A 71,036-nucleotide genomic window follows, 5' to 3' on the forward strand; every position below is an offset into this window, starting at 1 on the left:
ATAATCCCTGCACTTGGGAAAGGAAAGGCTGGAGGATTCTGAAGGTTCTGGGCCAGCATGGGCTATAGAGTGAGACTATGTGAAAAAAAACAAAAAGCCGGGCTGTGACAGCACACACCTTTAACCGCAGTACTCAGGAGGCAGAAGCAGGAGCATCTCTGTGAGTTCAAGACCAACCTGGTCAATCAGTGAGTTCCAGGAAGGTTAGTGTTATTACACATAGAAACCCTGTCTTGAAAAAAACAAAACAATGACAACAAAAACAAACCCAAAAAGGTTTCAATCATGCAAAATGTGAAAATTAAGAGGATTTTATTTATTTTTATATGTTCTTGGAGAAAACCATTCACATGTAAAAATTAGGCATTTGATAGGAGTTTTAGTCATACTTTATTTTATACATATCAATTTGTAGGGCAGACATAATTCTTCAGTTCAATGGGACTTCCACATGATTACAGTCACAGAATTGGCACACTATATTAAAAAACAAAACCAAACAGAGACAGGTAGAATATGAAGCTTTATGCCAACTGAGACCCAGCGTGCCCTGCCCTTCATACAAGATCTTGGAAGTGTCTGCTGTGAGCTTACCAAAATAGAACCAGAGGTCAGAGGTCACAAAGGGTGGTTTACAAAATAAAACCTCTTTCCCAAGAGCTACTTGTTTCATAGAAAAATATTACAAATAAAATTAGAGCTATTTGAGGTGTTTACTCCCAAATCGCATGTGGTGCACTGGTTCATGCCAAGCCCTTGGACACAGTGCCTGGTGGAGCCTGCATTTCTGGCATTTCTGGTCAGGTACACCGTGACCACCCGCACCGCTCAGCCTGCTGACTGGCCAAGAGTCACAAAATCAGAACATTTTCAGCCATTGGGTACACTCACAATTTATTAAAAAAAAAAACCTGCTTGGGAAGCATGATATAATTTGTATTTCTTCCTGAAGGAAGGAAATTTGTAGAAATCTGTAAACATAAAACAGATTTTTGAAAATAGAAAGCAATAGCTAATTCTTTTTTAGAGCTGGAATTTTCCTCAGAGATGATTTGAATTTGAATTTTGGTTTTAGAGACAGGGTCTCACTATGCAAGTCCAGGGGTCCAAGCTGGTCTGAAACTTTCTATATAGCCCAGATTAACCTAGGACTTACTATAATTTTCCTGCCTCAGCTCCCTGAATGCCAAGCTACCACCCCCGGTTATCATGTTTTCCTGAGGGGCTGGAGGCTTAAGTAACATTTGGTAAGCAGAGATGCGACAGAGCGATGCTCCACGTAGTCCAACCCCGATTTCCATTCGTGATTATGCAAATCTTAAAGAAAAGAGATCTTATAAGCTATGTACAGCAGTTTACACCTCGGTTTTTTTTTCACTTGATGAATGGCTGAAATGAATTCATGACATATATTCGTCACGGAGATCTGTGTAGGCACACATGGAAGCGTCACTGGAGGGGCGAGGTCTTGAGCGGGATCATGATTCTGGACTCCATTTCCTGAATGAGTGGGACTGGAAACAAGGTGGAGGTTACTTGGTTGGCTTCCCAAACACACTGGGGTAAAGACACATTACCAAGGTGCCTGCTCAGACCACAAACAAACGCTGTTAGAGGGCAGGAGAGAGCTAGAAAAGAGAGTGGTTACCAGGGCAGCAATTGGTGACGGCACCGACTAGGATGTTAGCGAAGCTGAAAGAGTCCACCTGCAGAGCGGTTTGATGGGAAATTAGGAAAGTCTTGGTTGTGAAAAATAGCGCTTTCTCAAAAGGTTCTTTAAACTAAAACAAAAATTCGAATCATACTGGATCTAGAAGCAACCCATAGAAAGGAAGAGTGAGATGGCTCAGTGGGTGACGGCACCTGTCACCAAGCCTGAAGACCTGCGCTCAATCCATGAGGCCACCATGGCGGAAGAGAGACCTGACTCCCACAAACTGCCCACGGACACACATGTTAGGTGTGCTGAGGTGGGCCCACCCCCAGTGGAACAGCGCACATGAAAATCAATGCAAAAGAATTTTTTTCCCACTTAAAATTTTTGTAAAAACTACTTCTGTGGACTGAGACTCATTCTGGGAACTGTCAAAAAATTTTTTTTCTTAAATATTTATTCATTCATTTATTTATTTATTTATTTATTTATTATGTATACAATATTCTGTCTGTGTGTATGCCTGCAGGCCAGAAGAGGGCACCAGACCTCATTACAGATGGTTGTGAGCCACCATGTGGTTGCTGGGAATCGAACTTAGGACCTTTGGAAGAGTAGGCAATGCTCTTAACCTCTGAGCCATCTCTCCAGCCTGGAACTGGTAAATTTAAGTGGAAATTAAAACAGGCATGGCGACCCACACCTGTAATCCTAGCATGTGGGAGGCCCAGGCAGGACTCCCTCAAGTTTGTCTCCAAGTTTAAAACAGAGTGTATCGAAACAACAGAAGAATAACACACAAAATTACAGGATTTTGTTTCTTTTGTGACTGATTTTCACTCCCTATGTAGCCAAGAAAGAACGTTAGCTGGGACCCTCCTACCTGCACTTCCTGGCACAGTATTGGCCCAATTGTGTGTGTGTGTGTGTTTTGTTTTTATGTGGTTTTTTGTTTGTTTGTTTTTTTCAAGATAGGGTTTCTCTGTAGCTTTTGGAGTCTGTCCTGGAATTCTCTCTGTAGACCAGGCTGGCCTCGAACTCACAGAGATCTGCCGGCCTCTGCCTCCTGATTTTTTTAAAACTAAAACAAGCTATTTTCTAGGTTGCTATCTCATCTTCTTATTCAGTATGCAGCTTAAATATCCATTGAATTTAACTTTATGCTGGCCTCTATGAATTTGAGGTCAGCCTGGTCTACATAGAAAGTTCCAGGACAGCCAGAGCTACATAGTGAGATCCTGTCTGGCAAAACCACCAACTAAAAAAAAAAAAAATTAACTTTATAATTTCTCTTGAATTTTAGTGCTGTGGATCAAACCTGGGGTTGAGCCATATCCTCAGCCCCAAAGTTATTAGCATTGTCATTATTATTATTGCTGCTACGTGTTACTCTGTGGCCCAGTCCGTCTTGGAGCATTCTTTTAACTTTAGCCTTTTAAATGTGTGTGCCACCATACCTGTTTGCAAATATATTTTTTAAATTGATGTATTAATTATTTTGGGGAAGTGATAGCTTTAACGAAAAGCGTTTAGAAAAAAATTGTAACTTTTAGAGAACAAATTAACTAAAAAAATATTTTTAAAAAATTAAGCTAGTCCAGCATGGTGGTACAAGCCTTTGATCCCAGTGTTTGGGAAGCAGAGGCAGATGGATCTCTGTGAGTTCGAGGCCAGCCCATTCTACATAGTGAGTTCCAGGACAGCAAGGGAATAAAATAATAAAATAAAAAAATTAAGCTACCCACAAGTCTTAAAACTCTATTAGGCAGGGGCTGGAGAGATGGCTCAGAGGTTAAGAATGCTGACTATTCTTCCAGAGTTCCTGAGTTCAATTCCCAGCAACCACATGGTGGCTCACAATCATCTGTAATGAGATCTGATGCCCTCTTCTGGCCTGTAGGCAGACATGGAAACTAACACTGTATACATAATAAACAAACAAATAAATAAATCTTAAAAAACTCTACTAGGCAATATAATAGTTGAAACAATCAATATTCTTCTTCTGTCTGTATTCTGCTTTAAAAATAATTTTATTTATTAATTATATGCATATAGGTCTTTTATCTGCATGCATAACTATATGCATTGTGCCCACGGAGGCCAGAAAAAGGCACTGGATTCCCTAGACCAGGAGTTCCAGGCAGTTGAGAGCCACCATGAGGTACTGGGAATTAGACCCAGGTCCTCTGGAAGAGCAGCCAGTGCTTGTCTCCTGGGCCATCTCCAGCCCGTTCTCTGGCTTTTTTTTTCTGACAGGGTCTAACTGTAGCCTAGGCTGGGCCAACACTTTCAATCCAGAGAGCTGGAATTAGTCATGAGGCACCATCTTGGGTTACAGAATCAGGATTCTTAATTTGAAACAAAGTCAAGTTAGTATTTAAGGAGAAAAGAACATTGGTCTTTCTCACGTCCTGCTAACCTTGCTGTCACATCGAATTTCTAACAGTAACACGTGAAGCGGGAGATGTTGGGGTCTCTGGCAGCTTACCCGTGTAGTACACCAGCTCCTCCCAGCCATGCTTGTGCCACGCGGCGTTCCGTATGTCCTCCCTGGTCTGGAGGTCTTTATAAGCTTAAATACAGGGAATAAGACTCGAGTCAGGTACAACACCCACATCCTAGGAGTACAGTCATTCAGGTGGCTGTCTTGCTTTCTGACACTGCTTTGGTCACTCAGTAACTGACTTGGAGTACAGCAAGCACGGAATGAGAGAAACCCATGGCCAGGCTTCTGAGAGGAGGGAAGCTGCCTGGTCTCATGGTTTTATAATCCAGTGACCACATGCTGTCTCTCCAAGGCAAGGAAGCTTCTTCAATAACACAGTCCATTTACGACTAAGAACCTTCAGATTGGATAAACCTTAGACTCACACTCCTGCCTTTTTCTCTCAAGTGCTGGGATTATAGGCATGTACAAAACGATCTGGGCAGAACATGTGTTTTTATTTTGATTTTTTTTAAAAAAATTAATTTTTATCTTAGGTATATGTGTTTGCCTGTATGTATATATGTATGCATGTGCATCTGTACATGCCATGGAAGCCAAAGGAGAGCCACAGATCCTCTGGAACTGGAGTCACAGGGGATTATGAGTCACTGTGGGTGCTGGGAAAACGGATTGGGTCCTCTGTGAGATCGGCCAGGGCTGTTAACCGGTGAATCACTTCACCAGCTGTAGAACACACCTTTTGTTGTTAATGATTATTTATTTATGCACATCAATATTTTGCCTGCATGTATGTCTGTGTGAGGATGTCTCCTGAAACTGGAGTTACAGACAGTTGTGAGCAGCCATGTGGGTGCTGGCAACTGAACCTGGACCCTCTGGAAGAATAAGCAACACTCTTAACTGCCGAGCCAACTCTCCAGGCCTGTAGTTGTTTTTGATATTTCTTTGTAAACTCTGATTTGAACATTTGAAAACGCAGACGCTTTGTGGAGCCAAATCTCAGCTCACCAGAAGATGCACTGTTCAGGACAAGGCTGCTGGTGGACGCTAGGAAGAGGGAGGGTCACTGCTATAATCTATCATTAGTGCAGGCTTTTGGTTTCTTAAATGCTAGGTAAGCTCCACTGAGCAGAAGAGTCCGGCTGCAGCAGGGGTTTCTGGGAGTGATGATGGAAGTGGAGGGATGAAGTTATCTTTTCTGCCTCAATGTAACCACTGAGGCTTAGCTTCCTAGCCATGATGCTACTATGTAACCATTCTGCACTATTTGTGGGGATCTTTTTTTCTGAAGAAGATTGAACGCAGGACCTTGTATATGTCCTACCACCCAGCCATACTTTTTTATTTTTAATTTACTTATGTGTAGGTATATATGTTTATGTGATAAGCTGGAGGTTCTGAACTCAGCTTCTCTGGAAGAATAGTGGATTCTTAATCGCTGTGCCATCTCTCCAAACCCTGGTTGTTGTCGATTCCCAGTTTTAATTTTTATTTACGTACATGCATGCAATGAAATATAATTATATCCATCCTCCCATTCCCCTTCCAATGTTTAGTAACCTCCCCAACAGCCTCTTTTGCTTGTTTGTTTTTGTTTTTGACTGTGGCTTGTTTTGTAGTTCAAGGCTGATCTGGAATCTTCCATGCAGCCCTTGCTGGTAGCAAACTCTCAGTTCTCCTACCTCGGCTTCCTGAGTGCTGGGATTACAGCCAGGTGTCAACATATCTGGCTTGGGTCCGACCTGTGGCCAGTTTCTAAGCCAGTGACCCACTGACCTCGTGCTGCTGGCCTCTTTTGTTCTAGTTAGTCCAGCAGTCACCATCCACCTGCGACGCTTAGTGTTTAAGGTTACTGAGTCTAGATCAACCCCACTGTTGATTACAACGTCATTAGTAATGAATTCTTCAATCCCAGTAAGTCACAAAAGAAGGAGAAGTACACATACCCCAAAGATGATGCACCATATATAGCTGCCCAATTTGAGAGAAGAATCCCCCAACTGCCTCATTCCTGTCCTGTCTAAAGCGGATGGCACGGGCCCTATGAGAGAAAAGCAGTGTTCCGATAGTTAAGGAGAGTCGGGAGGCGCCTGGGGATGCTGACGCACACCTGCAATCCCAGCACTTGGAAGGCAGAGACGAAGAAAGGCAGGAGGATCTGCAGTTAAGTTAGAGACCAGCCTGGGCTACATAGTGAGTCCAGGCTAGCCTATGTTATATAGTGAGACCCTTTCTTAACGAAGACTCAGACTGTATTTCTTCCACTCAGGGTCAGCTATTGGGAATGAAGACCGTTTTCTTTTAACGCGTATCAAAGTATTAAATACAATCAAGTTTTGATTTTTATTTTTGGGTGAAGTTTGGCTCTCATTCTGTACCCCAGGCCAGCTCAGAACTTACTATGTAGGCCTTTTGATTTTCTTGCCTCAGCCTCCTAAGAAAGCTAATTATTTTTGTGAGTAGATAATATTTAATTATGATTTTTCAAAACAAAAACAGCAACATGAAGAAATGTGGTTGCATTTCTGCTTATTCCTCAATTCAAATATAAACTTCTTTTTTAAAAAATATTTATTTATTTATTATGTATACAATATCCTGTCTGTGTGTATGCCTGCAGGCCAGAAGAGGGCACCAGACCTCATTACGGATGGTTGTGAGCCACCATGTGGTTGCTGGGAATTGAACTCAGGACCTTTGGAAGAGCAGACAATGCTCTTAACCACTGAGCCATCTCTCCAGCCCCCAAATATAAACTTCTGATTCTTGAGATGAATGGGAGGGGAAGAGACTTGTGAACTTAAAAGGAACTGCTTCATGGTTGTGAACTTCGTAGCCCACAATAACTTTCCTCATGAGATGTGCCCACTGGTGAGATGGTGGCACTAACGTTAGTGAGGAAATTAACTACATTTGGTTGGATGAGGCCTCGTCCATGAGATGGACTCCATACCCGACACTGCTGACGAGGCCCAGCACCTGCTAACGAGGCCCAGCACCCAGACGGACACATCACAGGCCCTGGGGACAACCTGCATTATGCTGCTAAATGTTCACAGCAGTAAAGTGACTCCTAACAATGTAATGGCAGACCCAGAGGGCAGAGCACGGCTGAACCTCATCAGGGCTCTGCTTGGCAATGGCAGCTAACACAGAGACCCACGACTGGTCAACATGCAGGCGAATCTCTGTGAATTCTAGGCCAGGCTGGTCTGCAGAGCTAGTTCCAGGACAGCAGGGTTATACAAAAAATAAATAAATAAAAAAAAAAAACAAAAACAAAAACAAAATGAAACTCTGCCTCGAAAAAACAATGAAACAAAAATTTGATTAAAAACAAATCATTAAAAAAAAAAACACAACCAAAGCCTTCTAAAACCAACCACCAACACAAAACCCCTCTTCGTTTTTAAGATTTAGTACTGCAAAAAAGCAGGTTTTTTGGGGTTTTTGTTTTGTTTTTTTAAACTTAAACATTCTTTTCTCCTGGGACTGGGTACTCTGTCTTCACATTTAGTGAGATCACCTGAAATCTTGAAAATGTTTAAAAATGATTTTTTCCCAAACTAATTTTCTATCATCTCGGATAGAAACGAAGGTAGGGTTTTCAAATGGTGCAGAGATCCCACCCCACAGGAGAGCAAAGCTGGGTCTATCAAGGGCGTCCTCATCATGGTTTACCCAGGAAATCTGTATTAATACTTCCCGTGCTCTGGCCTGGTCTCGAGCACATGAAGGGCTTAGCACTGATGAAATTTGGGGAGATTCACCCTCATTTGTTTAAATGATCAGAACCTGAAAAATAAGCTACGAATATTCACAGTGAAAAAAAAAATAACCCTTAAGTAAGGGACAGGATACTTTTTAAGTTTTTTTGAGATAAGGCCTTACTATGTTAGCCCAGGCTGGCCTTGAAATCATGATTTTGCCTCAGCTTGCTGAATGCTAGACCTACAGGTGGGCATCACTACGCCCAGGAAGGAGTACGATTCTCCAGATGGCCTGACCAGTGTGTTCTCTTCCTGCAGGAAACCACAGACTGAGTTCCAACACCTGAACTGGCTCAGAAACAGAGCAGCAACCGCCCTGTTAGCGATGGGGCCGTCTGCTGAGGACCACTTTGTGTGCCGCCTCTCTCATCCACAGGGACTGAGACCCCAAGTGTGACCCCACCAAGGCCTCCAGGTTCCTCTGTTGTGAATCACATATGGATTACCCACAAATTATACAGACATCGTCAAAAAATTACAAATGTGATCAATTGTCTTGAATTAAGAAAATCAGCTGAACTGTGCACTGTAACCGTTCAGGAGGAAGGAAAGAGTTTTTCATTGATCGTGATAAAATATTCTAGATTATTAATTTCATTCTGGACTTTTCTAATTTGGTTATGGAGGGCAGAGAAAATATACTTGCCATAGCCTGGTCATAGTCAGAAATGTGTGCTGCAGAGGAGACCTCCATCTTAATAGTTACCTACATGCCAAATACAAATCAAATGCTCAACTGGCTATATAAAAAGTTTAAAATAACTGAGTAACCTCAGCATATCCTGTAGATTCACTGTGGAAAAAATATTAATTAGTAACATTCTAGTTGTATGAACATCTAAATTGCTATAAGCTAACACGAACAGCTCAAAAGCACAAATAAAAACCCCTTGATGGTACTTATCATAGTATATAATCAAATATATATTTTTTTTGTTTGCTTGAAGCAGAGTCTCAGTAGCCCAGGCTGGCCTCAAACTTGCTATGTAGCTGAGGATAGCCTTGATCTCCTGATCCTCCTGCCTCTACCTCTCCCGACCTGGTGTTGGGAGCAGTGGGAGCTACCATACCTAGCTAGATGATAGAGCTTTTGTACCGAACCTAAGAACTTTTGTCTAGTTCAGACTAACAAAGAGTTTCCCTGGGCTTTTTTCATGTTTCACTTCTTACATTTAAAGAAAATGTTTGTTTTTATTTTATGTTTATGAGTGTCTACCTGCATGCATGTATGTGTACTGTGTGTATGCAGTGCCCTTGGAGGGTATCAGAGACCCCTGAAACTGGAAGTAAATATGTTTGTGAGCTGCCATGGTTGTTAAGAACCCAACCTGATGCTGGGTGTGGTTGCACTTGTTTTAATCCCAGCACTCAGGAGGAAAATAAAGACAGGTGGATCTCTGAGTTCAAGGCCAGCCTGGTCTACAGAGTGAGTTCCAATACAGCCAGGGCTATTTTAAACGCAATATAAGTCAGGAGTGCAAACATTTTTTTTTCTATGTCCAGTTTTCCTGGTACCTTTTGATGCTGGGAAACAGTTATCTTCCCTCACTGAAGGAAGATTTACTTAGGTATAGTTTTCAAAAAGCATCAGCTCATAAATGTGGTCAAGTGTTAACTTCTGGCCCTTCAGCTCTGGATCACTAACCTATTAATATATGTTTGTCCATGTGCCAAGACTATACTTGTTTAAAGACAACATCTTCCGTTGTATCTCAGCCTGCATCTAACCTTGAAAATCTTCCTGCTTTGACCTCCCTGAGTGCTAGGAGTACAGGCATAAGTCGTAACTTTAGGCTTTAGGTGCCGGCTCTCGGAGAGAACGGTCAGTCTTCCTACTTTGACCATTTAAGCTTGCATTGCTGCTTTGCTACTCAAACTACAGAAAAACAAAAACCAAAAACTTGCTGCATCATCAATCCCAGTTGCCCTGCTAATTAACAAACCCCAGGTCCCCAAGGAGCGACCCCTCAGGAAGTGTGGAGTGGCTTCATTCGGACTGGGATTTTGTCTGCAAGCCTTTTTGGAGAGATGCATGCTGAAACAGTTAAGGATGAAACAGCATGTGTTCTTGGTAATTCCTAAGAGGCTGAACTGGAGGAGTCAGACCTAAACATGACTAGCCATATGTTAGTAATTTATTTTTGTGTACATATTTTTCTTTTGTTGTCTGTTTATTTCTTGAAACAGGGTCTTGCTGTGTCTTGTGATTGTCCTTTAACCTCCTAAGATGTGGAATTTGATATGATGTTCGGCTTGTGTTAATAATTATAGAAGCAGTGCTGGAGAGATGGCTCAGTGGTTAAGAGCACTGGGTACTCTTCCAGAGGATCCGGGTTAAATTTCCAGCACCCACATGGTGGCTCATAACTGCCTGTAACTCCAGTTTCAGGGGATCCAACACCTTCCCACAGACATACATGCAAGGCAAAACATAAATGCACATGAAATAAAAATAAAAAATACTTTAAAATAATTATGGAAGCTTAGAAATAAGTATAGAATGGGGGATCCATCATATCGCTCTCTCTAGTTTTGTACATATTTGAGATTTTTCATAAAAACATTTTAAAAAGGCCATCTAAACCAAGGGCCAGCAAGATGACTCAGGGGTTGAAGGCACTTGCAGCCAAACCTGATGACCTGAGTTTTATCCCAGGGATCCAGGCGGTAGGAAGAGAGAGACAACCCCAGGAAGCTGTCCTCTGCCCTCGGCAGGCACCAGGCCCCACCAATACACAAACAACAGCGGAGGGAGAAGACAAAGGGAACAAAGAGCGGGCTCTGTTGTTAAGGGCACTTGCCCATCTCCTAGGCACTCACACGGTGGGTAATGAACACCTGAAACTCCAGGTCCAGAGGATCCAACACTCTCTCTTGGACTCTGGGCACTGTATGCACATAGTACAGAGACACACAAAAGAAAACTAATCCTAAAAAAAGGATGGTGGTGCGCGGCTGCACGTCCAGGTTTGTCGGAGGTGGAGGCAGAAGGAGCACTGGAGCCCAGCAGGCACGACAACCCTGGCAGCAGGAAGACTGGGAAAGCGCAGCACTACGTCAAGGCATTTGAGGGTTTCTCACCTAAGGATTTACGGTGAGCCAGATGTGGTGGTTCACACCTGGGAATCCAGGTATCTGGGAGGTGGAGGCACAAGGTTCAGGAGTTCAAGGCTTGTCTTGGTTACACAGTGAGTTTGAAAGTAGGCTGGGATATGAGATTGTCTCAAAAAGGCAAAACAAAAATAATTCATAGCATGGCTTAAAATAATTAATGAGATATACAGACTCAACACAATAATATACTTACCAGTAATTGCCCCACTCAATCATTGTTCCTGGCTGAAAGGGAATTGAGATTTTGGTTAGCTGTATGAAAATATACAGACTATGAACAAAACTGTGATTAGCTGCTGTGTTTCTATGCCATCGCTGTAGCATACGAGAAAACAACCAACACATAGGCTAAGAGTAATTATCCACGAACGGTGATAAAACCACAGTCAGTCCATCCCTTGATGCACTGAAGGACCTCTTTCCACCTTCCCCAATACAAAGGAGATCATTACATCACTGAGATGTTACACCTTGTAATGCTGCTGCCACTGGAGGCTGCCAAGGGTGAAGGGTGTATACAGAAAGAAGACAGAAAATGGACATGATTAACCACGTTTTCTATTGGATGGACAACCAGAGTGTACCAATAAAGATGGGGCTATATCTAGGGCTATCCTGGAACTTGCTATATAGACCAGGGTGATTTTGAGCTCACAGAGATCTGCCTGCCTTTGCCTCCAGCTGCTGGAATGAAACGCAATCGCTGCCAGGCCTGGCTCCCTCTCATTCTCACTCAGACAGTGCTGTATAATCTGTGCAGCACTCAGTGTTTCTGAGGCACTTTTGCTTCAGAAGGGTAGTTGCTTCATATTTGTGCTTGGTTCTGTGGTTGAACAGAAAGTTATTTGGGGCTGGAGATGTAACATAGCTCAGTTAATAGTGTTTGCCTGGATCCTCAGCACGGTATATATCAGATGTGGTGGTGCACACATCTGATCCTGGTGCTCAGGACGTAGAAGGAAGAGGACCAAGAGTTCAGGGCTATCCCTGGCTACATACCAAGTTCGAAGTCAGCTTCAAGAAAATTACTTGGGAGCTGGAAAGAAGGGCCAGAGGTTAAGAGCACTGGCTGCTCTTCCAGAGGGCCTGAGTTCAATTCCCAGCAACCACATGGTGGCTCACAGCCATCTATAATGAGATCTGGTGCCCTCTTCTGGCATGCAGGTAGAGCACTGTATATATAATAAATAAATTTAAAAAAAAGGAAAAGAAAATTACTTGGGAAAACATCAAGTAATAAACATTATACATAATGCCATAAATACAAAAGAATTTAGCAGAAGAAAACAGATGAGAAAGAGAAAATAAAACAAAAAGTCCTAGACTGAAAGAAAATAGGTCAAATCAAAATATAAGCCGGATGTGAGTCTGGATATATGTAATGCCAGCACTCCTGAGGAGTGCTGGCATTACAGCACTCATATATTATAGGATAATATATAATACTCATATATTACAGCAATACATATATTATAGGAGACTACCTCAGGAGCTCAAATTCAAGGCCAGCCTGGGCTATGGGAGACCTTGTTTCCAATCATTGCCACTACCCTGAAAAATATATATAAAATGCTAAACACACATAACAAAATGCTTGCTTCCGTTTTACTGTCTGCATCAGGAAGCTGTACAGGGAAGTCTGGCCTGCATTCACTACTTACTCGGAGTTGGTAAGACCTGAGTTCGTATATATTGGGTCCTGATCTTGGCACGGGCTCATTCCAGAAACTGAACTCCAACAGCAGCTGATTTCTCCTGGAGATAAGCATGTCGCTTCTGGCTTTACGGAAACTTACAAATTCCTTTGGGTGAAAAAAAAGGCTCATGAAATCTTTGGATACTTACATATAAATAGACTTTAGTAACAACCAAATCCCAAAGGATAACTCAGTTATAAGTAAGACCATCTTAGTTTTTATCTACTGCATTGAAATAATGAATAGAGCATGCCCTCTAATGTACCCAGAGTTTTTTCTTTTAAAGATTTATTTATTTTTGCATGTATGTGTGTGTACCACATGAGTGTTTGGTGCCCCGGAAAGTCAGAAGAGGGCATCAGATCCCCAGGAACCGGAGTTACAGGTGGTTGTGAACCACCCTGTGAATGCCGGAACTCAACAATCCTCTGGAGAGCTCTAAACTACTGAGCTGGAGTTTGATCCACAGTACCACTTAAACCAGGGATAGTGGCACACACCTGTGAGCCCAGCATTTGAAAAGCCAGGGGAAATCAGAAACTTAAGGCCATCCCTGGGTACATAAAGAGTTTTGGGCTAGCCCGAGCTGTAAGAAACTGTCCCAAACAAACAAAAATTCAAAAACAAAACAAACAATGCTGTGGCTGTTAGTTTCTAATTGTAATCCAGGGCTAAGTTTACAATGCAGCATGGCCAATGACAGAGTCCAGTCTTGTCAGTTTCAAGGTGCTATCGTGCAGGAGCTCTGATTTTGATAGTATTAAAACTCGTAATTTTGGCTGGGTGATGATGGCGCATGCCTTTATTCCCAGCATTCGAAAGGCAGAGGAAGGTGGATCTCTGTGAGTTCGAGGCCACCCTGGTCTACAAGCCAGGACAGGCTCCAAAGCTACAGAGAAACCCTGTCTCGAAAAACAAAAAACAAACAAACAAAAACCCAAACCAACAAAAAACCAAAAAACCCCAAGAAACCTGGCAATTTCAAGACCAAATGGTGGTGGCGCACATCTTTAAACCCAGCACTTGGGAGGCACAGGCAGGAGGATCTCAGTGAGATCGAGGCCAGCCTGGTTTACAAAGTGAGGACAGCCAGGACTACACAGAGAAACTCTATCTCGGAAAACCAAAACCAAAAGCAAACCAAACCAAACCAAAACAACAACAAAACCCTGAAAAAAACAAAACAAAAAACCAACAAAACCCAAAGACCTAACAAACAAAAAACCCAAACCAACAAATAAACATCAACAACAAAAACTAGTAATTTCATGTTTACACACAATTTTAACAACTCATATGATGAAATTTCTACTACAAAAACTAAATGGTTTACTAACAAAAGCTGGTGTCTTTATGAAGTTCTGTGTGAATACACCCTGAATCATTATACTACACAAGAATCTCTCTCTCTCTCTCTCTCTCTCTCTCTCTCTCTCTCTCTCTCTCTAACACACACACACACACACACACACACACACACACACACACTCCCCTGCACCCGAATTGTTACCTGGTTTTCTTTGAGCTTATTCATGACCTCCGTGAGGGCTGGATAGCCTCCTTCATACCTCCAGAGGTGGACTGAAATGCATTTAAAAGATAGCACACGTTTAGTCTCCAGGCACTCTTACTTTGACTATACAGAGTTCATGCCATGTGAACACAGTACAGCATTGTAGTGTGCCTTGTATCTACTATATGAACATACTACAACATTGTAGTGCGCCTGTATCCACTACAGGAATCAGTACAACACTGTAATGTGCCTGTATCTGCCCTTGAGTTATTTTACAAAGTTTTCATAACAGATTTGAACATTAAAAAAAGTAACTTTTACAGTGAATTACTGTAGAAACCACTTGATCCGTGAAACCAGAATGGAACTTGAAAAGGACTATAAAAACAAGCACTATGTTTACAAAATAAGACATTCATCCCAAAGACTTTTGTTTCCTACCGGCTTGATCCTGCTCGCCATACCATGTGTTCCACGTTCCCACCAAGGTACAAGGGTACTGCTTGCCTTCATGGATCTTTGGTAACACTTCTTGACTTAAAGAGAAGAGACAGCAATGCTGATTAAACCGGGAAGAGATTTCCCGGTAGACAGCACCGGAGCGTCAATTGAAACACAACCACTTCCTATGTATTTTAGCAACCGAGCCCATACCATCCATATGTGTTTTGTTTGTTTGTTTTAGATTTATTTATTTCATGTGTATGAATGTTTTCTCTGCATGTATGTCTGTGTACCATGGTGACCCTGGTGCCCACAGAGGCCAGAAGAGAGCACTGGATTCCCTGAAACTAGAGTTACAGACGGTTGTGAGCCACTGTGTGGGTGCTAGGAGTCAAACAGAGTCTTTTGCTGGAGTAACAAACCCTCTAAACCACTGAGTCATCGCTCCAGCCCCCTACACAACATATTTGTAAAATCGTGTCCAGAGCTGAAGTGTTAGCCAAATTCCGTTGTCTATCAGCACCCACTCACCAACAGCTTAGGTTTTAACCCCAGGTTATTTACAAGAGTTACAAGCAACTCCTGCGGTGAGATAAAGGTGTTTACAAAGGACCAAGGTCCCAGAGTCCAGGAGCCTGGGCTCTGTTTGCTATTTCAAGAGGAAGAAGAAAAAAGCTACTGAGGAACGAACGTGATGTTTATAGAAGTTCTGCTGGTTCCCATCGAGAAAGAAAGTTGAGAATTACATATAAGATCATGGAAGGAACCAGAAAGCGGGGAGAAGCATTCAAGCCAGAGGTGAGCAATTGGCTGCTCAGTGGGAGCAATTGGTCAAAGCAGTGGGAGCAAGCCTTTGGGAAGAGAGACAACAGCCAGGTGTAGTGGTGTGAACCAAGCTGGCCCACAGCCCCCAAGGCCGCCAGCATGGTTAACAATTGGAAGAATCAAAATGAAATATATACTTGAAGCAACAATTGGTTTCACACCATTCAGCCAGCTACAGGGATCTCAAAAGTATCACAGTGGACACCCCACCCGACTCAGGACCACCCAGAGCAGGATTGGTGCCTGAGCCTCGACACTGCCATGTGTGACTTTTAACAGGTGTCATATCCAAGCCTGACTCCACAGAAACCTTCCTATGGTGTAGACACGGTCTCATGTAGCTGATGACTTTAAACTTGGGACCGATTTTTCCCAAAAACTATACGCATATGGTACCTGTCTAGCTATACAGAAAATTAATACTTGACCTTGTCTCAAAAACCTGAAAGAAAAAAAGAAATGCTACTGATTCCATTTATCTGCTGACAATACATCATAATTACAGGAGGTTGGTGACAGGCACTACATGTTGTTATTTAGTGTTTTTTTTGGGGGGGGGGAGCATGAGTACTCTGTCTTCATGTGTGCCTGCATGCCAGAGAGGGCATTAGATCCCATTATAGATGGTTCTGAGTCACCATGTGGTTGCTGGGAATTGAACTCAGAGCTTCTGGAAGAGCAGCCAGTGCTCTTAACCACGGATGCATCTCTCCAGCCCCCAGAGTTTTGTTTTGTTTTTGACACAGGATTTACTGTGTAGCCCTGGCCAGCCTGGAACTTGCTAGGTAAACTACGGACTTCAAACTTGCAATGGTCTCCTGCCTCTGACCCCTGCCCCCCAGCATGCCAGTGTCTGATTAGAGTTACATGATACCACATTCACCTAACTTTATAGTTGCTTTTCAGATAAGGTCTTGTTACTACATTCTCCTGGCTGGCCTTGATCTCACAATCCTGCCTCAGATTCTGGAATTTTAGAATCACAGGCGTGCACCACCAAGGATAGCCCGAGTCTATTTCTTGAGAGGTGGCATTTACTTTTTTGTGTACATTGATTTAAAAAAAAAATCTTAAACTATGGTATTAAATATGCCTGATATATAAGCCAGGACTGTTTAGATATAATGCAGATCTGGGGTGGGGAGGACAAATTAGTTCGAGTTTCCTTCTGTGCCCTGATGCATGCGGCAGAGCTACTGTGGGGGAGCAGCATCAATATGGACAACCAAGCTGGGGTCCGGAAAGGTCCCGGGTGGGGGTGGGAAGCTTTCATCTACATGGATCCACATAGGAAATCAGTCCGTTCTTTGTGCAGGGCCCCAAACTTGCTCTTACAAGCCCAGGCCTTATCTAAGCAGACGCTGGGAGACAGGTGGTATTTGTACTGAGAACTGGGTGGGTGGGGCAGAGCTCTTGACAGGGGCCCCTAAAGACCAGGCAGCAGTTAGGTTACGGGATCAGGTGCTGCAGAGAATTTTAAAGAAAAGGAAAAAACAAATGAAAAAGCACAGATAAAATGTCATTTTGTTTGTGGGGAAACTAAGAGATAAACATTTTTGGTTCTGGTTATATTTATTTATTTAAATGCTTATTATTATTATTATTATTATTTTTAGTGGTTTTTGAGACAGGGTTTCTCTCTGTATTCCTGGCGATACTGGTACTCTCTTTGTAGACCAAACTGGCATCGAACTAAAGAGATCCGCCTGCCTCTGTCTCTCAGGTGCTGGGTTTAAAGCCATGTGCCACCACAAGTGGCCAAGATATATTTTTATTTTATATGTATTGGTAGCTTTGGCTGCACGTATGTCTGTGCACTATGTGCATGCAGTGACTGTGGTGGTCAGAAGATGGCGCTGCATCCCTTGGACTGGTGGGGGCTTTAATAGGAATGGATCCCATAGGCTCATATATTTGAATGCTTGGTCCTGAGTTGGTGGAACTTTGAGAAGAATGAGGAGGTGTGGCCTTGTTGGAGGAGGTGTGTCATGAGGGGGTTAGAACTTTGAGGTTTCAAAAGTCAGTGCCATTCCCAGTTAGCTCCCTCTCTTTGCCTCATGCTTGTGGATCAGGATCAGGATGTAAGCTAGGGGCTACTGTTCTACCAGCTACCTGCCCGCCTGCCATCCTCCCCACCATGATGGCCAGACTCACCCTCTGAAATGGGAAGCCCCCAACCATTCTGTTGCCTTGGCCATGGCATCATTGCACAGCAACAGAAAAGCAACCAAGTTATCACTCATCATGTGGGTGCTGGGAACTGAACCCAGGTCCCTCTGCAAGAGCAGGAAGTGCTCTTAACCACTGAGCCATGCTTCCAGATTTTTATTTTTAACTTACTGGAAAAAAAATTAGCCAGATAAGGTGTCACTATGTACTCCTAATTGGCCTGGAACTCACTATGTAGACCAGCCTGGCCTTGAACTCACAGAGATTGGCCTCTCTTGGCCTCCCGGGTGTTGGCATTAAAGGCATGCACCACCACAGCTGGCTGAATTTTTTGAAAGAGTTTCACATTGCAGCCCAAGCTGCCATCCAGCCTGGAACTCACTAAGTGGTCAAGAACAACCCGGAACTCCTAACCTTTCTGTGCTCTCCTTTCATGTGCCGGCATTACAGACCTTGTCACCAAGGCCACCCCAGTTCCTCACACAGGAGGACAGTGTGGCAGTTTTACTTAGGGAAAAACAGTGGAGGTCATACTTGTAATTGCTAACCCTCCAAGCTGTCCAGAGGGGGAGTTCCTTAACCAAAATCAGCCAGGAAGGCCTGGAGGGACTCAAGGTCAGGTGGATGGGAGGGTCTTCCTGGGTCCTGATGAGGGAGCTGTGAGTGCTCAGAACCAAAATGCCACTGGCAGTCCCCACCCCCCCCAACTCAGGCCAACCTCTGAGCACTCAGCTATAGGGATATCAAAGATAACGCTTCTGCTACGGAGTGTTAGCAGGTACCTCCTACCACCCCAGGAAATGACAGTTTGAGATACACACCAAATTTTGTTGTATGCGTCTAGGCATTCCGGCTTAACGTTGTGAACTGAAAGGAAAAGAAAATGCAGTGATGAACGTATGGACAGACGGACGGAGCCACGCACAAGGACGGCGGCCGGCCGCTACTCACACTGTAACTTGTACAGACTGCTTGTCTCCTTCTTGGCCAGGAGGTTGGAGTGCGCATCTTTTCTGGGATCCACCTTTCTGACAAACAAGGACTTGAGCCAGCTGTCCTCCCGAGCTCTGTGACTTGAGGACGTCACCCTTCTAGGAAAGAATGAACAGCATTCTGAGCCGGGCGCTGGTGGCGCACGCCTTTAATCCCAGCACTTTAATCCCAGAGGCAGAGGCAGGCAGATCTCTGTGAGTTTGAAGCCAGCCTGGTCTACAAGAGCTAGTTCCAGGACAGGCTCCAAAGCTACAGAAAAACCCTGTCTCGAAAAACAAAACAAACAAACAAACAAAAACAAAAAAGAAAAAGAAAAAGTATTCTGGCTGAATATTTTCACAACCTTAGTGTTCGTTAAGTTCTTTCATAGTTCTAGAAGCACACTGTTTTTTCCATAACACTCCCTGCCATGCCTCCCGAGGTGAAGGAGGCAAGATAAGCAAGGGACAAAAATAAATATATGAAAACCTATTATTAGAAAAAAAATGAAACCTACTTTATACACAATTTAAAATATGGTTAGAAAATAGTCTGGGTTCTCTGTAGAAGTGCCAGCCACAGGCCTGGCCTGGTGACCTGAGTTCAATCACCAGATCCTGCCAGGAGGCAGCAGAGAACCAACACCCGAGGGCTGGCCTGACTTCCACAATGTGCACAAGAGAAATAAAGTAGTTTTAAAAATTAAATAGGCTGCGACTATAGGTTAGAGGGGTTCAACACCTTGCCTGGCTTGTGATTTCTTTTTGGAGGTATGTGTGGGTTGGGGATAGGTAGGGTCTTTATATATAGTCCTGGCTGTCTTATGAACTCACTAGTTCAGATCAGGCTTGAACTTACTGGGATCCCCCTCCCTCTGCCTCCCAAGGACTGGGATTAAAGGCGTACATGCCCAGCATATTTACTTGTTTATTTATTTTTGAGACAGGGTCTCTTGCTGGCTTGGAAATCTATCAAATAGGTTCATGGGAGTGGCCAACAAGCCTTAGGGTCTGCTTGTCTCCACCCCGCTAGTGAGGGATTATTAGCACAGGCCACCACACCTGGTATGCTGGTGCACACTTTTAATTCCAGTACTTGAGAAGCAGAGGCAGGCAGATCTGAGTCTGAGGTCAGCCTGTTTGAGAGTGAGGACAGCCAGAGCTACACAGAGAAACCCTGTCTTGAGAAAGAGAGACAGACAGAGACAGAGACAGAGAGAGAGAGAGAGAGAGAGAGAAGAAGAGGAGGAGGAAGGGGATGGTGGGTAATGGAGATCACACTCAAGTCCTCTACAAGGACTTTACTAACTGAACTAACTCCATAGCCCCCCCATATATATGTATATACACACACATATACATACATACATATATATATATATAATTTTCTACATAGATAATTTTTATAATTTGAAAGAAAGATTTCTGCCCCCCTCCACTTTCATGTATGCCTGTGGTGTGCACCTGTAGGCTGAGGCTGATGTGCGAATTGTTCCTGACTGCTTTTTCCCTTATTCAACGAGGCAGGGTCTCTCAGGCAAACCTAGAGCTCGCCATATGACTCAACCTGAGGCTTGACTTACAGGTGGGGAGCTGGGGAGTGGAGCCCTCTCCCCCAGTCTTAAAAGGGCGGTCTGGGGCTTTAGCAAGCACTTTAGCCACCATCATTCTGTAGCACAGGCTAGCAGGAAACTCAGGCCAATCCTCCTGTCTCACTCACGAGTGCAGGGGTTAGAGGAACAAATTTGGTTCCAGGTACTTGGGACAGGCCTGAGCAGCAAGTTTTGTTTTTTGAGCCATCTTGCCTGTCCATTTCTTTCTTTGAAGAAAGGGGCTCATATAAGCCAGGCTGGACTTTAACTTGCTGTGTTTTTATTCTTAATGTATTTACTGTGTGTCTATGCATAGGTGTGTGCGCCGCAGCAAGCATGTGAAGCTCAGAGTGACAAGAGTCATTTCTCTCCTTTCTGACACATTGCATCCTCCAGGCTAACTGGCCTCTGGGATTACAGATGCGGAGCACTGCAGCTGGCTTTTTTATTTTTCATACTTGTTTGTTTATTATGTATGCACTTGTCTGCCTGCACACCAGAAGAGGGCACCAGATCTCATTACAGGTGGTTGTGAGCCACCATGTAGGTGCTGGGAATCGAACCCAGGACCTCTGGAAGAGCAGCCAATGTTCTTAACCGCTGAACCACCTCTCCAGCCCCTGCAGCTGGCTTTTTTAAGTTGAGCTTTGGGGGTTGAACTCAGGTCATCAGGATTGTGTAGGAAGCACTTCTACTGAGCCATTGTGCTGGCCCCCATTTTTATACATTTTTAAGTGCAAAAATGTACATGCTTCTAGATCACACACTTAAAGTGTGTTGATAAAGAGAAAGGGCTTACACATTGCTTCTGGGGAGTGGAGAGACGGCTCCCAGTGTAGAGCATGTCTGTACTGCTGCGCTGGCAGAGGGCCTGAGCTCAGTTCCCAGCACCCACAGGGGGCAGCTCTGACCTCTGCGGGCACTGCACTCACAGGTACATACCCACACATAGACACATAACAAAAACTGGTAAACAATAAATCTTAACGATCTCAACCTTCCAGAGCCTAAGGCAGGGGGACGGAGAGTTTGATGCAGCCTGGGCTACATAGAGATTCTTTTTCTTCGATGTCATATAGTTTTTGTTTTGGTCATCAACCCATTCTCTGAATATTAAAAAAAACTTATTTTGAAGAATCTCTAAGTGAATCATAGCACATTTTATTTCAATAAAAAAATTAAAATGCTAATTTACATAGCTTACTTAAAAAAAAAACAAGACAGCCTCATTGTGCATCTTTGTGTGGCCTGGACCTCCCTGGATATGCAAACTGACTTCAAATTTGTGGCAATCCTCTAGCTTCTGTTTTCTGAATCTAGGTGTGAACCACTACGCCCAGCTTGGTTTCGTTGTTGTTATATGAGACAGGGTCTCATTATGTTGCTCTGGGTGGGGCCTGGAACTTGCTATGCAGACCAGGCTGCCCTCCAACTCACAGAGATCCTCCTGCCTCTGCCTCCTGAGTGCTGGGATTAAAGGTGTGCATCACCACTGCCTGGCAATGTTTAATATTTTAAACACATATTAATTTTTTTAATGAGTTGGACAAGAGATGGCTCAGCAGCGAAGGACACTGGCTGCCCTTCTAGAGGACTAGGGTTCATTTTCTAGCGCCTACACGTCAGCTCACAGCTGTCTGTAACTCCAGCTCCAGGGAGGGAACCGGACGCTTTCCTTTACCTCCATGGGTACCAGGCATGTAAGTGGCACACACATATGTAGGCAAAGCACGCACACACATAAAATCTTTGAAATATTTTTTCTAAGCCTTAACTTGTTGTTTATTTAGTTACATATAAGTCTCATAAACATGTATGAAGCCATGTGAATACCGGTTTCTCCTATTCTTCAGAGTACAATAGATCATTCAGACCCAGAGGCGGCCAGAGGTGGAAGACTGCTCATTGGCAGGTGCCCTGAAGTCATTCTTGCCAGAGGAGTTCCTTGTTAATGGTTCTGTCTCACCGAAAGCAGCACACCAGCAAAGGAGCTGGGCTGAGAAATTCTGTGTGGTTGAGCTGATTGGAGTTATCACGTCTTGACTGCACCTTGCCTACGCTTGCACCAGGTAATGTCGATGGATTTTTGGAAGAGAAAAACCATGCTACACCCGCCCCCGCTTTTGGAAAGTTTGTACTATTTTTCCACCTTCTTCTGCAGGCCCTTCTGTCTGCTCTGAATGAACTGTTTCTAATCAGTGTGCCCCGAAAGCTTTCTGTGTTAGTCTCTTCCCAAGCCCCCTCCCTTGCATCCATCTGTATGTAGGATATTCAAGGAAAGCACTCTTCGGTGGGACCTCTGGCACCAAGAGCCCCAATTCCTTCTCCTGGATTCCTCTATGAACTGTACAGAGCACAGAATCCATGATTTTTGCCATGATTGTGAAGTCCAGACAGGCTGGCTTAGTACCAGCTAGCTTTTCCCACGGCCTTTACTTATCTTTTTTTTCCCCCAAATCAAACTGCCTAGCAGTCTCATGTAGCCCAGACTGACCTGAAATTCACTATGTAGCTAAGGCTAGCTTTGAACTCTTAACCTTCCTGTCGCTGCCTCCTAAGTGCTCAGATTGCAGGCATGTGCACCCAGTTCCACTCTAATTGTTTTTAATGTGTCCTTCAGAAATGCAAAGATGCATGGTTATTTAATTCTTATTGCATTTAATACTTTATATATGTGAATCTAATAAAGGACTATTTGTAGGCTAAATATAGAGTAGAAAAACCCAGTGACACTTTTCTCTTTCTCCTTAGGGCTCAAGGGTATTAAAAGCTAATAACCACATTTCTTTCCGTGGACTGGTTGATGCCATTTGCCTATGGCATTTCATCAGAACCTCAAAAAACAACTTAGCCAGGTATGTCTTGCAAAAGACTGGCTTAGAGAGACCAAAAGATCTGGTAAGAAGTGGTAAGGACAAAGAACATTCAGAATATTTTTACTAATCGTGGAAGCCTCCCAAACAGGCATCTCTGCGGCTGAACGTGTGAGCCTGGCTTTGAGTGTCAAACTTTGAAGTCTGTCTTTGGGTGTCAGCTATCAGCTGACTAAAGCTGGTATGAGAATGTTCAGTCCTGGGTACAGGATGCGTGATACACTGTCCAGTCTATCTCACTGTATAAGCCAGATATGGAGAGGGCTATGCCAAGAGCTGCCAGAGTGATAAGATCCAGGCAAGGCCTGCGTTCTTACTGAAAACCAGACAGATAGATACACAGACCGACACAGACACACACATGGGCGCACGCGTGCGTGTTGGAGAGTTCCCCACTTTTTGTCAAACGCTGGACTTTAGAATAAGTTCTGTGCACTAGGCTGTGTTGATACCAAGTTCAACCAGACGCCCGTCCAGTCTCCTGGGGAAAACAGCCAGGGTGAACACAGAGAGCAAAGCCGACACACGCTGCCAGAGCTCAAGGGGATGAGTCATCAGCGTGGAATCAGCAAGGGATCCAGTAGCGACACTGCAGCTCTGCCCCCGAGGCCAAGCAGGACAGATGGACAAGGCAGGTGATCATTCTAGCCAGAACAACATGTACAAGGACACAGTGTCATGGGAATGGAGGGCAGACTTCTGGGGCAGCGAAGAGCTCAGAAAGACACGAGTGCAGAGAGTGGGAAGCAAGAGAGCGGCTTTAAGAGGTCAACACGAGGCGGGGGGGGGGGCAGGTTTCTGTGCTACACCTGGACATGGGTTCACAACAAGCACGAAAGCAGCCTAGGCACACTGAGCCAGCAACAAGGGCACGGAGTGCAGTTCCTGGGCTCTATTGCTGTGCCCAACAGACCCTTTGCTGAAGGAAGCAAGCAATAAATACTGAGCGTGTGGGACAAAGGACAGCCACTGCTTAGGCGGTGGATACAGAGATGAAGGGAATGAATATCTTCAAAAGATACCCCTGGCACTGGGGGTGTCGCTTAAGGTGGAGCTAGGTGAGCAAGTACACCTAGTACGAGGCCCAGGGTCCCTCCCCAGAACTAGAGGGAAAAAAAAATCCTGCCAAGTGTGTGACTCTTAGCACGTGGGAGGGGCAGAGTCTGGCAGATCTCTGAGTTTGAGGCTAGTTTGATCCATGCATTGAGTTCCTGGCCTGCCAGAGCTACACCGTGAAACCCTGTTTGAAAACAAAACAAAACCAAACAAAACAAAACCAAACCTCCTCACAAAAACAAACCTAAAAAACCCTGAGATGAAAAGGATCCTACCAGTGAGAAGACAGCACCAAGGTTTAGTCAGAGCAAAATGAAGAAAGGAGGCACATTTAACATTCAGGCCACAGCAGTGGGCCTCACTCAGGGACCCTCAAGTGTTTGCTAACTGCACAGCGTGCGTTAAGGGTTGAACCAGAGTGGAAGGGAACCGCAGAACAAACCTGGCTCTGACCTCCAGGAGCTGAGTCTGCAGTGAGAGCAGGGAAACATGATCACAGCCAGTGTGACATGAGCTCTGGGACAGGCACGGGGCGGAAAGACAGGGAGGGCAGGGTCTTGGTTGGCCCGGAGATGAGAGGCACCTGAAGAAGTACCCATGGAACTAAAGATGTAGAAGTTGAGACGACATTTGCCATGGGAGAAAGAACATCCTAAAAGCTAGTAATGGCCAAGGCCAAGAGGAAATAGTGCAGTGAGGAAACACAGGTGGGGAAGGAGACAGGGCAGATCTATTGTAACAGTCTCATAGTAAAGCAATGCTCGCACAAACCTAACTCCTGATCTGCCGCTAGAGTCGTTTGGAGCCTGTCCTGGAACTCACTCTGTAGATCAGACTGGCCTCGAACTCACCTGCCTCTGCCTCCTGAGTGCTGGGATTAAAGGCATGAGCCACCACAGTCGGGCCCCATTTTTTTCATTTAGAAAAAACTTCAAACACAGATAAGTTGAAATAAGATAACTTACGCACTCCATGTAGATCAAAAAATTAATGTGATCTTTTAAAATGTTTTCCTTTTAATTTTTATAGATTTGAAAACTGTATAGACATAATACAACCTTAATATTTCAGCATATACTGGACACGGTGGCGAACATTTTTAATCCCAACACTCAGGAGGCAGATGTAGACAGATCTCTGAGTTTGAGACCAGCCTGGTCTACACTGAGAGTTCCAGGCCAGCCAGAGCTACGCAAGGAGACCTTGTCTCAAATAAATGAATACTCTGACATATATAGAGAACAAAAGTCCATATGCTATTACCACATCTAAGGAACATAACATCTATGCCCACTCTCTAATAAATGTTTTCATTCTCTTCCAAATGGCTTTTATTATTTTTCTTGGGAGGGGTCTTGGGGAAGGAAGGGGGGGATTAGAATCCTAATGTGTGTGTGTGTGTATGTGTGCATGCATGTGCAGAAGGGTGAGACTGGGTCTCATTACATAGTCCAGTCTGGCCTCCAACTCACAATCCTCTTACCTCACTTTCCCAAATTCTGACGGTAACCAGGTTTTTAAAGAATTATTTTTAATTATGTGTACATGTATGGGGAGGATGAGCATGAGAGTGCAGCTTCCCAGAGGGGTCAGATTCCCCTGAAGCTAGAGTTATAGGTACTTATGAACTGCTTGATGTGGGTGCTAGGATCTGAACTCAGGTCCTCTGCAACCACTGAGCCGTCTCTCCAGTCACCACAGCCTGGCCAGTAGGTTTTGTTACAATGGGGAAAATGTCCTCTTAGAATTTTTTTATCTGTCCCCTTCAATGATGGAATCAAGTTCACATTCTTCATGGGAATCTAGACAAGTGTTGCTGTTGGTTAAGGGTAATGGGAACAGAGACGGTGGAGCCTAGACATTTGGAAGCAGAAATAACAGATCTGACAACCAATCAGAAGGCAGGGAGGGGGTAGCATAGGCTCGGAGAAGGCCTGATTTCTGGCCTGGAAGAGGGGAGATGTTCCATTGCTGGGAAGAGAGCAGTTTTCCTTTTCCTTTTTTTTTTTTCATTTCGAGACAGGGTTTCTCTGTAGCTTTGGAGCCTGTCCTGGAACTCGCTCTGTAGACCAGGCTGGCCTCGAGCTCGCAGAGATCCGTCTGTCTCTGCCTCCCGAGAGCTGGGATTAAAAGCGTGTGCCCGGCGAGAGCACTTTTGTGGGAGGGACGTGAATGAAACCCTGGGTAGCGTAAACCTTTCCCCGTACCTTCAGGCATCGGTGCGATTGTCTAGTGAACAGCTGAGAACGCTGGGCCCAATACAAACTACAGCTAAATAAGATGAACTAGAGAAAACACCAGAACCCACAAAGACCTGATTCCTTCCTGAAACCCATGTGGCAAGGTCACCCCAACATTTCTGTAGGCAAATCTGTGTTTGTTTTTTTTTTAAACGTCATCTTAACCTTTTAGCCAGTATCAGGCACAGCTGAGCAGTCCAGTGCATAACCCCCTCTGACAGCTGTCACATAATGACGGCGCTGGCTGTTCTTTCCCTGTCTTTACTGGCTCAATCAGCCTGCAAATGTTGGCACAACTAGGGCTGATTCCCGGCTTCTGCACTAGCCAGAGTCTTTTTAAAAACAATTCTATCCATCACCGTGGCTTAAAAACAAAACACTGAAAACAAAAACTCAGTTAAAAACATGCACAGTATAATCGAACCCAGGTATCTATCCACATTCCTATATGCTGACAAGTTCTCACCAGCTGCCTGAGCCCAGACATTGGGCTTTCCCGTTTGAACAGCCCAACACCTCAAACTTTATAAGGTTCTATACTGCCCTGGATCCTCCCTCCTTCCTCCTCTCTGGATGGCTCCCAGAAAGGACTGGCAGAAAGGGAGCGGGGAGGGTGAGAGTGTCAAGGAACCACAGGGCATTTGGCTCCAGCAGGAAGTAGGGGTTCTTGGTAGGTCCAAATCTCTAAGTTACCAGCTTTACAACTCTACATTAGGTCTTGCGTGAACACCTTGAGTTTCAGCTGCCTGAAACCTGTTTTCCAAAGAACAAAACACAAATTTTAGGGGCTCAGATGGCTTGCTCAGTGGCCACAGATGTGAGAGTTGTTTGTTCATCCAACTTGCAAATATATTACACGTGATTTAAGTAATTTGCATGTACAAGTTGCATCTGTCCCCATACAGTGGCAGCGCATGCCTTTAATATCAGCACTTGGGGAGCAGAGGAAGGTGGATCTCTGTGAGTTTGAGGCCAGCCTGGTTTACAGAGTGAGCTTCAGGACACCCAAAGCTACACAGTGAAACCTTCCAAAGGAAAAAAAAATTGTATCTGTCCTTGAAAAGGCAATAGGCCTGACACCACACCCAGAGTTCATACTTTCCCAAATCTCTGTGAGGCTCCATCTTCTGAAACGTACTTAAGATTGCCACTAAAGCGTACAAGCCATATTATATAACGTTCCCACAGGGCTGGAGAGATGGTTCAGTGGTTAAGGCCACTTGCTCCTTTCCCAGAGGACCAGAGTTCCAAAGGACCAGAGTTCCATTCCCAGCACCCATGTAGTGGCTCACAACCTCCTCTGTAAGTTTAGTTCCAAAGGATTGGATGCTTTCTTCTCAGCCCTGTAGGCACCAGGTATGCGCATTGTGCGCATATACATATGCAAGTAAAAATACACACACACACATATCTTAAAAAAGAAGTTGTTCCAGGGCTGGTAAGACGGCTTAAAGGGTAAAGGCAATGGTTGCTAAGTCTGATGAACTAAGTTCAATTTCCCAAACCCACTTGGTGGAAGAAAACCAATTACGCACTCGTGCAAACAAGGGTGCACTAAATAAATCTACTAATTTTTAAAGAGGCAACATTTCAAGTAGCCAAGGGTGGGCTTGGTAGTGTACATCTGTAATTGATTGCAGTACGGGTTTGGAGAAAGTTCAGGCCAGCCAGGGATACAAGTATCAAGACTTTGTCTCAAAAAATAACTAGGGCCTGGAGAGATGGCTCAGTGGATATGAGCACTTGCTGCTCTTGTAGAGGACCCAGACTGAATTCCCAGCCCCCACATGGCGGCTCACAACCCCCTGTAACTCCAGTTCCGGGGAATCCAAACCTTCTTCTGGCACCGGGCACATATGTGGTACACATACGCACAGGCAAACACTTATACACACAAAATAAAAACAAACCCTAAAAGCCGCTTAAAAATAAAATAACCATACAAAGGAAGAAAGGGACAACAAATCTGCCGGTAAGTTAGGACGGCTTTTGGTTATTTTGCTAAAATGTCAAAGTGACAGATTCGGACAACTGAACACAGAATCCACTGAGATTAGGGAAAGGGGGGAAAAAAAAGTTTGAACGTGAACTCCGCCATCTACCACCGCTGGCCGCGGTCGATTACTTTTCCGATCCACTCCACTTTCAAATTTAAGTCAAAAGAGGACTGTTCGATTCGGGACCCAGGGGCAGCGTTCCCGGGAGGGTGGTGGGGGACCTGCCATCCGGTCACTTCTTCCCAACCTGCGGGGAGCCGTGGCCCGCGAGGCCGGCGCCGGGGTGGTGGCTCCGGCAGGGGTGGTGGCTCCGGCAAGGGCGGCGGCGGCAGGACTGTGACCTTGAGCCCCGCGGGCCCGGGGAGGCGCTGCGGCCACGCCGGCCCTCGGCCGTCCGTCCCCCCCACCCTCCCGCGGCGTCCGCCACCCGCCCCGGGGGACCCTGCGCCCTTCGCCCCACGGCGGCCCCTCCCCGGCCGGGCCCCGGAAAGGGCGGCGCTGCTCACCGGAGCCCGGGCAGGAAGCTGCCGGGGGCGGCTGGCCGCAGCAGGCCTCCTCGCGCGAGCAGCACCCGTGCCGCCATCTTTGCTCCGGAGCCTGAAGCTCCCAGCGCCCGGGTGCTGCTGACGGCGCCGCCGCCGCGACCCCTCCCCCGGCCGGGCCGAGCAGGCTAGGGCGGGGCAGGGCGCTAGGCCGCTGTAGTGCGGGGGCGCGGCCGCCAGGGGGAGCAGCGTCCTAGTGCGGCGGCGCACGGTGCAGCCGCCAGGGGGCGCGCCAGCCAGCGGCTGAAGATCAACCGTAGGGAAACTCAGTGTCCAGGTCAGAGTTGGCTGGAGCGGACACGGGAGAGCCCCAAGAAAGGAGTAGGTTTGTGGAGGGGAGAATCCAGAGACTATGGGAGGGACCCAGCCTTTACAAACTATACAAACTACTGTTGAAGTTTTTAATCACGTAAAAGTCATTTCCTCAAAATAGCACTTTTCATTACACACACACACACACACACACACACACACACACACACGGTGTGTATTTGAGACAAGGTTTCCCACAGTAGCCCAGGCTATCCTCAAACCCACAGCAATCCCTCCTTGCCGTCTGCCTCCATGCTGGGATTACAGCTCTCATACTGGGCTATTATTTTGTGGGTTTTTGTTTTGTCTTATTTTTTGTGACAGGATTTTTTCCTTTTTTCTTTTCTCTCTCTCTCTCTTTCTTTCTTTCTTTTTTTTTTTTTGGACAGGATTTCTTTGTAGCTTTGGAGCCTGTCCTGGAACTAGCACTTGTGGACCAGGCTGACCTCGAATTCACAGAGATTCCCCTGCCTCTGCCTTCTGAGTGCTGGGCTTAAAGGCATGTTCAACCTCTGCCCTGCTAGAATTAACACTTGAAAAATGCACTCTGGGTGGACAGATACCTGAACTGTTACAGTAAGCATCCATTGGGTGTGGATCATGGGGAGTCCCTGTCTAGGGACATGATTAGATCAGTGTGTTCTTATATGAATATATGGGTATTAGAAACTGAACATGTTTCATAACCATCTGTAACGACAAGTCCAAGGGATCAGAGTCTCTCTTCTGGGGCACATCCATACACATAAAATAACAATGGATAGGAAGTGGGTATATTCACTATAGAATTTCAGCTTTTTGTATGCTTCAAAGTATTTGTATAAAAATTAAGGAAATGAATGGTGTGTTAAGGAAGACTGTCAACCATTCTACAAAAATTGAATTCTAACCCCCCCCAAAGGAAAACACAGTGTTAGTATTCAGGCATTTGTACTATAATACACTACCATACATTTTAGTATTTTTTTTCTTTTTCTTTTTTTTTTATTTTCGAGACAAGGTTTCTCTGTAGTTTTGGGTCATTTTAGTATTTAATTAGCCCTAATTATTTCTAATACTAAATAAATAAGATGATTTAATTAAACTCTATTATTTATTTGGGATGCCCCAAGCGAACATTATCTCACTAGTCAAGTAATAGACTGCTTAATAAGTTGTGTGCTCAACTGTAGAACGGTAATGTACAGTCCCCGGCGGTCCTGCAGTTCCTGGAGTTCGCAGCGTTCGGGAGCCACTGCCCCGACCCTCGCGTGTAGCTGGCAAACCCTTGCTGCGAAGACACCAAGACTCAGAGGGCAAGAAGAGGATGGCCACCTCCGGTGTGGTGAAGGGTAAGTAAGAAGAACACCCAGAAGAAACTTGTGGCTTAGGCAGAAACCAAGCTGTTCGCGGTTTCATGGACATTAGGAGCTACACGAGAAAGCAGAGGACATTGGTCCCGGAAAGAGGATACCTGCTCACCGTGTTGTCCTTGCTGCAGCCAGTCCCTTTTTAAACTTTAAAATGTCCACAACTAACACGCTCGAATCTAAGTCCTTTGAAGTGGAACTCAAAGACGATGAACCTGATCCTGAACAACGGTGGAATTTGCTTATGCTGCTAGCATTTCTGGGAATAGCAACAATGCCCCATCTTTGTTAGATGCAGCAACTCGGTACCAGCTTGAACCTGTGAAGAAAACGTGTGCTGGGTTTTCGAAGGAACAAATCGATGCTTCAGATTGTTTGGTTATAAGTGTGTGCACAGAGTGTCTGGGTTGTCCCGAACTAAAAGCAGCAGCAGGTGACTTTATTAATCAGCATTTTCCCGAAATTTACAAACCCGATGAATTTCTACAACATGATGTCAAACGAGTAACAGCTTCTCAGCCGGGACCCGGACTGCGAGCAGAGGACCAGACTTGTGATGCAGCAGTGAGGTTGAAATATCTCCAGCCATTTATGGCTGATGAATGTCAGATTTCTGCTTATGTCGAAGAATTTCCTGTGTAAAACAGTACAAGCTGAACTGCTCTTTCAAGACAGTCCGGAATGCCTGAAGATGGTGGTACACCTGCTGTCTCCTGAGGATGGAGAGGAACTTGCAGGTGGCACACGGCCTTGCCCTGTAAATTTTGACAACCTGTACACAGCCCAGTTGTCAAGTTGTCTAGAGGTCGTTCCTCTTCCAGTATTGACCACCGCGACAGCAGGTTTTCCTTGTGTCTCACCAAAAAGGCAAAGGATTCTCTCTTCACTTGCATAATATTCATACATGACACTTAATCAGAGTGTCATAGTGAGGTAGAAGTCGAGTCTTTCTTTTGTTACTGATTTCCTCTCCCCCCCACTCCCCCCCCAGGCAGGGTTTCCCTGTGTAGCTTTGGAACCTGTCCTGGCACTTGCTCTGTAGACCAGGCTGGCCTCGAACTCAGAGATCCTCCTACCTATGCCTCCCATGCCTTAGGATTAAAAGTTTGTGCCACCACCACCTGGCTATTGCTGTTATTAGTGATTGTCAACTGACTGTAGCAAGTATAGAGTGATTCATCAAAGTTATCACAGGTTATCTTTCCTGCTTGTAGTTGTAACAAACTTTTCTTAGGATGAAATGGCAATTGTCTGATCCACAGAAGCGCAGAACCCCCGCATAGCCTGCGCTCCCCCAGACCTGTTGTGCGGGATTCGCGAGCTCCGACTGCTACCCGCGCCGGTCCAACAAGTACCGTCCTACAGCCCTCGACGCCGGCCGAATCGCTGCCATCTATGGGTGGGGGGAGAGAGAACACCCCACGGCCCTCCCTCGGGTGCTTCGCCGCGACTCCACGTGTGCGCTCGGTTCCAGCTGTCGCGGCTCGGGACCTCGGCTGGCCGCGCAGCACCACCTCGGCTGGCCGCGCAGCACCTCCTCGGCTCCGGCCAGGAAGCAACCGGAGAACCGATTCAAATGCTTTTCTTGCCAGGACGCACACGTCACTTCTGCGACTCGCGGAGGCCTGGGAGTGCTGAGCGCGCCCGTTGCTACCCACGCGGACCTGGTTCGGTGACCTACAACCTGTCATCTTGGTGCCAAAGGGTGCAGTTTTCTTTTTCTAATTTTATTTTATGTGCATTGGTGTTTCACCTGCACTTAGTCTGTACTGGATGGACTCTTGGAGCTAGAGTTACAGAAGCTTGTGAGTTGCCGTTCGGGTGCTGAGAACCGGGTCCTTTGGAAGAGCAGTCAGTGCTCTTAACCACTGAGCCATTTCTCTAGCCCCATGGATGCAATTTTCTAACAAGCAGAATTTGAACATGTTAATATAGTAAGGAGCAGACCCAGCTGTGGCAGGCAGATATGAGTCTTGCTGGAGCAGGGCCTCCATAAGAGTAGTGGGCTCCGTGCTTCTTACACAGATCCTCTATTTCTTAACCCGAGAAGGTATGTAGCCCCCGTCTGGCCTTAGATCTGGGATCATTTGTTTCCTACAGCTCTTAAGGTGGTAGAACCTAGCTAGGAGAAGGGAGCCTAAGAACGAGGTGGACTAAAATCTCAGGTAATAACCAATTTTATTCAGAGCACCAGACAGTTTATTCTGAGGGCTGAGAAGAACCACATGAATAAAGAAGACAACCACAAGGAAAAGACACACGTGACAAAACCAGTTTTTCCTTAAGGCACACACACACACACATATGCATATATATATATATATATATATTCACAGCAGCAAGCAATAGTGGGTGACCCGGGTTAACCTTAACTATCCCCTATACTTGGGAGGGGCACAAAAGCACATTCCAAGAACAGTTTCGTGCCTTGAAGAACCTGAGATCGCAAGATGCTTGTCATGTTTTCTTGGGGTTTTCTCACAAGCACTCAGAATTCTTGGGCTGTGTTCTGACGGTAATCCTTTTGCCTGGAGATTCTGTGCATAAACCATCATACTCAGTCTATTTAAACAGGGCCCCACTATGCTCTTCAGGCTGGTCTCAGACTCTCAATCCTCCCGCTCCCCACCTGTGTCTCTGCTGGGACGCAGACTTGGCACTTAGGGATTTGGCTTTTCTTGGCATTAGATCACGTGCTTTGTATTTTTGCCTCCACCACTGGCATTTTGCCCTGGAGTTTCGTTACTTCTTTATTGCCCTTTCCGCCAATACTGGGGATTGTACTATGCAAGTGAGCTCTCTAGCTTCATCTAGTTTTGAAGTAGGTGCTACTCAATTACTACCTAGGCTTGTTTTGAACTTGTGATTCTCTGTCACAGCCTCCTGACTGCTGGGTTACAGGTGTCTACGAACACCTGTGGCTCTAGGCCCTAGTGGTTCTCAACATGTGGGTAGTGATCCCCAAAGGGGTCGCCTAAGATCATAAAAAAAACCCCACATATTACCGATCGGTTTAGGAACTGAGACACCAACCCTGTATCCATCTCCATGCGGGTCTGCCTGCATGAGCACTAGAAACTGCATTAAGGGTTACAGCTTAGGAAAGTTGAGAACCACTGATAGGGGATAGTTCTCTTTCTTTTCTTTTCTTTTCTTTTCTTTCCTCTTTTCTTTTCTTTTCTTTTTTTTTTTTCATTTTTTGAGACAGGGTTTCTTCTCTGTGTAACAGTTCTGGCTGTCCCGGAACTCACTTTGTAGAGACAGGTTCTCACTATGCAATCTTTCGCTGGCCTGCAACTCAGCTATGTAGACCAGACTGACCTCTGTCTGCCTGAGTACTGAGATCAAAGGTGTGCTCCACTAGGCCCACATTCCTTATTACAAGAGTCCTCCTGAACAGGCTAATTAAAAAATTTTAATTAAATTTATAAATTACATTTGTTATTTGTGCGTGTGTATGGGCACTTGGACCATGTCAAGCGTGTGAAGGCTGGAGAAAAACTTCCATTCTTTCCTTTTACCATGTGGGTCCCAGGGATTGAAGCTGGGTTGTCAGGCTTGGTGGCAGGGATGTTAGATTACAGGTGTGCACCAGCAGCTGTTAGGTTATAGGTGTGCACCAGCAGCTGTTAGGTTATAGGTGTGCACCAGCAGCTGTTAGGTTATAGGTGTGCACCAGCAGCTGTTAGGTTTTAGGCGTGCACCAGCAGCTGTTAGGTTTTAGGCGTGCACCAGCAGCTGTTAGGTTTTAGGCGTGCACCAGCAGCTGTTAGGTTTTAGGCGTGCACCAGCAGCTGTTAGGTTTTAGGCGTGCACCAGCAGCTGTTAGATTATAGGCATGCACCAGCAGCGAGTTCTTCCCCACAGGCTTATGCTTGCCAGGCCAGTGCTCTACCACCGAGCTACATCTCAAGCCCAGGAAGCTTCAATAACATGATACATCAGTGTGCATGTCCCTCTCTTAAGTATTTTACAGATGCTTGGAGCTGGAGATCTGAGTGGTCTCACAGGTGTCAGTCATATGCTGAGGGGATCACACAGCTCCGCCTGCCAGATTCTAAAACGGTGGTTCTCAACTTGTGGGTCGTGACCCCAAAGGGGTCTTAGGAACCGAGAGGCCACTTCTCTCTCCTCTTCAGGCGGGTCTGCCCACATACAAGCATCTGGAATTGTATTAAAGGATCGCAGCATTAGGAACGGATACTCTAAAAGGCTTTCCCTCCCATTGTTGGGGGCAGTGGACCCAACAATGAATTTCTTGTAAACAACTTGTTTTCCTCTGCTGTGAGCATCCTGCAGCTGCTCTGAGCACGAGACCCTGGTGGCAGGAGAGTGGGTTCTGGCGAGCAGCTGAAAGATCCCTAGAGCTGGGGCGTGGCCAGAGCCCTATATCAGCTGCCCCTGCGCACAATAAAGGAGGCATTCTTGTATCAAGGATGACCCGTGTGTGTGTGTATGTGTGTGTGTGTGTGTGTGTTGTGTTGTGTTTAAGTCTCCAGCTTAGTTCCCGGCTCGTGTACCGTCCCGTAGTGCAGGCGCTGCGTTCCATCACCTATCTTGGCACTAAACCAAGAGTCCTCCTTAAGAACACAAGCCATCCCACCCCCTGGTACAAGGTTTACGCTTTAGAATCAGTACCATGGAGTCCCGTCTGTGTGCCCCCTCTCACTCCAAGACAGGGCTTCTCTATGTAGCCCTGGCTGTCATCTACCTCTGCCTCCGGAGTGTTGGGACTAAAGGCGTGCACCACCACCATGTGGCAGGATTAGTCTTTTAAAGTCAGTTTCCTAACCTTTCATCTTCTATCTATCCTGTTCTCTAGAATAATGCAAATACCATAATTTTCTTTGAAAACCTTAAATAATTCATTATCCTATTTCTCTGTTATCTACCTATGTTCAAAATGTTCCAGCGGTTCTCTTCTGCTTTAAGAACTCCTGGTTATTTATTTATTTTTAAGAAAGATTAATACATGAGTTTGTTTGCATGTGTGCCTGTGCACCACAGGCATGCAGTGCTCATGGAGGCCAGTAGAGGGAGCCAGATCTGGGATTATACCTAAAAGTTTTGAGCTGTTGTGGGATGCGGGTGTTGTGAGCTGAACCTGGGTCCTTTGTGAAAGCAGCCAGTGCTCCTAACCACTGAACCATCTCTCCAGCCTCACTGGTCATGGTTTTACATAGGACGTTTAACCTTTTTCCTCTGTTTGAGATGTCCTCTCCATACCCCTCATTTACTAGTCTGCAGACTAGTACTATCCCATCTGTTATTTGGTCCCTCGCCACTTACCCTCCCTGGGTACCATTTGTCCTAAGGGCACCTAGCATCCCTCCCCACTTTGTGAGCCTGATGATCAGTGGCTGTGCTCATTCTGACATCCGTAAGCTAAGCCTGGTGGCTTCCATCTATTCATCCCAGCTACCCAGGGGTCTAGAGGTAGGAGGACTGTAAATTCAGGGCACACCTAGGCTATAAACTGAGACACAATCTCCAAACAACAAAACAAACCAAAAAACAAAAGAGATGCACATATATCATACATACTAGCAGAAATTGAAATATACCCTAGGTTTTACTCTCTCTAGTAGTCAGAAAACTGAAATTCAAAGGTCAGAGTTTCTGCAATAAGAAACAAAAAAAAAATCTAAGTTATAGCACTTAAAATAATGTGTGTGTCATTGTTGTCACACTAGTGAAGAGCAACCCAGAAAACTCCTCAAATGCAGAGTCCTACGACTTCCTGGGCATGGCGGCTCACACCTGCAGTCCCAGCACCCAGGGGAAAAAGGAGGACTGCTGCAAGTCTGAGGCAACCTGGGCTAAAACGTGAGACCCGTTGTCAACTCCCCAAGAAAGTGCTGCGGCTGTTTATCAGATCTTAACGACTCAGAAGCTGAAGTTTCTACTTTCTACGTGTCAATGCTGTTCTTCTAGGATTTGGTATGTATAGTGTTCTGCCGGCATGTCTGCCTGAACACCAGAAGAGGGCACCCGACCTCATCACAGTTGGTTGTGAGCCACCATAAGGTTGCTGGGAATTGAATTCAAGACCTCTGGAAGAGCAGCCAGTGCTCTTAACCGATGAGCCATCTCTCCTGCCCCCAATGCTATCCTTATAAATACAGTTCAGACTGACAAGGGTCCCCCCTTGGGAGTTGGTGAAATGAGAAAAAAAAAGTCAAATTCACTTTGAATATAAACTACTAAAACTTGGTGTCAGTAGGAGGCTCAATGGCAAAGGTGCCAGCTGTGCAAACCTGGTAGTTTGAGTGTGAAACCTGGAAACCATGGACACGTGAAGGAGAGCACTGACTCCACAGAGGTGTCCCCCGACCAGCATCCCGGGCTACATGTGCACTCACACACACATCATGGACACACATATAATAAAAGTATGAAGTGTAGTCTTATATGTTCTTCTTCTCTCTCTCTCTTTTTTTTTTTTGGTTTTTCGAGACAGGCTTTCTCTGTAGCTTTGGAGCCTGTCCTGGAACTAGCTCTTGTAGACCAGGCTGGCCTCGAACTCAGAGATCCGCCTGCCTCTGCCTCCTGAGTGCTGGGACTAAAGGCGTGTGCCACTACAGCCTGGCTGCCTTATATGTTCTTTTTGTTTGTTAGTTTTGTTCTTTTCCAGATAGGGTTTCTCTGTGCAACCCTGGCTGTCCTGGAACTCACTCTGTAGACCAGGCTGGCCTCGAACTCAGAGATCTGCCTGCCTCTGCCCCCCCCCCAGTGCTGGGATTAAAGGCGTGCACCACCAAACTTGGCACCTTATGTATTCTTATCAAAAGATTTTCTTCTTTTAAAATAAAAGTACTAGAATCAATCTAAGATTTCTGTCAACAAAAAGCAAAGCAAAACAAACAAACAAAACATATATTCTAGGACAGAAAGCTCATAAAATGATGCAGCATACTTCGGCATACAGTGTAACCGAAAAGTATGTTCAATGCGGAGAATCTGAAACATAACATCAACCTTTATGGAACTCCGTAAGATCTTTGTTTCATTTACTTTTACTATTTCATTAATGTCACAAGAGAAACTGGACGGCTAGTGACGGAAGTCAGAGAGGAGACATAAAGACAGAAATCCCTTTGGCTCCTTTTTCCCTAGGTGGAAGACGCCTTGAGTTCTGCACTTTTACTTGGGTTAGCAGTTTCTGAGTTGAGTGGACTTTCTAGGTAGGCGGTCCCTGCACAGGGCTTTCCTGTGATTGGGTCGATAACTCGGCCAACTTTGAAAATGATCTCAGCCAGTTCGTGTTTCACGTGCTTTGACCTCGCGACGGGCAGAGCTCTGAGGAGCACGATGTCCCCGACGGAACACTGCTCATGGGCATCGTGAGCAAAGTAGGTTTTCCGCTTGTTGAAGTACTGTTGAGAGAAGGAGGGGAAACATATCAGCAGCACCCATCTGCAACCCGTGGGGCAAAGAGAACAGGAAGAAATAATGCAGAGAAACCAGCCAGGGCTTGGCACTGGCAGAAGAAATACTTTTGGAAGCTTTTACTACAAAGGGATTAGCAGCTTAATTTTTGAAAACCAGCATTGATTTTCCCAGAGACATTTCTGAGCTATGGAAGTCATTCCTTTAATTATCCTGGCTCTAAATCAATGATTACCTGTCTCTATGTTGACCCTCCCGCCGAGGCCTCCACACACACAGCTCTCTCCACTAGCTGTGAGTCACGGAACCACTCCCAGCTCAGTTTCTTTCCACCACAAAAAGCAGATCTAAAGTTATTAAGACAATTAAACATTATAATGAGTCTGTGGTGGTGACTCATTATATGACGCCTTTAATCCCAGCACTCGGGATGCAGAGGCAGGAGGATCTCAGTGAGGTCGAGGTCAGCCTGGTCTAGAGAGCAAGTTCTAGGACAGCAGGGCTACACAGAGAAACCCTGTCTTGAAAGGTGCTCCCCCACCCCAATAAGAACCACCACAAACTATTCATCATAGTTGAAGTGACTTTTCGTCACCTGGTCCAGGAAGAAAATCTTACTGGAGGGTCAGCACAAATGTCTATTTACCGAGAGGTTCTTTTATAGCAATCCAAGAGGAAAGAATGAAGTGCCCTGCTCTCTGTTCCCACACTGTTTTGTTCAGCAAATGACTACAGAGTCAACTTAAACAAATGGCATGTTCCTGAAACCCTCCTCCAAACCAGGCTATACCCACAGCCCAGCAGTGTCAAGACGGCTGCAGAGACTCAACTTATCTGTTATCAACCTGGAGACTCTTTTCTGCTCTGGCCCTAGACCACGTTACTAACTTACCAATGCCACCTAAACCAGGAGTTGATCCTTACCTTTAGCAAGTAGGGGTCCAAAACAAGTCTGGTTGCTCTGACTTTAGCAGTTTTTACCATGGCTGTGCCAATCACCTTCCCCACGACCCATTTGGCATGGACGGATGTACGGATTACTGACATTATGTGTCTCTGACCACCTAAAATTAAAAACAAAACAAAACAAAAAAACCACCAAAGCTTAACATTGTTAGGATAGTCTTCCTCCCTATACATCTAACCAATTGCTCTGCCTCTTCTCTCTGAAGTCTACCTTTCTCTACCGTAGCCTAGATGACTGGGAGATCTTTAGCCCCTCTGAGTTGGGCTGGAGAGATGATTAAGTAGCTAAGTACTGACTGCTTGTCAGAGAACCTGGGTTTAGTTCCCAGCACTCACATGGTGGCTCAAATCCTTCATAGGACCAGTTCCAGAGGATCCTCTGAAATTACACACAGGCTAGTGCTCCAAAACGCCATCTAAACTTTGAACATTTTGATGGTCAGTCCTTACCAAGTGAAGTTTTTGTTTGTTTTTAGACGGGCTTTCTTTGTGTAGCTCTGGTAGTCTTGGAACTTGCTCTGTAGACCAGGCTGGCCTGGAACTCACAGAGATCCACCTGCTTCTGCCTCCTGAGTGCTGGGATTAAAGGCTAGAGCCACCACTGCCTGGCTAATCAGGTGACTTTTGCCAGGAGCAATGCCCATGTCTAGAAATCATTTTTGCTAGCTTTCTGGAATAGGCAGGTCAGAGACGCGTACAAGCCTTATCTTTAATGTGTTTACAAGGCAGTGAATGAATCTCACTAACTCAGATTCCCCATTCGGAAGGAAAGGAGCAACACAGCTTGCTCACAGATATTCTGAAGAACTAGCAGAGTGTGAAAACTGGTCACATTGGAGTCCCTCTCTCCAAATGAGGCAGGAGGCAGAGGGTAAATAGGTAGCTCAGGGAACAGCCCAGTGAATTTCCAGGCAATCACCTGGAAAACTCCCCTGCTGCAGGTCACAGATTCTCCACAGATCAAAGCTCCTCTACTTACAGGTGACTCATAGATCATCAGAAGATAAGTCACCTTATTTACCCTTTACCCACGACTTTTTTTCTTTTGTTCTGCAACCATTTACAAACATCTTATCCTTTCCACTTGAATGGAGTCCTTTCTTGGGACCGGTCCCTTCTCAGGGCATTTCTCTTTCTAATAAGCGGTACTGTCTGAAGCGCTCAACTCCCGAGTCTGCGGGGTTTGTTCCTTATCGTTAAAGGGGTACGTTCTCGAGGTCACAGCCCCCATTGCGGCTCGCTGCCTGCCTTTATTACCATACAGCCTGCTACCAAGCCGGCTCACAGGCCGGCTGTGCTGCAAGACCTCGGCCGGGCACTGCAGGGACCGGGAGACTTTGACTCGGAGTTTCTTTGGGAATCAGTTGCTACGGAAACCACCGCGTCTCGGGGAGACTGACAGGAGCCGCGGCACTACTGACCTCCCCGAAACCCAGACCTGGAACCTTCGCTCACCTTCTGGATTCTACAATTCGGAACCAGGCGGGCGAAGCATGGGGCGCAGCGTGATGGCGTCACACGCGCGCTAGCCCCGCCCCGGACTGCCCTTTTCTCAAGGTGCAGCGCCTATTTAGCTTTGGGCGGGACTAAAGATAAGACCCCGCCCAGTTTATTTAAATTAGCACCCCGGGCGGAAGTCTTTCGGGTTAGGAGTGTCGCGCTTTTACGTTTCCCCACGGCACTGCGACGAGTGCGCAAGAGGTTCCTGCCTTTTTCTATGCCATTTTGTTTTCTGCTTTTCTGATTTTCCAGAAATTGGTTGGACTTTTCATTCATCAGCCATAGAATCTTAACTTTTTTTTTTTTCTGCAGTCTCACATTCCACACCTGGCTAACTAGCCTCTGCCTTTCCAGTGTTGGAGTGTTGGAATGATCTACAATAATTTCTTCTTCCCTCCTCCTCCTCCTCCTCCTCCTCCTCCTCCTCCTCCTCCTCCTCCTCCTCCTCCTCTTCCTCCTCCTCCTCCCCCTCCCTCCCTCCTCTTTCTCTTTTTTTTTTTTTTTTCATCAAGACAGGGTTTCTTTGTATAGCCCTGGCTATCTTAGAATTCACTTTGTTACCAGACTGGCTTTGAACGCAAGAGTTTCGCTTGCCTCTGCCTCCCAAGTGCTGGAATTAGAGACATGTGCCACCACTGCCTGGCCTGAGATCATTTCTAATGCTCTGTTACACAATGTAACATTTGCATACATCACAGTAGCGTATACAGGGGATTCTGAATGTTTTTTTAGGCAAAGAAGTGGTAAACAGATGGGCATGCAGTCACCCTGATATTATTGTATGCGAGTACCGTAATGTCACACTGTATCTCATGGCACATGGCTGTAATCTCAGCATCCAAAGTCCGATGCGGACTGCAGTGAATTTGAGGCCAGTCTGGGTTACCTAATGACAGTTGGTGTCATATACACACAAACACATAGACATGCATACATATATGGGGCTGAGGATGTAGTTCAGCTGGCAAAGTATTTGCCTATCCTGCTCAAAGCCCCACCGTAGATTCCAGCACTACATAAGCTCCTTGTGCTGTTACATACAATCTCACCATTCAGGATGCAAAGCCAGTAGGATCGGGATTTCAAGATCATCCTTGGCTACATGGTAAGTTGGAGACCAGCCTAGGCTGCCAGACTCTTTCTTTAACAAACAAACAAACAAACAAACAAATCTGGAAGAGGAAAGGGAGTCTGGTGTGAGAATATGCATTTTGTGCCCATTCTAAAGGAGTCAGATGATTTCTTGCAGGTTTCCTGATAAAGCTTCCTCAAAAGGAAGACTAGGGATATATCAGGCAAATAGTGAAGAGGAAAAGCCTATTTGAGGGTCAGATATGGACATTCTTGACTACTGAATTAGCTTAACAATTGGTGTTGGAAGACTTGAAAAATAAAAATTCATCCAAAACATAGATCTAGAAACGTGGATAAATGGCCGAGGGTTTTTCTAGCCTGCACCATGTCCTGGAAACAATCCCCGGCATTACAGTAATAACAGTAAAACAAGGCATCACTCTGCCCAGCTCATTTATTTCTTAGCAAACATTTATGGAACACATATTCTCAGAATCTGTGCTAGGCATTGTAGGGAAAAGATGAATAAAAGGGGAGCCTCCCCCATCATAGGGCCACAGTCTAATGGAGGCAGATGAAAAAGAAACAAGTCTATTATAGGTAGTAGAAGAGTGTACAAACAGAAAATGTTCCTTGACACACACATAGCCTAACTGGAGGTTGTTGTTTTGTTCTGGTCAGACCTGAACTGGAGTTACCCTCAAAAGGGTGATGTGGTCGTTTGAATGTAATTGGCCCCTATAAGCTCATAGAGAGTGTCACTACTAGGAGGTGTGGCCTTGTTGGAGGAAGTGTGTCACTGTTGGGGTGGGCTTTGAGGTGTCCTATGCTCAAGCTACACCCAGTGTGGACACAGACTTCTGCTGCCTGGGGATCAAGATGGAGAACTCTCGATTCCTTCTTCAGTGCCATGTCTCCCTATATGCCAGCATGCGTCTCACCATGACGATAATGAACTAAACCTCTGAAACTGTAAGCCACCCCAATTAAATCTTTTCCTTTACAAGTCTTGCTGTGGTCACCATGTCTCTTCACAGCAATGGAAACCCTAAGACATGTGGTAAGGCAGTTTCCACAAGAGGTATCCAAACTGACCTGCAATGGCTCTGGTTGGGACCACAAAGGAAGAAGCATTAAATCCTGGGTCAAATTAGTACAAAGTTCTTATGCGAACTTGCACCCCACCAGTGCCAAGGGTATGAGAAGAGAGGGCTGTTCTATTTAGCTTGTCCAGCTAAGTGTGTGTGTGTGTGTGTGTGTGTGTGTGTGTGTGTGTGTGTGTAGCTACCATAATGAATCTGAACTAAGATTGAGAGTCACTTTTTTGTTGGTTTTGGACAATAGTCTAACACTTCTGTTGGTGCTTAGGAATGTTCACTGCCATGGCTTGGATTCAAGGTTACTAGGGAAACATTGTTGCTAGCTCAGTTAGTCCTCAAGGCACACTATGATTTCCTTTGTGTCAGCACAGAGAAGACAGTAGGAGGACCTGGAGGACGCTATGGAGGGACATCGAAAGCAGAAAGGGGATTGTGCAGAAGAGCAAAGGAGTGTAAAACGGTGACCAAGAATCTGACACTTGGCCAGAACCAAAGCTATGTAGGATTCCAAATCTCTTCTCAGATGGCATTTCTTGTTTAGGACCTAACATTGTTCTCTCCATGATGGGGAGTCTTTGAACATATGAGCAGTTTTTCAGGTAGTGTGTGTGTGTGTGTGTGTGTGTGTGTGTGTGTGTGTGTGTGTGTTTCTGAGGCAAGGTTTATCTATATATCCCAAGCTGTCCTCCAACTCACAGCAATCTTACTGTCTCTACCTCCTGAGTGCCTGCCTGGCTGACAGGTAGAAGTCACCATGCCCTGCTGAATATTGTAAATTTTAAAATGGATTATTTTATTTAATTTATTTTTATCTTATGTGCATTGGTGTTTTGTCTACATATATGTCTGTGTGAAGGTGTCAGAAGCCTTGGAAGTGAAAATACAGGCAGTTTTGAGTTGCCATGTGGGTGCTTTGGATTGAAGTTGGGTCCTCTGGAAGAGCAAACAGTGCTCTTAACTGCTGAGCCATCTCTCCAGTCCTTAAGTGTCTGTCTGTTGCTATTCTTTTTTGTTTGTTTGTTTTTGTTTTTGTTTTTCTAGACAGGGTTTCTGCGTAGCTTTTGGAGCCTGTCCTGGAACTAGCTCTCTCTCTCTCTCTCTCTCTCTCTCTCTCTCTCTCTCTCTTTCTCTTTTTTATAAAGCAATATCTTTAATTTTCAAAATTTCTTTTTTTAAAAATTATTTATTTATTATGTATACAATGTTCTGTCTGCATGTATGCCTGCCCACCAGAAGAGGGCACCAGGTCTTATAGATGGTTGTGAGCCACCATGTGGTTGCTGGGAATTGAACTCAGGACCTTTGGAAGAGCAGCAAGTGCTCTTAACCTTTGAGCTATCTCTCCAGCCCTGGAACTAGCTCTTGTAGACCAGGCTGGCCTCGAACTCACAGAGATCCGCCTGCTTCTGCCTCCCAACTGCTGGGATTAAAGGTGCGTGCCACCACCACCTGGCCTGTTGCTATTTTTTTTTTTTTGTTTTGTTGGTTTTGGTTTTTCGAGATAGGGTTTCTCTGTGTAGCCCTGGCTGACACGGTATTCGCTCTGTAGACCAGGCTGGCCTCAAACTTACAGAGATCTGCCTGCCACTGCCTTCCAAGTGCTGGGATTAAAGACGTGTGGCATCATGCCCGGCCTAAAATGTATTTTTATTTTGCAAGAAAGCAGAACAAATTTTAATTAGTATAATAAACTATTACCACAGATTATATTTACTAGGCCAGGCTAAAAACCCTATGTTCTTCGAAAAGGTATTAAGATTAAGTATAGAAAAGACTGTAAATCAAGCACAAAATGACTAAAATTTGAGAAATATTACTCTTCCTGTTTATTCTATTTTACGTAACTGGTTATATTACAGCATTGCCTTGTTTAATCAATATTTGTATAATTAAACCATATTATAGAATAAATCTACAAGTTAGTAATTATAGATTATTGTAGGTTATTAGATTTTTAGATTATTAGATTTTTGTGGGTTTTTTCCCCAATTTCTTTTTTTAAAACTGGGTCTCAAGTAGCCCACATTGGCCTTGAATTCCAACCACAGTGGAGGGCAGCCTTGAATTCCTAATCCCTTCCCCAACATCAAGTGCTAGGATCACGAAGAAAACAGCAACCGTAATAATAACAAACCTGGAGTGCTAGAATTACAAGCAGGTCACCACAACCCCCTTATTTAGGCTTTATAGGAGATTCAGAATATAGCCCAATATATTACTGCTTATAAAATAAATAACGTTCACTACTTACAAGACCTCCTGGGAATGTTTCAGTGTACTGACTTCAGCTATAAATTTAGTTTCTATGCAGTAAAAGCTCACTTGGAAGCTTTCTTTCCACCAAGAATGGTACTGAAAGAAAGAAAGAATTAAAAATTTTTCCACATCTGTACGGTCATTGCCACTCCCCACCCCAACACAGCTCTGTGCCATTAGGGGGCGGACTTCAGCTGGAGGGGTTCCCACCCTTACAGCCACATAGTTTCTCGCGGCTGTGGATCTTCCTATGTTGGTTAAGGTGAGCACTCTGGCTGAAGGCTTTCCCACACTTGCTACACTGATAGGGCTTCTCGCCCGTGTGCGTCCTTTCATGCTGGTTAAGATGTGTCCGCTGACTGAAGGCTTTCTCGCAGAAGCTACCGTCGGACGATCTCTCTCTCCAGTGTGAAGTCTCTGGCGTTCAGTGAGAGACGTGATGGGGCTGAAGGCTTCGCCACATGGAGCACATTTGTAGGGCTTCTCTCCCGTGTGGATCCTCAGGTGCTGTGTGAAGGAAGAATGCTGACGGAAGCTTTTCCCACGTTCCTGACAGATGAAAGGCTTTCCCCTGGTATGGATTCTCTGATGTTGCATGAGACGTATCCTCTGGCTGAATCCTCTCCCACACTTACAGGATTTTTCTCCTGTCAGGTCAGGGCTACCTGAGCTCGGGTATGAGTTGAATTTTGCTCGGAGGCCTTTGCACGTTCACCGTGTTTCTCTCTGAGATGAATACAATCAGTAAGAAAAGCACATTGATGGAAGATTTTTCCACACTCATTATATTCACAGGGATTCTCTCTTACGTAGTTTCCTTGATAATCACTCAAATCCTCGTGCCGTCTGAGGCTGTTTCCTCGTGTGTCATAGTGGAGAGGCTTTTTAACAGGAGGGATCTTCTGAGGCATAGTAAGGTTAGAATTCAGATTATAGTTTTCCTCAAACTTATTACACCCCATGCTTCTCTATGTAATTTTTTGGTGGATGAAAGACACTTGTTCTAAATGCTTCTGCTGCTTTTCTCGGTTCAGTTCTAACTGATAGTCAAAATCCCAGAGTCCTCGTAAGGTGGTGTACCAGAAAGTGCCCCCCTCCCTCAACATCATGACCTCATGGAGCTGGTTTTCATCGGATGTGTTCTGCTTGACAGCTGTCTTTTTAGTTTCCGGTCTGTCCACCCCATCTGAAAGAGATTCAGAATGTACAAATCCTTCCTCACCCCCCGCCCCGCCCCCGCCGAGACAGGGTTTCTCTGTAGCTTTGGAACCTATCCTGGAACTAGAACTAGTTCTTATAGACCAGGCTGGCCTCGAACTCACAGAGATCTGCCTGCCTCTGCCTCCCAAGTGCTGGGATTAAAGGTGTGCGCCACCACCGCCTGGCAAAATTCAGCTTTAAAAAGGAAACTGTTACCTACAGAATTACCAGAGAACTCTGATGACAATCTTACGAGCATTTTAAAATAGGACATATGACAAGCAGGAAGACTATGAAGGAGGCAGGAAACAGTGAGCATGGGGACAGTTTTTAAAAAGATTTATTATGTATAGTGTTCTGCCTGCAAGTACGCCTGCCAGCCAGAAGAGGGCGCCAGATCTCATTCTAGATGGTTGTGAGTTGTCATGTGGTTGCTGGATATTGAACTCAGGACCTCTTAACCTATGAGCCATCTCTCCAGTCTGAGCATAGAGACTTTTAAAACACATGGAGAGTAGTCATAACCAAAAATGGTCATCCAGAAATATCCATGGTTGAAAACAAATGGGCAGGAGAGAAAGACATGTCAGACCAAGATTCTGGAGAATGTCTGAGCTTTGCGAAGGCAGTGCTCGGCCCAGGCCCTACAAAGCACATTTGGAGACATTGAAGACTCCTGCTTCAGCCTCATGAATGCTGGCATTGCAGGTGTGCACCACCATGCCCACTGACTCATTTGGTTTTTATTTTATTTTTAATGTCTTGACTATTTTTTCATACCTAACTGGGGCATGGGTCACTCACTACACATGTGTGGAGGTCAGGAGTTCTTCTCGTTTTCTAGTATGTGGGTTCTGAAGGATCAAAATCAGGTTGTCAGGCTTCACATGACCGCCTTTACCCACCGACCCTTCCTGCTGCCTCTGGCTCCACTTTGTGTTTAAGCCTCCTGTTTACACTTAGACATTGACCGTCCTCTTAATCATTCCTATTCTTTCTTTCATTAATACAAATATCACCTAAGCTGCTAAGCCCACTGGATACATTTCAAGTCTCTTCTTAGCTATCAAGCCTTTTTAGATAGACAGGCAATGCCACTAGCAACGAAGTGATATTCCAGAGGGCACGCCAGGATTCGGTCCCACAAGGGAGAGTCCCCTCTCAGTCCCTTAAGAGGGACCGTTAGAGCTCCAGGAGCTAGCTCAGTGCAGTCATGAGGATTACAGACCGATCCCGGCATCGATGTAAATGCTGCGTGGTGTGGTGGCCTACCGTAATCTCAGTGCTCAGGAGACAGAGATGGGCTAATCGGACTAGTCCAACCTGCAAGCTCTGGGGTCTGGTGTGAGTCCTTGCAACTAAGGGAGACACCTGATGCTGATTAACCTCTGGCCTCACGTCCAAATGTGCAAACACACACACACACACACACACACACACACACACACACACACACACGCTAGCCAGAGCTACAAAGTGAGATCTTTGTATCAAACAATCAAAGCAATAAAGAAATAATTTTAGCTGGGTGATGGCGGCACTTGCCTTTAATTCCAGGACTAGGGAGGTAGAGGCAGGCAAATCTCTGAGTCTGAGGTCAGCTTGGTCTGCAAAGTGAGTTCTAGGACAGTCAGGTTATACAGAGAAACCCCGAGACCTCATCCCCCACCCCAAACATAATAATTTTATTCTGGGGCTAGAGAGCTGGCTCAGCATTTGCTCTTTGAGAGGACCCAGGCTCTCTTCCTACCGCCTTCATGATGGTTCACAACCATCTGTAACTCCAGTCCCAAGGGACCAGATGTCCTCGTCTGACATCCATGGCACCAGGCATGTACATGGTGCAGTACATACATGCCAGGCAAACACTTGTCCACATGTAATAACCCGGGTCACATAGGGACACTGCTTAGAAACTGAAATAGAAGAAGAGTGAATAAGCCACTAAGTTTGGGTTTTAAAATATTTAATTAAATGCTAGCATGATATTGTTGAAAATATAATGGAAGAATCTGTAAGGAGCACTCGCAGCTCAAACTAGTGAAACGGGAAGATGAAACGGAAGTGCGGAACACCAAGTCACAGGGAGAAACTGAAGGGGCAGAGAGCCCAAGACAAGCTGGAAGAGACAAACGGAAGACGACTTCAAGACTGCCAAGTCTACATCATCCCGTCCCAACAGCACACGACTGACGTCAGCCACTGGCTCTGAGGGAAGGACGTTAGACCTGAGTGACTTAGCGCACAGGAAGGGAGGAATCGAATCCCTAAGGTAAGCCAAGCAGCTCAGAAATGAGGCTCTGGGCTATGGACAGTAAGTATAAAGAGTTAGATAATAAGAGGGAAAAGAAAGTAAAATGGAGAAACTTGAATGTAAAAAGAAAAGATTTAAAAATTACCGAAAGAAGGGGCTGTAGAGATGGCTCAATGGTTAGGAGCACTGGCCGCTCTCTCAGAGGATCCAGGTTCAATTCCCAGCTCCCACATAGTGACTCCCACAACTCCAGTCCAGGACATCTGACACCTTCTTCTGTCCTTCTAGGGCATTGCATGTACTTGGTGCACAGACAAATGCAGGCCAACATCCATACACGTAATATAAAATGGGATTACTGAAAGAATGTATAACGAAAATACAGAGAAACGCTAGGGGGCGATCTGTAACAGCGTTTACACTGTTCAAATGTCCACATCCAGGAGATTATTTTTCTCTCTTCCCTTCCCATTTCCTTTATAAACAAACTCCACACCCAAGCTCTGTCTGCAAGCCGTGTTTTCTCATCCTCCGCGGCTTGGGACCCACTCGCCCGGGGTCGCCAGGGGACCTGCCACAAAGGTCTCGCGTGCAGGATCCTCACCCACCTTGGGACCCGCCAACAACATGTACTCATCCTGCTTCTCACCTGGAAAAGCACCCAGCTGGCTGCTGCTTTCTGGTGTCCACTGCGCGTCTTGTTCCAATTCTGTGATCACTTCTGGTTTATAAAGCTGGTACCCTGGTCATGGGGGGAGGAGGCGGGGAAATGTAGGTCTTACACGTTTATAGGGAACAAAAGTCTTTTCAGAGACCAAATCAGGCAACCTGGTTCATTCATACGCATTATCCCAGCACTCAGAAGGCACAAGGGTTGCCATGAGCTTGAGGTCAGGCTGGGATAAGTATAAATACACACACACACACACACACACACACACATACACACATACATACATACACATACAACACACACATACACACATACATACATACATACACACATACAACACACATATACATACATACATACACACACACCACACACACACACATACATACATACACATACAACACACACACACACACACACACACACACACACACACCTTGTCTCAGAAAAGAAAAAAAATTGATCTCAACAAAGTCTGAGCCCCCCTCCCTTCTCCATCCCACCCTCTGCCAAAGGGAAAAGAACGACAGACAAATGTTTATCTCCAAAACTGCAAAACTGGCCAGCATTCTTCTGTATGGCCTAGACTGCATTCACGGAGCTTTCGATGCCACCTCTGACCTAAGGAAATAATCTCATTTGAAGGGTTCTGGTGTCCCAACAACTCCAAGCTTGCCCAGTGCAACCAGATTCCTGTAGCTCTTCAGTATCACGTTTCCATAGAGATCCTTATAAGCCGGGTCAGCTGTGCCCATTCATTTCTGGTGAAGTCCACGGCCACATCCTGGAATGTCAGCAACTCCTGGAACACCAAGCAAACGCCTCCTTGTTTACACCTATTTTTTTGTTTTTAATTTACATGTAGGCCACTGTTGCCCCTCCTGCCTCCTAGTCCCTCCCCCATGCTCACACCTAATTTTTTTTAAGTGAAGGGTATTTTTTTTTTTTTTGAGTTATTTCAAATCACTTGACTGGTTTTCATAGAAACAACATCTAGGGCATTTCCATCTCATCAGCTGACACAGTATTTAATTATATTGTAGAATTGTAACAAGGGACACAAATGGATTTTGGAAGATTCCTTCTCTGTGTGTGTGTGCATGTGTGTGTGTGCATGTTCATACGTGTCCAGGTATACAAATGACCATTGATGCATGCCACTGTATGGCAGTTTCCTCCAAACTGAAACCTTCCTCCCAGAAGGGAGGGAGAGGCTGGTGAGAACCCAGGAAGTAAACAAACCGTCAGAAGACTTGGGAGACTAGAAACTTGAGAGACTGTCTAGGGCCCTCCCCCCACTAAAAACAGGAGTAAAGAACACTGTGGGGAGGGGCGGGGAGACTCTAATCACTGCAAAAGCAGAGAGAGGGTCTGGGGCTGCTGAGCTACTGGCAGGCTGTGCAGAGTCCAGGACTGAAGCCCTTGTCAGCTATCACCCACGCTGGGGTGGGCTTTTTGGTGACACAGCTGCCTCTGAGTCATCCACACCTTGACCTATATTCTTAGATCAACCCCAATAAAAACTCATTGGTGTCGGGCGGTGGTGGTACATACCTTTAATTCCAGCACTCAGGTGGCAGAGGCAGGTGGATCTCTGTGAGTTTGAGGCCATCCTGGTCTATAGAGTGAGTTCCAGGACAGCCAAGGCTCTACACAGAGAAACCCTGTCTCGGTAAAACAATAACAAACAAAACAACAACAAAGAACTCATTGGACATTAGTACAGTTGTTACTTTGGGGTGCAATGGCTTCCCTTTAGATGTGTGCGCGCGCGTGTGTGTTGCGTCTCTCTAGGAAGTCTGTCACGTAATAGCATAAAGGTCAGAGGACAACTTCATATTGTTTCTCAGACATTTATTTACTTTTATTTTATGTACAATGGTGTTCTGTCAATACGTATGTCTGCCTGTATAGTCTGCGTGAGGGTATTGATCAGCTGGAACTGAACTTATAGACAGTTGTGAGCTGTTATGTAGGTGCTGGGAATTGAACTCTTGTCCTTTGGAAGAGAAGCCAGTGTTCTTAACCACTAAGCCATCTCTTTAGCCCTACCTTTTCTTCTTGAGATAGTTATAGTGTCTCTCACTGGCTCTGAAACTTCCTACTAGACTAGACTGACTGGCCAGTGAGCTCCAGGGATTGTCTTGTCTGTGCCTCTCCGGCACTGGGCCACTATCCCTGGCATATGCATGTATATGCATATGATGTATATATGTATACACATGCACACATATATGTATATGCATTTGTAGATACATTTGTGTGTTGGTGCAAGCATGTGCACATGTGTTCAGGGAAATACACATGCTGTGGTGCATAGAACAACTTCAGGTGTTGGTCCTCACAAAGTCTCTTTGGTTTGCTGTTGTGTCCACCACGCTAGCTGGCCCTTCTGCCTCTGCCTCCTTTCTTGCCACAGAGAAGACAGTTGTGAGCTGTCATATGGGGGCTGGGAAGTGAACCCAGGACCTCTGAAAGAGCAGCTGGTGCTCTTAACTACTGAGCCATCTCTCCAGCTCCTGGAATTCTTTTATTATTTTTAACCTGGGTTCTGGGGGTCACACACAGTCCTCATGCTTGTAAGGCTGGCAGTCTAACGACTGAGACATCATCCCAGTCATATAACAGCTATTTCTCCCCAACACTGGGGATTGAACCCAGGACCTTTATATGCGAGGCAAGCACTCTTTCCCGGCTTCACAGTAGATTCTTGTGTATGAATGTTTTGCCCGCAGGTATGTCACACACTATGTGTGTGGAGTGCCCACGGAGGCCAGAGGATGGTTTTGGCTCCTCAAGGACTAGAGTTACAGACATTAGCTGGCACATGGGTGCTGGGAATTGAACCCCAGTCTTCTGCGAGAACAAGGGCTCTTATTGTTTGTTTGTTTTTTCATGACAGGGTTTCTCTGTAGCTTTGGCGCCTGTCCTGGAACTCGCTCTGTAGACCAGGCTGGCTTTGAACTCACAGAGATCCGCCTGCCTCTGTCTCCTGAGTGCTGGGAACAAGTGCTCTTAATGGCTGAGCAATTCTTCCTATAATAAAAGCATTTTAGAAGAGAGGAAACTGAATTTACCTGGCATCCTCTGATCTGGAATCCATCATTCACTTCTTTCGCCTTCATCTTCTCCTCCTGGGAAAGTAAAGCATTCTAAGAGCGTATAGCATGGAGAACTAGAAAGGAAACACATTGGTAATCTATGACATCAAATCTGCATTTAAACCTTGAAACATCCTGCTGCAACAGATAATATATAGAGAAGCCGGCAAAGATACAAACTTAAAAGTTAGACAACTGTAACATCAGGATTTCTTTTTCACTGTTTTTTTCTTAAAAATTACCTATTTTATTTTATGTATATGAGTGTTTTGTCTGTATGGATGTGCACCATGTTATGCCTGGTATCTGTATGGATATGCACCATGTTATGCCTGGTATCTGTATGGATATGCACCAGGATATGCCTGGTATCTGTATGGATGTGCACCATGTTATGCCTGGTATCTGTATGGATATGCACTAGGATTTGCCTGATGATTTCATGTCCACTCAAACTGTAGCTGTAGATCACTGTGATCTGCCATGTGGATGCTGGAACCAAGCCCAGGTCTCCTGCAAGAGCAGTACCGCCTCTCCACCTCTGATATTGCCTGTTCGAGGCAGGGTCCCGTGTAGCACAGCCTGTATGTAGTCAAGGTTAACCTTTACCCGATTCTCCTGTCACCATCCATGCTCAGCTCAGCCTTGCTTTTCCATTACATGGGGTGACTGGAGGACTTTTCGCTGTATTACAAATGTTTATGTTGTAGCATATGGGAAGTGTAATGGTCTTCAGCCTGTTTATACACTTGGGGAAATTAGAAAGGATACCAAGGCTCACTCAGCTCCTGCTTTCAGAGATTTTTTTTTCTTAATTGGTGTGCTCTGGGCCTGAGCAACAATATTTTCAATTGTTAAAATCTACAAAGTGATTCTAAGTACAGCCTTGAACTTATGAGCCAGTGTGATGCGAACAGCATTGTTGATGGCTTTTTTGGTTGCTTAGTTTTTTCGAGACAGGATTTCTCTGCATTCCTGGCTGTCTTGGAGTTTGCTCTATAGATCAGGCTATCCTCAGACTCAGAGATCTGCCTGCCTCTGTCTTTCCAGTGCTGGAATTAAAGACCTGTGCCACCACCACCCGGCTAGTTTACTGTTATTATTATCACTGTAATTGTTGTTGTTTTGTTTTTCAAGACAGGGCTTCTCTATAGCTTTGATGCCTGTTGTGGAACTCACTCTGTAGACCAGGCTGGCCTCGAACTCAGAGATCCTCCTGCCTCCGCCTCCCGAGAGCTGGGATTAAAAGCGTACGCAAATTTTGTTTTTTGAGACAAGGTCTCACTAAATAGCACAAGCCAGCCTTAACGATCCTTCTTTCTCAGCCCTACCTCTTTCCTAGTGTTGGAATGACAGACATGAGAAGTAACAGCTACCCAACTAATAGTTGTCCAATTCTAGTGTCCAATTCTTTTCTTTTTTACACTGGTGGAGGTCAAACAGCAGGCAAGGGTTCTATCATTAAACTACATTCCAAGCCTCTTCTTTGTAGTCTTTATTCTTACAAAGGCTAAATCCACCTTGAAAGTTATACTTCGGTGGTGTGTTCCTCCTCTACTCTCAGTGATTTTTTTTTCAAGGTTTATTTAATATGTATACAATGTTCTGTCTGCATGTATGCCTGCAGGCCAGAAGAGGGTGCCAGATCTTACTACAAAGAGTTGTGAACCACCATGTGGTTGCTGGGAATTGAACTCAGAACCTCTGGAAGAGCAACCAGTGCTCTTAACCTCCGAGCCATCTCTCCAGCCTTCAGTGATGGTTTTACACAGGCGGCTGCACTCCTATCTCTTTTCAGAACATCCACCTTCCTGTTTGAGTATCTACATTAAATTCCCCACCAGAATCACTACACCTCCTTATGGTTCCTATGCTTTTCCAACACAGCTCCTCCCCTCGATGCACTAGTACTAGAAACTTCCGTTCCTTGGCAGTCCTTACAAACTCTTCACCATGGCATTCTAGAAATCAGACAGTGGGGGTCATGAGAGCAGGCATGAACTGACACCACGGCAACCAAATCTGTTTCCGGGAACTCTTAGAGTCTTGGCATGTTCAGAATGGAGATATACGGCTCCCCGAAGATGGCTATTACTTCTCCTGAATCTAAAAGCATCATTAACTTACGTAGGCATTTTTTAAAATTTTGCTATGATATTCTAAATTACCTAGTAAGGTAACAATTTTAGGGTGGGCACCCAGAATGAGAGGCACCAGAGGAAGCAGAAGGAATTCAGAAGCCTTGGCAGAAGGAATTCAGAAGCCTTGATCAGTACGGACCTATGGAGTCCATCAAGAACAGTACAAACTATTCACTAAGACAGTGTGTAGCAAGCCAGACATGGTGGCGCAGGCCTTTCGTCCCAGCGCTCGGGAGGCAGAGGCGCGTGGATCTCTGAGTTCAAGGTTTACAGAGTTCCAGGGCTGCACAGAGAAACTCTGTCTTGAAAAACAAAACGAAACAGAATGGTTTCTCTGTGTCAGCCTAGCTGTATAGAACTCACTGGCTTCAAACTTAGAGATCCACTGCCTCTGCTTCCCAAATGCTGGGTTTAAAGGCGTGTGCCACCACTGCCCAGCCTACATTCTTTAATGTAGTACTTAAGTAGTCCTTCATCTTTTTCTTCTCCCCCATCTTTCTCTTTTTTTGAGACAGGATCTCACTCTGTAGGCTGGCTTTGAACTCTTGGTTATCCTCCTGCCTCGGCACTTCTTAGAATGGGATTGAGATACTGCCATTCTCAGACTTTTAGATGTCTGACTCACATATTTAAAAAACCCGAGGTTGCTGGATGTCAACGTGAATTCCTTTAATCTCAGCGTGGGCAAGCAGATCTGTGTGAATTTGAGGCCAGCCTCTAGTGAGCTTTAGACCAGCCAGGGCTATGGATCAGTTCTGGCAAAAGAAAAAAGAAACAAACAAACAACCCAGAGGGTTAAGAATGTTATCAGCTGTGAGAAACTTAGTCTCCTCTTTCCACTCCATCTTCCCAGAACAGAGAACAAAGTGTCCTTGCCTAATGAATTGAGAGCCTTCAGAAAGATTAGCTTTTCTTTTTCCTTAGAGAGGAGAGTGGGGACCAGGGCTGGGGCTATAGTTCAATTGGTAGAGCACTTGCCTATCATTTGTGAAGTCCTGAATTCCATCCACAGGACCTAATAAACTGGCTGGGTGCCAAAGACCTATACTTCTAGCCCTCAGGAAGTCGAGGCAGGAGAGTTAGGAGAGCCATCTGTGATTAAACAGGGAGTTGGAGTCCAGCCTAGGAAGCATAAGACTGCCTCAAAAAATGGAGGAGGAGGAAGAAGAGCAAAGGGGAGGGAGGAAGCAGGCATTCCAACAGCAGAGCGAAGTGTACTGATTTGCTAATTATTATCAGAGAACAGCCTTTGTCTGTTCACAGAGACACCCTGAAAAATAGTTCTCAAACAGCTATCTCTAATGATGGAGATAAAGATGCTATTTCTTTTATTAAAAAGTTTTAAAATCAGCATATATTAATAATAAACAATAATGGATTTCATTATGGCATTTTCATAAACTCCTCCTCCAAGGAAAGCATATCTGTAAAGTATTTTTCTTTGTAAAGAGGGGAAACCAGCTGTTTTGATAGAATAGCCCCATTAGATAAGGAAGTCATTCATTCTCTGCCTAAGACATGACACCAATCTTAAAATTTCACAGCCAATTCACCAAGAGGTTAAATTAAACCTTTCTGGATTAATTTAAAAGCACTTTAGGAGCTGGGCATCGTGGTGCAGACCTATCATCTCAGCACTCCCAGGAGGCAGAGGTAGGCGGATCGCTACGAGTTCGAAGCCACCCTGGTCTACATAGCAAGCTTCAGGCCAGCCAGGGCCACGTAGTGAGACTCTATCTGGAAAAAGAAAGACCGTGTGGGCCAGACCAGCAGGGTAAAGGAGTGTGCCGCCAAGGCTGAGGGCATGAGTCTGATTCCTGACTTCCTTAAATTGTCCTCTGACTTCCGCACATACACCACAAAGTAAATAAATAAACAACATAAAAAATGTAAGAACTAGGCTCTTGTTTTACCACACGTAAGATCTCAAAAAGAGCCTTATGAAAATGAATGAAAATTTTAAGGCCCGGTCTCTGGCATCCATCTTTGGAGGTCCGGTTCCTGTGCCCACCAAGTCTTGACCCTTTTCCTTCCTCCTGGTTAGCGGCCTCCTGGTTCCCCCTCCAGGCCACCCGAGAGCGCAGGAATCCCATTAAACCTGGATATTTTTTGATTTGGCTTGATTGGGATTTTTGCTTCGGCAGAGAGCTCGCGTTAGGAAAAATTCCTAACAAAAATGTCCTTAAGTTTTACGCTCAATGATCTCAAAGCCAAAGGTGACACCAAAACCTACATTCATCTGGGCTGGAGAAAAGGCTCATTTATTGGTCAAGAGAACAGGCTGTGCTTGCAGAGGACCCAGGTTCAGGTCTTACCGCTGACACCATGCAGTACACCTCAAGGCCAGCCAGATGTAGTTAGCAACATCCTGTACCCACCACTGACGCCGCTGCGACCGGAGGGATGGCTCAGCCGTTAGGAGTGCCTACTGTTCTTTCAGAGGATCTGGATTTGGTTTTGGTCCCGAGTTTCCTTAATGGACTGCTCACGGTCAACTGTAATTCCAGCACCAGGAGATCCAGCATCCTCTTCTGGCATCTGAGGGCATCCGCACTCATATGTGCATGTCCCCACATAGACATACACATATACACAGGATTAAAAAAAAAATACAGCGTTCTCACTGTGTAGCTCTGGCTGACCTCGAACTCAGATCCAATTAATTGCCTTTGCCACCTATGGGCTGAGATTAAAGGCGTGTACCACGCCAGCTAAATATGTTTCTTTGTTACATGTCTTCAAAGGTTTTGTATTGTGATATGCATTATAAAATCCAGCAAAATCCCCATCAGGTAGGGAGCATGCAGATATATATTGTATGTAATGCTTTCCAAATACATTCAATTTGCAAAATGTTTTCCAGTATTTTTAAGTGAAAACATTTCTTAGTGTGTGTGTGTGTGTGTGTGTGTGTCTGTCTGTCTGTCTGTGTGCGTCATACTATACATGGAGTTGGTGATCTTCCACATTTACATGCGTTCCAGGGATTGAACTTAGCGGCAAATACTTTATTCTTGGAGCCTTCTCATCAGCCCAAGTATTTCTATCTTGTTCATGTAAATCTGAAAAGATTTTGACATTATAGACCTGATGAGACACCTCATTTACATTTTGCTTGTTCAGGAAGCACTTAAAAAAAAAATCTCCCTCTATCTAGTGACTTATCTTCATGTCTCACCAACGTGTGATGGTAATGCCGGCAGGAGTCACTTCTGCTTGTTGACTCTTCTATTTCCTTCTTCTTTCTTTCTCTTTCTTTCTTTCTTTCTTTCTTTTTTCTTTTTTCTTTCTTTCTTTCTCTCTCTCTCTCTCGATTTCTTTCTTTCTTTCTTTCTTTCTTTCTTTCTTTCTTTCTTTCTTTCTTTCTTTCTTTCTTTCTTCCTTTCTTTTGTCAGGGTTTCTTCATTGTAGCCTTGGCTATCCTAGAAGTATCACTGCAGATAGCTCTGTAGACCAGGCTGGCTGCGAACTCACAGAGATCCACCTGACTCTGACTCCCAAGTTCTGGGATTAAAAGTGTGCACCACCACTACCTGGCCACTGTTCTAGCTCAATACCCAATGGCTGACAATAAATACTTGCTAAATGAATACATGAAAGGGTTTTAGGGTCTCCGTTTACATTTTTCTATTTGCTTTAAATTTTTATTTATTTTGAGGCAGGCTCTCATGGAACCCAGGTTAGCTACAGTGACAGAAAAATGCCATTTACCCTGTGTGTATATAATAAATTGCAAGACACTGACATAAATTATAATACAATGAGGCAATACACCAGCGAACAACTAATTTGGTCTAGTAAGTGCTTCAGTTCTACAGGTAATTACCAGGGATGTGAGGGTTTATTATACCTCTGGTTTTATTATGATTTATATTAGACTTATCTCAAACACACAACATAATGTATTTCAACCAAAAAATAAAAAAGCACAAACGAGTAAAGTGGCATCAGATTTCTACACGGTGTATACAGACGTTATTTGCTTTTTATTACTTTTGTTTTTTTGAGGAGGACTTCATGCAGATCAAGTTGGCTTCAAGTGTATTATTAACTGTCATCTGATCCAGAAATGCCGCAAAGCGCAGCGCACAGCGTCTGTACCGCATTAACTCGTTAGCACCGACCTTCACTAGGGTTGAGCCACGTGGTGGCGCAGTCCGGTTAATTTCAGTACTCGGCGAAGTTGCAAGAAGAGTACAAATTCAAGACCAACCGGAGCAACTTAAGTCCTACATAAAAATTTAAAATATAGAAGGAAAAAAAAAAAGCTGTGAATACAGCTTAGTGGTAGAGCAGCAGGCTGCCTTGCCTGCGGGAAGCTCGGGGTTCAACCCCCAGTTCTCCCAAACAAACAAAGACAAACAAAAGCTCTGTTTAATAAAAGTTAAGCCAATCACAGTCACTTAAGACAGATCACTTATGACTGACATAAAGCACAGGGTCAGCTGAGGTGGAAAGACAGATTCCTCGTCTCTTAATAGGAACATCATCCAGAAAACAGAGAAAACAAGTTTCTAGAAAGGGTAGGGAAGACTTCACTTGTGGAAGATCCAAGTCTCCAGAGAGACACCCGGTAGGTATGTTTTGGAAAGAAGCTCGGCGGGCCGCGGGGAGCACTGCGCAAGGAGTCCACTGGTTCCCAGCATCTCCCGGGGCGCTCGGCACCACCTTTCTCCAAAGACAAAGGCTCCGCCCCGTGACGCCTCTGCCACCGCTTGCCTGGAGCCGGGAGGGAGAAGATGCCGACGACGCTGACGGTCCTGACGTTTGAGCCAATGACGCCGGTTGACTGAGCCCCTAGGGCTGAACCAGCTGCCGGCGCCTGGCCTTTCTACTGCCGGGATGCCATGACTACCGAGCTGGTGGGTTCGGATCTTGAACGCGCATGAGCCAGGATGTCTGGCCAAGCTCTTCCCAACTTGTCCCAGCTTCTAAGGGCTCAGCTAGACAAAGTCTGTCTTTCCTTAAAGGGTCTGTAAAACTCCTACACAAGTGTCTTGTCCTTCAGTCTTCTTCAGGAGTTCCTGTTCTGAGTGCCCAAAATGGGTGAGCCCAGAACCTGGCACACTGCCCTTGTCAGTCAGAAAGCTTGTAGATGCCATTACTTATAAGGCGACAACTCAGATGTAATTTACCTCAGCCTGGAGCCATTCCCGCTCCCCCACCTGCCACTTCTACATAGATAAAAAACTAAAATATACGAATGCTCTAATTATAGGTCGACAGAATGGAATTCGTTTGTGTGTGTTAGAAGGTGTGGCATATATGTTTGTGTGTAAGCTATTATTATTATTTTTTTATTTTTTGGTTTTTCGAGACAGGGCTTCTCTGTAGCTTTGATGCCTATCCTGGAACTAGCTCTTGTAGACCAGGCTGGCCTCGAACTCAGAGATCCTCCTGCCTCTGCCTCCTGAGAGCTGGGATTAAAGGTGTGCGCCACCACTGCTTTTGAGGATTAAACCCAAGCCTAGGCATGCTCTTCTTTACTGAGTTATATCCCTTGTCCTTCATGAATTTTTAAAAAGATTTATTTATTTGTGTGAAGCTTTTGCCTGCCTGTGTGCACGTGGACAATGTGCCTGGTGCCTGCTGACATCAGAAGGTATGTCCTGAAACTGGAGTTAGGATACCCTCAAGAGCAAAACCACTTTTTTGTTTGTTTTGTTTTGTATTTTGAAACAGGGTCTCTCTGTGTAGTCCTGGCTGTCCTCGAACTCGCTCTGTAGACCAGCTCAAGGCTTGAACTTACAGAGATCCACCTGCCTCTGCCGCCCCAGTACAGGAATTCAAGGTGAGCACCACCAATGCCCAGTGAACCATCTTTACAGGCCTGTATTTGCTTATTTCTCCCTCCCTCCCTCCCTCCCTCCCTCCCTCCCTCCCTCCCTCCCTCCCTCCTTCCCTCCCTCCCTCCCTTCCCTCCTTTCCTCCCTCCCTCCCTCCATCTCTTCCTCCCTCCCTCCCTTTACTTCTTTTTCTCTTGTGAGACAGGTCTCTCCAAGGTACCCAGACAGGCCTTGAACTTGCCATCCTGCTTCTGCCTCTTGCATTCCACGTCTGCAGTGTGAAGCTCAGCTAGGATGGGATTCTTGTATAGCTACAATTCAGTCAGTGAGGCAATCTTCTTTCTTCACCTCACACCAGCCCCTCCCCCATTTCCTGTTTGCTCTGAGACAGTTTTTTGCTTCCTCAGCCTGGCTTGGCATTCATGCCCCCCTTGTTTGTTGTTCAGCTTACGTTGTGCTGGGATTGCAGGTGTGAACCACCACGACCAGGCTAAATTTAGCACTCTTAATTACTAAAATTGAATGTAAAGAGTGGTTCGCCAATTAATGCTCATTATAAACAGGTTTTTACATATTTTGTCTTCGAAAAGCGTTTCAGAGAGCAGCTGTCAAAGGCGGATCCACAAGGCTATGGTTGAACGCGAGGGTGTCCATTGCTTGGCCTGTGTCTACGCAGCTCTATAGTATTCTTCCATGGATGCTTGCCCTTTAAACTCATCTTTAATGCAGATTGGTGACATTCACTTGAAGGTTAGTGGGGAGCTCCTCAGGCGCAGAAGCGGAATTTGAAATACCACAGTGTCTTTTCAGTGCCTTCGTGAGGAACCTGCCTGACTCCATGTAGCCTACAATAGCCTTAAACTCACTAAAAAGTCAAGGATGACTTGAATGTCTGATCCTCCTGTCTCCACCTCCTGAGTACTGGGATTACATGCATGCACCACCATGTCCTGTTTATGTGCGACTGAGGGTCAAGCCCAGGACTTCGCATGTGTAAGGCAAGCACTCTGCCAAGGGTTGTATTTTCTTCCATGCCTTTGATGGGGGAGGGACTCAGGACACCTTTCCTAGTGTTCCAACACAGAGAGGTGTTTTTTTTTTCTGAACGGAAATAGCCAGATGTTCAAAACTTGCCTTTGGTGCAGCTTCAAATTTATAGGTGTGAAATGTTGATCTAATTAATCTCTTCTTCTTCTTCTTCTTCTTCTTCTTCTTCTTCTTCTTCTTCTTCTTCTTCTTCTTCTTCTTCTTCTTCTTCTTCTTCTTCTCCCCCCCCCCTTCTTCTTCTTGAGACAGGGTTTCTCTGTAGCTTTGGAGCCTGTCCTGGAACTAGCTCTTGTAGACTAGGCTGGCCTCAAACTCACAGAGATCCGCCTGCCTCTACCTCCCAAGTGCTGGCATTAAAATCAGGAGTCAAATATCGGGGTAAAATCGTGGAAGATCAGAGAACCAGGAACAGCCGCCAGTTGCTTCCTATCTCTCTTCTTCCTGCACTCAAAAAGCCTGATATCCTCATCTCTCTGTCCCGCCTTAACACTTCCTGTTTCCTCTCTGTATAGTCCTTCAGATCTCTATGGTTAACTAGTGACTAGCTCTGCCCTCTGACTCCAAGCAAGCTTTATTTGTCAGAACACAAACATCATACAACATAAGTACTCCTTTTCTCTCCCAACTGTACATTTTCTATTTCCTTCTGCCCAGCTCTTTGCCCCCTTCACTATAGATGCAGATAAGCCTTGTAACCAGTTACTACACCACATCCCGAATGTTCTCCTATCTCAATAGTTCCTCCACCACGCACTCAGTCCATACTTTGAAGTTCAAACTCGCTAAGTTCTCAGAACGCTGGTAGAATGCAGTCAGATTCTTGGCCAGAACATCACACAAAAGTCCAAGCTCACATTCAGGTTTTGAAAACCCACCAATCCTTGAGCTTGAAAACCCACCAATCCTTGAGCTTGAAAACCCACCAATCCTTGAGCTTGAAAACCCACCAATCCTTGAGCTTGAAAACCTACCAATCCCTGAGCTCAAAATCTCACCAATCCCTGGCTCACCCCAAGCTCAGGACTTGAAATCCTACCAGTCCCCACTCTGGAAATCTCCATCCTGGAAAATTCCACCCCAGCAAGCCTTCCTCCCCCTCAGTTCTCTGTTGCCTCTTGTCTGAGCAGGGGCAGTCGCTTTTGTGGGTTTTCCCCAATAAATCTCTTGTGTGAAGTTTGTCGTGTGGTGTGTCTTTGTGGTATTCCTTGGTTCCCAGCTGCTAGGATACCTTTCCATTCAGAGCTGGGGAAACCTTTCCCTTTAGAGGAAAACATGTAACATTTACAGCCCTTAGCCCAGTTCCTCATAGAATCCGTCTTCCCCTCCGAAGCCTCATGAGATGGACCTGAACTGTCTGTCTTTGTCTCAACCTGCTTGTCTTCTAAGCTCCTACCAGAACGGCTACTTAAGCTCCGCTTACTGTAGTCAAGGACTTTTCCAGCCCCAGATTCTAGACTCTCCCGTGTTCTTCCCACAAAGGTCTAAGAACCACCTGGTCAGGTTTCGCTACAGCAATGATCCCATTTCTCCGTACTACCTTCCACATCAGTTACTATCTCTGTGATTGTGATAAAAACAGCACCCGTCAGCAGCAATTTAAGGGGGGAAGTGTTGTTTGGGCTCACGGTTTGAGGCCACATTCAGTCAAGGTGGGAGAATCGCAAGGCTAGAAGCTTGAGGCAGCTGGTCACCTTGCATCTTGTAGCCAAGAGACTTTCTCTTTTCTGTGTAGTGTGGGACCAGAGGCTAGGGAACGGTGTGGCCCATTTTTATGTGGTCTTCTCATCTCTGTAGGAAAGCTCAAAGGCCAAGCAGAGGCAGATAACACTGCACAGGCACCAACACTGGCTAACCTAATTTAGATAATCGCTCACAGGCATAACCATTGGCTCATTTGTTAGGTGTTTCTAGGTCCTATTGGGTTGACAACATAAACCACTATACTCACCATGACAAAGTAGACTCTCAAACTGTAAGTCAAACAATGACAGGCTGCTTTTCTTAGTTTATCCCCCCAGCAATGAGAAAATAAAATAGCTAGCAAAAGAACTTTCTTTCTTTCTTTCTTTCTTTCTTTCTTTCTTTCTTTCTTTCTTTCTTTCCTTCCTTCCTTTCTTTTTTTTTGTTTTTTGAGACAGGGTTTCTCTGTAGCTTTGGAGCCTGTCCTGGAGCTCACTATGTAGACCAGGCTGGTCTCAAACTCACAGAAATTCGCCCGCCTCTGCCTCCTGAGTGCTGAGATTAAAGGCGTGTGCCACTGTCTAGAGAATAATGGAAATTGATGCAGAGACACACTGCTAAACATTAGGCAGAGGAGCTCGGGAAAGAAGGTGAGGAGAGGCTGTAGGAGGCAGAGGGGACAAGCACACTACAAGAAAACCCACAGAATCAACCAACGAGAGCCCACAGGGCCTCACAGAGACTGAACTGGCAATCAGGGAGCCTGCCTGGGTCTGACCTAGGCCCTCTGCATACATGTTATCGTACATATATGTTATCATGTAGCTTGGTCTTTCTGTGGGACTCCTAACAGTGGGAGCAGGGGCAGTGTCTGACTCTTTTGCCAGCTTTTGGGAGCCCTTTCCTCCTGGTTGGTCGCCTCATCCAGGCTTAATACAAGGGCAGGTGCCTAGTCTCATTGTAACTTAATATGCCTTGTTCGGTTGATATCCCTGGGAGGCCTGCCCTTTCCTGAAGGGAAATGAAGAAAGAGTAGATGGCGGGGTGGGGGTAACTGTGGTGGGGATGTAATCTATGAGGGGGGAGAAAAGGAGGTGGGGGGTTTCTGACACAGCGTAGTTCAGGGTCAGACAAGAGCTTCCTTCACAAGTTGGCTCTGACTTCAGCACTCTGGATCTTTTCCCAAAGTAAGACAATTGTGCTGGTTTCGGTAACTCCCCACCCTGTGAGACTTTGGAAACCCCCAGAGCTGGGATCGTCAGCATCTGTACTGATAAGTGTGTCCGGAGACTCCTTCTGAGCTTATCTGGGCCAAAGGGAGCCTTCCCACCCTTTACAGATAGGGAACCAGGACCTCAAATGCGAGGATAATTTGTTTCCCTCTGCATGCGGTCTTTCTCTCATAGTGATGTCCAGTTGTCTTCCAGGGTCACTGACTTCAGAGTGCGGCTATAGAATTGTCACTTTGATTCTCCCGGGTGGAGGAGGAGGTGGTGGATGATGGGGCCTCTGTTCTCCCATCTCCTCTTCCTCCCCCATTGTTCTCATCCCTGACTTCCTCCCCCTCTTGTTCCCTTCATCCTCCTCCTTCACCTTTTCCCAGAGTTTTGTTATGCAGCCCACTAAGTATCTCAACTAAATAAAACTCAGCAAGTGTCTAAACTGACTCCAAACTTCCAGTTCTCCTGCCTTGAGTGGATTTATCGATGCGTGCCACTAGAGCCTACTCCAGTTGCTTTCCTTGAGATTACAGCACACATTTAATTTCCAAGAAACTGTCTTCCAAGTACTCAAGACTGAATAATCAAGTGTCTGTCGATTGTCCCTGCAATCCACACTGGAAAGCACCTGAAATGGGTCCACTGAATAGTTACTGTTTTTGTCCTAACTCAATCCCAGGGATGGTTTTCCTCTAGACGCCATCATGCTAAGTAGACAGCAGAAGTGCTTTATGGCAACTCTCTTTGCTTTTCTTCTTTCCGGTCCACATAGTAAATAACAAGATGATCGATAATACGACTTGGCAGGCTCTGGTGAAAGGAACAGTTAATTTATCCACCACTGCTTTTGAATCACTGCTGTAAATTTCAACGCAGTAGAAAAGGCAAATCATCTCCTGGCATTATTAGGGGAAAAAAGTGATTTCATGATTTCATGGGTGCCCCCAACGAGCCCGAGGAATCTCTAGGGGCTCAGTGATCATCTTGTGAGAAGTTCTGCTCTATATTTAGAAAATACTTTCTGCTATTTTTAACTCTGCGTGTACGTGTGTGTATGTGTTTTGTGTGTGTGTGTGTGTGTGTGTGTGTGTGTGTGTACATGAATGCAGGTGCCCATGGAGGCCAGAGGTGTTGGATTGCCTGGAGCTGGAGTTGCAGACAACTGTAAGCTGACTGATGTGGCTGCTGGGAATTGAACCCGGGACCTCTGGAACAACAGTCAGTGCTCTTATCCACTGAGCCATCTCTCCAGCCCTCTCCTGCTCTAGATTTATGTGCTAGAAAAACACCTTTCGTTCTCTAAGGCATTGGTAGCTAGGCTTTTATTACTCATTTGTTTTTTTTTTAAATCAAAGTTGGACTTTATTAACATACATTTTCAGCACCGATTTGAAGCACAAGGATTAAGAGAAAGAGAGGCCACTGGAAAGAAAGTAGGACTCACGAGAGACCATCGGGGTGGGCTTCTCAGAGGAGAACTGCGGTTACATGACTAGGAGTTAGGCTTTTAGTCAAAAAGCTCGCGTCTCTAATTTAGCAGATTTATCATAACGTCACCAGCTGGGCAGAAGTAGTCGCTCTTCAATTTGCAGTTATGCACTCAAACATTTTGTTGTTCAGACAAGGTCTCTGGTAGCTCACGCTGGACTCAAGCTGACTGTGCTGGAGAGTTTAACTTGACACAAGCTAAAGTCCTCTGAGAGGAGGGATCCTCAGTTAGGAAAATGCTTCCATTAGCTGGAGTTGTAGGCGGGCCTATAGGACATTTTCTTAATTTGGGATCGGTGGGGAAGGCCCATCCTGTTGTGGGTGATGCCATCCCTGGGCTGGTGGCCCTGGGGTCTATAAGAAAGCAAACTGAGCAAGCCGCAAGCAGCAAGCAGCACCCTCCACGGCCTCTGCATCAGATCCTGCCTCCAGGTTCTTGCCCTGTTTGAGTTTCTGTCCTGACTTCCTTTGATGATGAGCAGAAATGTGAAGTGAAAACCAATAAACCCTTTCCTCCCCAGCTTGCTTTTTGATCATGGTGTCTCTTGGCAACCACAGAAACCCTATCTAAGATCTGGACTAAGTATCGGAAAATGATCTTGAACTCCCGATCCTCCTGCCTCTGCCTCCCAAGTGCTGAGGTTATAGACATATGCCCCCAAATCTGGCAATTAACTTTATAGTATAAGAAGTTTTGAAACAATCCCATTTTTAACTTCTGAAACACTTATTACTGATCGCAGATAAGGACTGAAAATCATGACAATGGCCAACATTAAGTTTCTGCTAAATACACACAGAAACTTCACATGTACTAGAGTAAATTGTACAGTAGAACAGAGACCATTTGTGAGAGAATCTTATTTAATGTCAAGGAAACATGAGATAAAGTTATGTACTCGTGGTGAGTAATCCCAGCTATGTCAGATGAAACAGAACCACTGCTTTTATTTTGCTTTATCCACACGTAACATCTCTTTTAAAAACATGTCTTATGAGGGTTGAAAAGATGACTCAGCAGTCAAGAGCATTTTCTGTTTTTGCAGAGGACCTGGCTTTCCCGGCACTCACACGGCAGCTCACAAGTGTCTGTAGTTCCAGTTCTAGGGCATCCAATGTCCTCTTCTGATGTCTAGGGCACCAGGCTCACACATGGTGCACATATATACACACGCAGGCAAAACACTCAAATGCATAAAACAAGAGTACACACATCCTTTCAAAAGGCCTCATAGTCTTAGCTTCTTCGCCTTGTACTCAAAAGCGGGGTAGCGTGGCCTTCTCAGAGCGTTCTGCTTGAAGACCAGGACAACACACTCTTTTGTACCTTAACTCCCTTGTTCCCAACTGTTGCAAACACAGTAGCTATCAGTTTGGTCCATATCTACAGATAGCGAGGGAGAGCACAGTAACCTCTGAGTCCGTTCAGACTGTGCGCACTGTGCGGCTGGAACCCGGGCAAGTAAGTCGCCTGATGATTCTGAGTCTGATGATCTTAGGTGTCCTTTAACTACGGCAGAAGGTAAAGCACCCAGCACAATGCTAGGGACATGAAGGTGCTTCATGAAGGCAACATTTGCCTTTGGGTTGGTACCTAAAGAACTGGTGTAGATTTTAGAAGTCTGTTTTCTTTATTAATGTTCTAATTTCAGCCCCTTTCAATTCTTCTTTAACGGCCGGGGGCTTATGCTCCAGCTTCAGTAGTAAGGTCCTTTGGAACTGACATCATTCTGAGTGTCTTTCTTCCTGTTCCGTCACCTCTTCTTTCCCCCACGCTCAGAACCGTTTAAACGGAGGACCGAGTATGGTGTTATGCAGGTATGGGATGTCCCAGTGAAATTTATCGCTAGCTAACACAATCCACAAAAGCAATGCACTCTGCAACTTTCTGATTTTACGCGAGTTTATCTTTCTTTCCATCCTGTGGAACATTTGTTAAGTGATGTTACTTCATATGTTGGCCATGTTCTCGAGCACACACAAGCTTGTTTAGGCGCCAGCAGGGTGAGAATGGCACGGGAAAGTTGGGGGTAGTTTCTGTATTGTGTTCTCCATGAATGTACGTTAGGTTAAAGAATATGACCGCTGTAGGCAGCACTGACAATGTTTTCTCTGTTTCAGCCTTTTCGGTCTGACATGGCAGAAAACCCAATGGACATGTCAACACAAATACCGAGCAACGAAGACACAGTTAAGTTCATCTTTCAAATATAACTATTCGTTGTGTATTTCAATAAGGAGTTTCAAAATATTGATTATAAGTCAGGTCTGGCCAGCAAAGGAGGCTTGGTCTCTGTGGAAAAGAATCAACCTTTCTACTGGTTAGATTTAAATGCAAACAACGGTTTAAATGATTGTTAACACGTTTCTTGACTCTGTTGTTCTTTTTCTTGGGCAAAAACATTATTCTCATTTCAAAGCAAAGGAGACTAAATCCAAGATTAAAACCTCCCTAGAGGTGTTATGAGTTGTTTTTTTTTTTTTTTTTATCATCACTGTGGCAAAGTCCTTCATGGAGGAAGCGGTGTAGAGACTCACTCACTGTCCTCTGCAAAGTATGGTCCCCACACCCCCTGCACCGCTCCTCCCCAGGTGGGAAAGCTAAGAAAGGGTAGGAGGCCCTGTTACAGCGATACAGTGCGTGATCTGCCTCTCTGACTGCTACTGACAGAGGCCACAGGGTCCCTAAGACCAGGGGATTCCAGCCAACCAGTCTCCTGCCATAGGGATAGCTGGGAAAGATTTTCTCCCACGCTGTAGTTTGTTTCTTCACTGTCAATCACTTCCTTTGCTGTGCAGGAGACATCTGATTTATGGCGGTCCTGCCTATCAGTCTGTCTCCCACAGATCCGGGACTCTCAGACTCAGTTCCCCAGAGTAGTTGCATGAAAGGACTTGCAATGATTCTTTCTGGATCCTCCCAGCCGGCTTTCTGAGCTGCTGGTCTTAACCAGTCTTAAAGGGACACATTCCTCTTTTATTTTGTGCGGCACAGACCAGCTTCCCACTGCAAGAAGTTCTCAGTGCGTTCTGTATCATCAGATGTTTTCCACTAGGGGCAAACAGGTCTCAAGGCTGATGCCTGCTGAGTCAGTATAATATTGCTGGGGGTCCCCAGTGACAAACAAACCCAGACTCATTGACTCCTAGAGAAGCAAGTTCGGGTTCTTCTCAAGTTAATTCCCCATTATGCCGCTGTAAGCATGATTTTGGAGAACACACAACTTTTTGTTTTGTTTTGTTTTTCGAGACAGGGTTTCTCTGTGTAACAGTCCTGGTTGTCCTGGAACTCGCTTTGTAGACCAGGCTGGCCTTGAACTCACTCCCAAGTGCTGGGATTAAAGGCCTGCACCACCACCACGGCCCAGGCACACGATTTCTTGAGAGCCAGATTTCTCTGGGGATTGCACTGCCATTGTCTGCTGAAAATGCATTTGAGCCCAGCACCACTTCCGTGCTGGGTCTGCTTAGATTCTCTCTCATCTCTGTGGTGTGGCTGTATAATCAGTTCTGGGGAGTTCACTGTTCTACTGTCTAAAGTCTCTTGAGTTTCCCCAAGCTTGTCTGAACCTTTTGGCTGTTCTCTGGTTGTTTTGGTTTCACCTGCTGGAGAAACTGGTGAGTGTTCTAGTTCGCCATCTTGGATCTGTCTAATGTCCTTTTGCTTTTCTTCAGGGTCTGTTATTATGCAACCCTTTGGCTTTGTTTATTTAAGTCTTCTCTGCATTTTTCTTAGTTTAGACAAAACACCTACTAGATAAATAAACTAAAACATTTTTAAGTTCTTTGTCAGACATTTCTTCAATATCATTTTTGTTGGGAACTGTTGCTAGAGAATTACCATGTTCTTTTGAAAACTTAAAAAAATAGTTTATTTTTGTTTATTTTGAGACAGGGTTTCTCTGTGTAACAGTCCTGGCTGTCCTGGAACCCACTCTGTAGACCAGGCTGGTCCCAAACTCACAGAAATCTGCCTGCCTCTACATCCCTAAAGGAGTTTTCTACCACCGCCTGGCCATAATTCTCTTCTCTTCTCTTCTCTTCTCTTCTCTTCTCTTCTCTTCTCTTCTCTTCTCTTCTCTTCTCTCCTCTCCTCTCCTCTCCTCTCCTCTCCTCTCCTCTCCTCTCCTCTCCTTTCTTCCCTTCCCTTCTTCCCCTTCCCTCCTCTCCTCTCCTTTCTTCTTCCCTTCATCAGTTGTCTTGACCACACTTAAAAGTGTCCCAGTAAAGGGCTTCCTCCTGAAGATGTATCTTGGCATTTCAATCTGGTGCATGTCTTGGCTTTGATTCCAACTGGACATGCCCATTTCTCTGCATCATCCGCGGCTATAGTTAATGGCTTTGGGGACAGTGCGTGCTGCTATAGATTTGAAGAGAACGTGTTGCTGAGGGTCATGATGGGTGGGGACATTCTAACTGTTCATGCAGCTGTCATGCACACAGCTCTGAGTGTACAGTACCCTCTCTTTGGCCAGTCTGACGATGGTAGCAGTGGCACTTTTGAGTTGAGCTCTGCCAACGGGACGGGCACCAGAAGCTCCTGCAGAAGCAAAGGGCTGGAAGCAACCGCCCTCAGTCCCAGCAGTGCCACGGGCACCCACAAAGCTGCCTGTGGAAGGAGACACCAGTCGTCAAGTTCAGTAATCATGCTGTATTGTGGCCACTGTGTCAGCACTGAGGGACAAGCCAAGCTAGGCTTGTTTTGAACCTGAAGTTCATGTCACTTGAACTGTCTAGAAGGCAGGACAGGATATATCCAAAAATGGCAGGTTGTTTTTTCCCATGGGCCTCACTGATGGGCCCAGGGCAGGTCCAGATCTCTCGACAGTCATCACCCTGTGATCAGGCACTGTAGGATTCTCCCCAGGTTTTGGTGTGCATGTGTGCACACATGTGTGCCCCTGTATACATGTGTATGTGTGTGTACATTCTTGTGTATCCCAATCTTCTAAGTCAGTCAGTGGATCTCAACCAACATAATACTACGACCCTTTAACACAGTTCCTCATGTTGTGGTGACCCCCAACCATAAAGTTATTTTCATTGCCAGGCAGTTGTGGTGCACACCTTTAATCTCAGCACTTGGGAGGCAGAGGCAGAGGCAGAGGCAGAGGCAGAGGCAGAGGCAGAGGCAGAGGCAGGAGGATCTCAGTGAGTTCGAGGCCAGCCTAGTCTACAGAGTGAGTTCCGGACAGCCAGGACTGCTACACAGAGAAACCCTGTCTCAAAAAAATTAGAAAAAATAACAACCCTATTTTCATTGCTAATGCATAACTGTAATTTTTCTACTGTTATGAATCATAATGTAAATATCTGATATGCAGGATATGATATGTGATCCCAAATGGGTCACGACCTGCAGGTTGAGAACCAGTGTCAAGTTCACAGCCTCCCAGCCATGAATGCTGTATTTTATTATCTCGCCCGGAGCCCACAGTTCGTCAACCCTGCACACCACTGGAGCGCAGTCGAGGTTCATGCTGCTGTGGGCTGCCTAGTGTTCACAGTGACAGATTAGCAGGCCAATAGCCTGCAGGACAGATCTCTGGCCCTTCCACTGAGTCAGAGGTCCCATCAGCGGGCGCTGG

General features: G+C 45.4%; 3 protein-coding genes and 2 pseudogenes across 4 annotated transcripts in view; 2 read left to right on the forward strand and 3 right to left on the reverse strand.

The window, feature by feature from the left end:
* Positions 1-295: 295 nt before the first annotated feature.
* On the reverse strand, positions 296-29,033 carry Nipsnap2 (nipsnap homolog 2). Its single transcript, XM_085681769.2, has 10 exons — positions 28,877-29,033; positions 18,593-18,732; positions 18,463-18,508; positions 14,645-14,739; positions 14,198-14,268; positions 12,652-12,792; positions 11,184-11,215; positions 6,053-6,147; positions 4,146-4,229; positions 296-1,514 (listed from the first exon to the last, which is right to left on the reverse strand). The coding sequence occupies exons 1-10, from the start codon at positions 28,951-28,953 to the stop codon at positions 1,450-1,452; spliced, it is 846 nt and encodes a 281-aa protein (XP_085537895.2). The 5' UTR covers positions 28,954-29,033; the 3' UTR covers positions 296-1,449.
* A 1,497-nt stretch (positions 29,034-30,530) lies between these two features.
* Positions 30,531-31,508, forward strand: LOC125400196 (kelch-like protein 7 pseudogene; annotated as a pseudogene).
* Positions 31,509-37,573: 6,065 nt separating this feature from the next.
* On the reverse strand, positions 37,574-40,507 carry Mrps17 (mitochondrial ribosomal protein S17). Its single transcript, XM_087903601.1, has 3 exons — positions 40,384-40,507; positions 38,887-39,026; positions 37,574-37,949 (listed from the first exon to the last, which is right to left on the reverse strand). Exons 2-3 carry the CDS (start codon positions 39,007-39,009, stop codon positions 37,686-37,688), a joined length of 387 nt encoding a protein of 128 aa, XP_087759727.1. The 5' UTR covers positions 39,010-39,026; positions 40,384-40,507; the 3' UTR covers positions 37,574-37,685.
* A 4,377-nt stretch (positions 40,508-44,884) lies between these two features.
* Znf713 (zinc finger protein 713) lies at positions 44,885-52,143 on the reverse strand (annotated as a pseudogene).
* Positions 52,144-66,831: 14,688 nt separating this feature from the next.
* Positions 66,832-71,036, forward strand: part of Septin14 (septin 14) — a 25,871-nt gene continuing 21,666 nt past the window's right edge. Inside the window, exons 1-2 of one of the 2 annotated variants that reach the window (XM_087903604.1) lie at positions 66,832-66,910; positions 67,570-67,638. In XM_087903604.1, the coding sequence (XP_087759730.1) occupies positions 67,585-67,638 (54 nt within the window). In that variant the 5' untranslated portion in view covers positions 66,832-66,910; positions 67,570-67,584. Of the gene's footprint in view, positions 66,971-67,569; positions 67,639-71,036 lie in introns of both variants that reach the window. The other variant, XM_087903602.1, reaches the window with a different exon arrangement.

Source organism: Myodes glareolus, chromosome 2, assembly GCF_982192425.1.
Source record: "Myodes glareolus chromosome 2, mMyoGla1.1, whole genome shotgun sequence".
Classification (NCBI taxonomy): Eukaryota; Metazoa; Chordata; class Mammalia; order Rodentia; family Cricetidae; genus Myodes; species Myodes glareolus.

Coding starts and splice junctions, on each gene's coding strand:
- Mrps17 (XM_087903601.1), bottom strand. CDS start 39,009: ATGTCAGTAATCCGTACATCCGTCCATGCCAAATGGGTCGTGGGGAAG. Junction 37,950..38,886: donor TGGACCCCTACTTGCTAAAG/GTAAGGATCAAC, acceptor TTCTCTCAACAG/TACTTCAACAAGCGGAAAAC.
- Nipsnap2 (XM_085681769.2), bottom strand. CDS start 28,953: ATGGCGGCACGGGTGCTGCTCGCGCGAGGAGGCCTGCTGCGGCCAGCC. Junction 14,740..18,462: donor GACGCATACAACAAAATTTG/GTGTGTATCTCA, acceptor CTTCTCTTTAAG/TCAAGAAGTGTTACCAAAGA. Junction 12,793..14,197: donor ATAAGCTCAAAGAAAACCAG/GTAACAATTCGG, acceptor TTTCACCCAAAG/GAATTTGTAAGTTTCCGTAA.